Raw genomic sequence first — 72,089 nt, 5'->3', positions numbered from 1 at the left:
TCATTTGTTATTTCATCATATCATCCTCATCTTCGCGATTACCCAAAGGTGGCAGAAAAGCGAATTAAAATAAACCAAATCAATGGAGATATTTTAGAATGAGTAATCTTGAATTTCAGTATGCCCATTATTTGTCTTGGTCAGTTTATAAATGCTGTCAATGTTTCTTACAACATCGAGAGTATCATTAATGCTTTGGATTTTGCTCAGGCAAGACTCCCAAGTTGTTGTTTTCAAGTCGTCTCTCTTAACGAGGAACGCTAGTGGCAACCCTGACACGCGCCCCTGGTAGTTATGCCAGAGCAGGCGTTTGCTGTGTTGGGTTGCATACGTACAGGATAGATTTTAAGCGCTTATAGAGCAGAAACTAAGCGCTTTCGAGGTAAACTTTATAGGGAAAAGTTACTTGTTTTTATGATATCTACCAGCACCCAAGCGTTGTTGAAAGAGTTTTGCGACACCCTGTATAGGCGCCGGTCCATTTAGATGGATTTAGAAGAAGAAGCAAGACAACCGTGTAAGAAAAACAGAAAACAATTGGCTAAACTAAATTTAGTACGAGGTGATATGTGGCGTTGCGGATACGAAGGGCGAACTCAACAAACATACATTGTGAGGGAAATGCGTTTCAAGTTGACAGGCACAATGGGAACTCCACAAAAACTTGGTTACAGCAGATCGGAATGTTTCATGCGTGATTTCCAAAGTTTTTTGTGGAGTTCGCATTGTGCCTGACAACTTGAAACGCATTTCCCTCACAATGTATGTTTGTTGAGTTCGCTCTTCGTATCCGCAACGCCTCATATATTATTATTATCAGGTGAAGTTTTCGAAAAAGAATGAAAATATTAATTTCTGATGATCGTTTAGATTAACCAAAATGTTTGGTAACTGCGGATAACACATACTTCTACTGCCAGTGGCGTGACAACGGAGGTTTAGTGTGGGTTATAACTTCCCCTTGGTCCGGGATACTAAAAAAGGAAGAACGTAAGTGTGCTTCATTAAGTCTTTGATTGATTTGTTGTTTTAAGTCCACTTTATGCACAAGAAGGTTAATCGGGACTGTACCTACAGTTTAAAGTGGGATCCGAACCACTATGCACCTCCATCGGGTATCGAACCAGGGACCCCTTGATTACAAATCGACGACGTTACCACTACGCCATCGGGGAGGTCCTTCCTGTACGTCTCATGAGCATTCAAATAAAATGATTTCTGCAGATGATAATACATATTACAGGATTTTCTGTAGGCGAGTGGCAGTTACAAGTATTTACTTTGTGTCTATTTCTTTTAGTAAACCATAATTTTGTTAATTACTTCTAAGAGTAACTCTTAAAAGTATTTGTTGATTGTGTTACTTGTAAAAATGTAAATGAGTTACAGATACTAGTTTGAAAATAGAACTATTCTCCATCCACTGTAGAAACAAAGTCAATGCAAACAAAACCACGTGATTTATGAAAAGTAGTTTCTTTCCAATGTGCTAGGTCTAGTGTTATTTTGCCCATGAATACATTGGTCGTTTCTGTACAACTCCATTCCAGTGGTACGACTTTATCACATGCACTACATTCCTACGCGCAAGGTTCCTGAACAGTTGCCATTAGAATAGCCATTAATGTTTCTCACAGACCATGTGCATTTCTTTATATTCACTTCGTTCTTACAGCAGCCAGAGAATACTTAGTTACCGTTAGTGATTATTGAGTGCTTACCGTTTCCAGAAGAAGGATAATATCCACTAGTCGCTCCACTGTAAGCGCCACTAGACGATAGTTTTTGGTCTATTTTCTTGATATCTTCCTCAGCGCAGACAGCGAAGAAGAGAAGGGAAATGACAGACAACTAAAAAAAAAAGGGAAGAAAATGTCATAAGTTTTTGATTCTTACTGCAATTTCGATAATACTTTACTATAGGGGTGACACCTATAAATCATTTATTTCGCATTTTTTCACATTGCTAACGTACTATTCTGAAATGCGGAACATTTCTTTAGGTGAAATAATGAATTTCTAACGAAAATAATGTCTATTTCTTACATTTACGAGTACTTACTGTTACTCGTTATTTAGATTCTGTAACACACATTATGGCGATAGCGTACTGGTTCATCGCGCGTTGTGAGAGTGTTTTGTCGATTTATGCAGTGTTGCAACCTTGTTCACCGGAAAATACCTACTTTCGTGCCAGTATTTGAAATTATGCTAATACCTCGCAAACCATTGACGTTAGCCTCACAAACCATTGACCTTAGCGCCACAAACCATTGACGTTAGCCCCAAAAACCATTGACGTTAGCCCCACAAACCATTTTCCGTAAGGTTATGTTAGGCAAACATAGTTTTTAAAAAAATACTCGACACGTCATATTATAGTGAAAACACAGCGAGTTTGAAACACTGAGTACGGGGTTTACGTCATCTAACACACGGAACATTGTGCTCTCGTGCAGAATGCAAATGGCGGCAGCAGAAACAGAGTGTCGGACAGAGATTTTCGCACAAAACAACATGCATTTGCATTAAAATGGATCAAAACTACATTCACGAACTTCCACAACGCTACAGAAAATGATTTTCTTAAGTACTTTCTCCTGTAAAAAGTAAGAAATCCGTCACCCCTATAGTAAAGTGTTACCGTAATTTCTTCTAATCTTTTCAACTTTCTATGAATATTCACTGATTGATTGATTTAGTTTATTTTACTTCAGTTTTTCTGCCACTTTTGGCTAATCGCGAAAGGAATTATAAAAGTAATGTTGATAATAATGCTACAACTAATAATAACAAAAGTGAAAATGTACAATTACTGCTCCATAAAGAGCCGATTTCTTTATATCCATCTCCTCCACCTGCCAATGTAATTTCATTATATTCCGTCCCGGGAATCTGTGGAGCAGGCGTAACGGTGGAGAAGAGGATGAAGCGAGCGGGCGGAGCAAAGCAGTGCGCGCTGCTGCTAACAGCTGGTAGCTGCAGCCTCATTTTCCTATTGATTCACTTTTCCCCCCTCTCACGCGTTGATTGGTCGAACCTTCTCGAGTTATTACTTGCGCAGAGGACTTGTTTTTGTTCGTTTCCTCCATAGATTCCAGGGATAGAGTATAGAACACTGAGTACGAGATATCTGAAACTGTAGCAACAACGATTTTGGAGCTTCAACCTTGAATTACATCTGAGATAAGACCATACGCACGAGCCTATGTTATGTAGCTGAAAGCCATTATTTAGAATGTGATACAGTAAAACCTGTCTATCCCGGAACATGATGGTTCCGAGCAAAATTTTCCGTCTTAACAGTTTTCCTTCTTATACAGGGTTGACTTTAAATACAGTATAGAGCGCTGCAGGAAATAATGGAAAGACAGATTTACATTTCGCATTACTTATAATGTAGAGTACTAATGCATGTATCATCAATTTCATCATATCATCACTGATTCCCATCTTCGCAAATTAGCCAAAAGTGGCACAAAAAGCGAAGTAAAATGGACACTCACAAACATCCATACCCATGCCACGATTCGAACCCGGGACCCCTGGCGTCGTAGCGCGATGTGCATCGAGAGAAAGAGAAAAATTGAAAGATGGAATAAGAGAGGTGAAGAAAGATTGAGATAAGTGAAGAAAAAGAAAGAAACAAAGAGAGATAACAACATAAATAGAAAGATGACGAAAGAAATAGACAAAGTAAGGTGGAGAAAGAGGGTAAGAGATGAAAGAAAGAAACGGAATCGTAACAGCTATGAGTATTGTAGGCATTCTTTCATATCGACAATGTTACCGATAAGCGAGTGGCAACAGAGGCGTGTTTTACTTACAGTTTTGCATTGTTTTCTTGCGAGCGAAAAAAATAAAGGAAGAAATTTCCGTCTTACTGAGAATAAAAACATCTCGTTGGTCTTTAAATGGTGTTCCGTTTCCGCGTTAAGGAGGTTTCCGCCTTAAGCAGCTCATTTTCAGGTATAAAATCGGTCCGTTCTGGGGACTTTTTTTCGTATTTACAGGTTTCCTTCTTATAGAGGTTCCGAGATATGCCGTTTTTACTGTATAATAACCCATGGCGCAACAGCTCTTGAAGGCCAAGGCCTACTTACCGATATGTCTCTTATTTATAACATACTAGCTGAGTACCCGGCGTTGCCCGGGTATTTATTTATCCCAATCTTGTATTAGACAGGAAAATAATGAATTCTAACTATAGTGTAAAATGTAACTAATTTTAAATGTGATCGTGAATGTCACCAATTAGCTTAGCGACTCCGAAAACTATAGATTCGACACTAATCTAGGTCATTTGTGGCATTTTATTTTTCACCCTCTCTCACCCTCCATGCCAATAAGTGATGAACTTGGAGTTGAACCGCATTGGGAGTGTCACGAAAATTATGGATTTCATTCGCAACGCAACCTGAATGTTAGACAACCCGAGAAACACTATCGTTGTTCGGATTGCATAGAGTCACGGATGTCTGTTTGTGCGGAATTTAATATTGGTGGTTCACGATTATTTTTACATCTCACCCCTTCCCACCCCATCCCTAAGGGTGTGAGGGGTGTGTTACCCCCACAGTATTTATTTCCAGATTGCAAGTGATACGTGTACCAAGTTTGGTTGAAATTGAACCAGACGTTCGAGAGTTATGCCGGAACAAACAAATATACACACCCACACACACACACACACATCCATTTTTATATATAGGGAAAGGAGATAAAAGGCTGTAGATTCTGTTTTTTAATGAAATATGAAGCCTAGTTGTTTTGTATTGTGGAAGAAGATCTCTCAGATGATGTAGTTGTAACGTTGTCCTTACACAGGACACCACCACCCCACAGAGGATTATCATGACCTTGGGTACAGGCGTCAGAGCCTCGTTAGCCTGCAAGAACAGCTGTTAGCTGGCTGTACTATATGGAAGTGAGATTGAATTTTGAGTTCCATCGCAGGACACCCTTTTCACAATTATGTATAAAAGTAAATAAATGCATTTTAAAATAATTCGGACAATTAAAGGTTAAAGACAGTTATTTGCCTTAACACCCTCTTGCCGACCGACCTTCATATCAGAGTGGTTATCAGAGCTCGCTACGACGCCAGGGATCCCGGGTTCGAATCACGACCTGGGCATGGGTGTTCTTTGTGAGTTTCCCTTCGTCAATTTCATCATGTCATCATTCATCCAGGGCCTTCCCGATGGCGGAGTGGTATCGTCGTCGCCTTGTAATCACGGGATCCCGGGTTCGATACCCATTGGAGGCACGTATAGGTTCGGACCCGACTTTAAAACTGTACGTCCAGTCCCGATTAGCCTTACGGTGCATAAAGTGAACTTGAAACACCAACTCAATCAATCATCATTCATCCTCATCTTCATGAGTAGCCACAAGGTGGCAGAAGAGCGAGGTAGTATAAACCAAATCAAGCCTCAATATTCTGTCAAAGTTTGTACCGTGGCAATTTGTATGTACTATTGCTTATACTATATATTTCGAGATTCGAGTTGAGAGCGAAGGTTGCTTCGAGAGACCGATTCGAGAACGAGACGATTTTTTGTAAATCGAGACGAGATTGGCACACTGCCACCTTTACTCCCGTAGCACAATAACACGTCCATTTGCATAGCTATTATAAGTACATATTCTAGGTTCAGCGCCATTCTAAAAATATAGCTGTTTTCATACCAATCGTTTGACATATATATTTTAGGACATAAAATCAAATAAAATGAATACACTTTGTTGCACCTTTTTGCACCCTTTAGTGAGATTAGCACGTTTATCCTCCTTTTTAACCCCTCTTTGATGCTTATACACCTTTATTCTTGCATTTATTTCATGTTTTGTTAACAAACTGAACAGAAAAATAAATGATTTTTACTCTTCTTGAGCAGGTATATAAAATCATATAGTCTCATTTTGTTGAGCAGAATGAGAGCTACAGAGTACAGAGTGGTCCAAATGTCTCGTTCCCCCCTTAAGTTTCAGTGAAGTTGTGTATTTACATTTAACCCTCAATTACACGAAAATGACGGTGCTTATACTGACATTGTGGATGCGTAAACATCCGTCTGACAGTCAATCCATCAAATGTGTCTGTTTATTACAATACCCTATGCTGTATTGGATTATTGTGTTATTACGTAGTTATGAATGGGTGACAAGACATTTGGACCACCCTGTAGTGTAATATAATCATTGCAGTCCAAATAGTGTAGTTTCTCCACATATAAGTATTTCCTGAGCTAAATGAGTCAGCTACTTACATTCGGAAACCTACAAATGTTGAACGTAATACAGTATAACAAGTTGATTGAAATCCAGTAAATACCACGTTTACTTCCTAAATACTGGTTACTTTATGTAACTTACTATGTATAATGTATGTAACTGACTGATTATGTTATTTGCTACAGTGTTGAATAAATAATATTATTAACTGTTTTGGACCTGAATAAGGGCATTTTACCAGCACCTTTTTGAAAACAGTTTCAGAACCTTTCTTCCCCTTTCCCGACCATAATTTTGCACCTTAAAATCCTTTCCCTACATATTACAATAGATTACACGTTTGGTACACACTCTTTTACAAATTGTTTACACGTCTTGAAACCTCCCGGACGGTACTTGTCCTTTACAGCTTATGTTTTATGGTTGTAAAATTCCGTCTAATTGTGCCCACAAGACATGTCTTCACATCATAAAATCACCTCACGAATCTGTATAGGCTAATATGTTTGCCAACGCTGCAAGGCACAAAACTAAAATTACAAATAATAAAATATTTTATGAATATTACAAAATTTCAACATGAAGGTTTACATGTCATGTTCTGCTCGTTTGTAAATTCTTAAAGATACGCATCCGCAATCTTTATGGCGAGCTTCAACAATTAGGAAAGACTTTCGAGGTAATTGTTGAACTTGTGAATGCGATACGGCTAGGTCTAAATGTCTGTTTTGTTTCCATCAACAGATTCCATTACACACATACTCTTCAGGGTACAACAATCAATACGTGCAACAATAAATTACCTACTTTGGCTGTTAGTACCTACTTCCATAATTAGAGCCTATTCTAATATCTACGTATCAATGCCTAAAATATTTCAAAGTAAGAATTCTATTGTTGCAGAGTAAGTTCTAGTAGTTGACAGTACACTGTAACGGCCTGCTGTACCAGAAGCAGTGATGTGCGTCTACACGTAAACAACGATTGTCTACATTCTACGTGTAGACAATGTAGACTATGTAAGCTGTGTAATCTACGTAATCAACGTAGACAAGATGGCGCTCGGCGTTTTCCGTGCAAAGCACGCGCATCGTTCTAGAAGCAGCAACCCCTTGGCAGCAACCAGCATCAGCAGGTTGACATAGAGAGCGTGAAGTATCCCACTGTCCAGAAATAAGTGTTTTATTTATTTATTTACGTTCAACCAATTCGCTAGGTATTAATTGAAGTGCAAAATGAACTTGTCGCGACATTACCAAAATATGCTATGTCCGTAGAATTACACGATTTGTTTAACTTCTATTTCCACCATTTCACACGTGGGAAAATATGCTTTAAAGACACGTGCACTTTCCTATGCAGTATATGTGTGTATATATATATATATATATACTATGGCTGTCATTTGGTTTTCTTCCGGTAGTCCCTTTTACTGTCGTTAGTGAAAATTCGATAACTTTGATTCCGTCGGATGATCTTACGTTGGTTATACTGTAGGCCCAGATTATCGACATGTTTGAAGAGAAAAATATTTTCTCTTTCAAAGAGCATTGGGATTTCTTTCTTCCCTATTGTTTGCATTGTCTACAGTAGACTATGTAAGCTATAAGTAATGTGTAATCTTCGTGTAGCTTACGCGTAGACAACGCATGTAGACGTAAACTTATAGTCTACGGTACACCACTGACCAGAAGTTAGACAATTGTGTTTTAAACTTTTGTTTTATAATATCCAATGTGTTCGAAGAATTTAATATCTGTCAATATTGTGGAAGTATTTAACTGTAGGCCAGTGATTTGATGGTATTTTTGCTATTTTACGTCGCTTTTCTGCTACGTTTGGCTCATCGTGACGATAAGGTGGGTGATGATTAACTGAAAATGATGAATGGTCACTCGCCGGGACTCCAACTAGGGAACTTCGATGACGTGATGGAAAGTCGATCACTTAATGTGTTCTGTAACCTTGCCAGGAAATGAGTAATTTGAATGAAATTATTCGGTAGAGAAAAAAAGGAAGCAAGACGCAAATAGAGTGGAGAATGAACAATATAACACAAAAAAGAGACACAGATATTGAGAAAAAGTAAGGCGACAGAGAAATTATATTAGCCGCAGAGTGAAGAAAAGGTACATGGAAGAAATATAATTAGGTTAGTCACAGGACAGAGGCGCCAACTTCAAATAAATATTGGAGAGAGCAACATTGACTACAATATTTTTTATGTTTAACTTATAAACTTCTTAAGTAATTTTTGAAGCGGCATAAAGTGTCTTGCCCACCTAGAGTCGGCGTCTATGTCAGAGTGTAAAAAAGCACAGAGAAGGTAGTCACAGACTGAGGAAAAAGGGAAGTCACAGAGTGAGAAAGGTGAAGGAAAGAGAAATAGAGAAACTAGTTACAGAGTGAAAAAGGTACAAGGAAGATAAATAGAGAATCTAGTCACATGGTGTGACTTCATTGCTAATTAAACCCGAACCCTTTTGAATGAAAGGCGATGGCACTAACCACTGTAATCCTCCGCTATGGTGGAGTTGTAAGTCGTCGCCTTGTAATCAGAGTCTCGGGTTCGATACTCACATTGTACAGTGGTTAGAATCTCACCTTAGACTGTAGTTCCAGTCTCGGTTAGCATATTGTGCATAAAGTAGACTTAAAACAAAAATTCAAGTCAAGTCTACAGACCCTAACCACTACGGTACCGGATTGAGCCCCCTAAGCTTGTTTGTTGTTGATTTCTAAGTCCACGTTATGCAGGAAAGGCTAATCGGCACTGCAGATACAGTTTATATATTTTTCGAATTACTGTGTTGGCCTTCCAGATGGTGTACAATGTCGTCGATTTGCAACGAGGATTCCGGGTTCGAAACTCGGTGGAGGCACATAGGCCCAGTCTCGATTGGTCTGTCTGTACATAAAGTGAATTTAAAACAAACCATTGTGCGTCTCCACTGGGTATCAAACCTGAGGCTCCTTAATTACAAGGCATCCTGGGTGCTATAATACAGAGTGATTATAATATCCCTATTAATTTCTATGCACGGGCAATATTGCTAACCTCTTTATGATTTCTGGGATAATACTGAAACGTAGTTGAAGTTCCATCTTTCTAGCCCTACAGTTACTTAGTAATCTATAAATTACCCTGAGATAAGACAGAGGAAACCAAAGTTTAAAATTACAGTGCAAAGCATCTACACTTACCACTGCGACAGTCAACCTCGCCATGGTGAAATTCAACAATGGATCTAACAATAGCACAGCAACAAATGAACGAAACGTTCCTGCTTTATACTACTTCACCTGATATTGTTGACATAACGTTAAGAAATTTCAACTGCCGCGAAACGTGCTTGGGAATATTTCTCCACCCAATATGGTTTCCTGTCAAGTGTTTCCAACTATTGCATTTTGACATTAAACTTGGTTTCATGCACAGACGGGAAAGAGAATGCATGAATTTATAAAACCGTGCTTTTTACTTGTGGGTTTTTCTAAACTTCTAGTCCGATGCACTTCCCATTTCTGCCACTTTAGCTAATCCAGTTGTACAGGGTGATTCAAAAGTCCATTAACAACTCATAAAATAAGTTAGGCTGCATACAATTGGTCATGATAGAAAGAAGTAAAGCCAAGGGGGAACCTTATTGGTGTGTTCCAATCGGACGCCCGCCATATTGCTGGCAGCCATATTGAATTCAACTCAAAATGTTTAAATGGGAAGGGGGTGATGCTATATATCAGATCAGGCTAAAATTTCACGAGAAATGCAATGGTGAATGTTTTTTTTAAACTTATCTTTAATCAGGAAAAAGTTATGACTGGATGAACACACTAATATGGTTTCCCTCTAGACCTACCTCTTTCTATCATGACCACTTGTACCCAGCCTAACTCCTTTACATTTTATAGTGGGTGTTAAGGAACTTTTGAATCATCCTGCATATCATGTAGATGTAATTGCAGCAAATAATGCATTTACAGAAAGTTATTTGTTATTTAACGTCGCTTTTTCTTCTACTTTATGAGTAATTACGAAGATAAGGATGAGTGATGATTAGGTGAAATTGATGAAAGGACAGTCACAAAGAACACCCTGGCCCATTCCGGGACTCGAACCCGGGTTTCATACTCCAAGGGCATAGTTAAATCAATGCCACATTGGAAATGCACCCAGCTCTGGAGATTAAAAATAATTGCACGTTGGATACCCTGCCTGCAACTCTCCTTTTCCGAAAAAGATGCTGTTTGCTAAAAGAGACCAACACCCATCCTGAACAAAACATGTACCAAAATCGAACTGAAAATGGAAAGTGCATTTTAGAGTCAAGGTTAAACTTTCAAAAAAGACTTCAAAGGAACGTTGGGAAACTCCGCAGCCTTTTCTATTGTTTCCTCTGATAAGGCACCGGATGTTTCCAATAGGTAAATAGACTGCGCAGAGAGTCCTTTCTGCCGGCACTCCTAGTTCTGACACAGTTTTGGGGTCGGCTTTTCTTCGGAAACAGCAGAGAGAAAACAAGCGGTTCGTTTGTCGACCTGAATTCGCAGTAGAGTGGGGAAGCCATTTTGCTGAGGGGTGTCTATTTCACAAAACCCACGCCTTTGAGAAGTTATTCTGTGTAGAACTCTCTACTAAGTTCAAGTTTAGTGCACATACATTATTTTTCAATTGCAAAAACGTTCCCATGGAGAAAATCATGGGGGTGGTTGACAACGGTACCACTAACCAGGGATGTGTTTGGGGGGAGCATATACGTATATTAATTACAGTGTGGTATTTAAGAAATTTCCAGTGGGGGGAAATTCTACTGATTGTCTAGGGACAGCATGAGATAATGACTTTATGCCATATAACATCCCCCCCTTGGATAAAATTTATCAAGCAGAGGGGGGGAGCAAATACCCAGAGGGGGAAAATCTTCCCATCCCCCCTACAAATAATATATGCCGAATTCCGTGGCGGAGTGGTTAAGCACGGCGCGATATGGCACCAGAGGTCGCAGGTTCGAATCTTAGCCTGGACAAGTATGTTCTTTGTGACTGTCCCTTTGCCAATTTCATCATATCATCACTCATCCTCATAGTCGCGAATTGACTAAAGAGGTAAAAAAGCAAAACTGGCAGAAAAGCTATTCTAAATAACAAAAAAAAAATCAATGAATAACAAATTTTAACGGTTAAATATGTGAAAACCGATTATGATCTGCAGGGTCGAAGATTTCTAAATAAATAATTTGGAGGCTTTTTATAATATTAAGGAAAATTTTCCAAAGTATGGAAAATTTTGGTGTGGAACATGGAATTTTCGGATGGGCCAGTGTACCTCTTCCTCAAGGCCCCATATCAACGACATCCGTGCCACTATCCAAAATATATATTAATAGAAAGAAGATTGCTATTTCGAATTAACAATTTTCAATTCTTATTATTAGTATTATTATTATTTCGAGTCTGTTTTGGAGGAGTGGAATTGAATGCACAAGGCATATCCTAAATAATTGTAGCAGTAGTAGTAGTTGCTGTTATTATTATTATTTCTATTTAGCTTATCTTGTTTCGATATTTTGCTTCTTAAAGTTAATGGCGACAAGGATGAATGAAGATTAGCAGTTGCTTTATTAGAGCATTTAACTATAATCACCATGGTAACAAGTAACAAGACAAAGAACATCAATATTCAATAAAGTTAATACGTCAGAATTTCCTTCGTTCTTTATGGATTATCCGAAAGAGATAATAACGTACATAATTTAAAAATATCTTTCAATTGAAGAACTAACTGTTGCAGAGAGAAACAAGCACAGAATCACAATAAAAATGAATCAAAATAATAGAAAAAGAGGACTGAGGTTCAATCATAGATTACTTGCAACAATGCGAACAATAAGATCTTGATAATAATAATAATAATACGCATTAGTAATCAAAAACTTTTACACTCGTTGTCACTGATACTTTTGAACATTATATTAATCCAAATTTCAATATAATTAACTATCCAATGTATAGCAGAGAGATTGATTAATTTGATTTATTTTACTTCGCTTTTTGTGCCATTTTGGCTAATTTGCGAAGATGAGGATGAGTGATGATATGATGAAAGTGATAAATGGACACTCACAAACATCCATACCCAGGCCAGGATTCGAACCCGGTTCCCCGGCGTATAGCAGAGAGAGAGAGGGGGGAGGGAGAGAGAAAAGTGTGATTTGAGTGGTCGAACCTGAGTTAATTTAACGTACAAGCCAATGAAAACAATTGTTGCAAAATTAAAAGCGTTTATTGTCGCCAATTATCATATACAAACATAACTATTCAGAGAAATTGGTCTAAGTTGTACAAAATTAACATTAAAATAAATTACTATAATTTCAAGAAGTTATCATCTTACTATATTTCCGCCTATAGCAGAAAAGATCCAAGATGAAGTTTGGCACTGATGCATTAAGTTTCCTATTGTTGCTCGATTCATTGTTTGTCGTTACTGTTGAGATTCGTACTGCGACGCACCGTGGCGCTGTTGTAGCCAAAGTGATTATAAGGATTGTAAGGATTATAAGCCCCAGGATTGTATCCTCTGGAAAATCGAGGGTCGCCCTTGTACCCAGGATAAGATGGGTACCCAGGATAAGGGCCAGGGAACGCCCCTGGGTAGCCTTGATAAGGTCCGGGATATCCCGAGTAAGGATTAGGGTACCCAGGATAAGGTCCAGGGTAGCCGTTGTACCCGGGGTACCCTGGGTACCCTGGGTACTGTGGGGCTGGGTAGCCGGGGTACCCACCGAATGGTCCGTACCCTGGGTAGGGTGGGTTGTAGCCGTACTTTCTGGCTCCAAAGGGTGGTAGGGCGTTGGGGTTGTATGCTGCTGCCGCCGCCGCTGCTGCTGTAGGGTTTCCTACAGAAAAAGAAAATTAATTAATTGATTAAATAATAATTAAAACATTACTAAAAGGTTTAATAGCAAAGGCAATATGAAATAGAAACTATATATTTGAAAGACTAACAACCAACGACTGTGTAGTCGAAGTCGACTGTTGGCTAAAACCAACGACTGTGTAGTCGAAGTCGACTGTTGGCTAAAACCAACGACTGTGTAGTCGAAGTCGAATGTTGGCTAAAACCAACGACTGTGTAGTCGAAGTCGACTGTTGGCTAAAACCAACGACTGTGTAGTCGAAGTCGACTGTTGGCTAAAACCAACGACTGTGTAGTCGAAGTCGACTGTTGGCTAAAACCAACGACTGTGTAGTCCCATTTCGCCTAAACTGGTTGAAAGGGAAATATTTCAACAGTCTAGCTAGATACGTGCTCTGTTTTGTTACGTTAATTCACCCTTAGCCACCTTGATGTCACACACCTTACCTGACATTAGGTCCAGCCAATAGACAAAAAAGCCAAAGGTTCAACCGAGCCTTACACTAAAATCCCTAAGAGACTCTAAAACTACTAAAACAGCTAAATATCTAATGAAAAGTATATTCATAAAATTGTCAAAATATTGAAAACTTTTGAAAATACACTAAAAAGCAAAAGTGGTATAAATCAATATAGACTTTCTAGGGCACTATACATCGCTGCCAGTAAAAATAATAACCTAATTTCTGAATTCTTAGTTATTCACTCCTTCAGAAACATTTTTTTTCATATGAGCGTGTAATGCATGTTCTACAATCTTATGAACTTGTCAGGGAATTGAGAATCTTGACCATAATTTAGCTCAGAATGTTCCTCTTACTACCAGCGACTTTTGCTTTATTGTGCTCCATATCAGCAAACCAAAATCAGTCACTAAATATTGTGGAGAATATATGTTGGAAAACTTCCGAAAGATTGTTTTCCTTAACTTATTCTAGCATTAATTTCAAAAGATTATATTCCTTACCAAAAGGAGATGCTCCTACTGCTGGATTGGTTGCTGCCGCCTCTTGCAGTGCGAGTCCAATGTCTTTCTTCTCTTTTGAACTTGATGACTGCTCGAATTGCTGTTGAGGCACTGCATTTGCGACTAATAGAACAGCTAAAACCAGCACAGCCTGCAAGAACATAATACAATAGTGAAACATTAAATGTATATGTTTGGGCTCACCAGGCCTCTCCAGAAAATTTGCTAAATTATCTGAAATTGTTGGACAATGCATGAGGATAAATTACAACCAAAATATATCCAACTGTATTAATGATTAGCTCAATAAGGTAGTCACGATTGAAATACATAAGGATAAGTACATTTAATTTGATATTTCGCAACAATTTTCTCCTAACACCTTTCTGAGACAATGTTTTTTATTCTTGTTATAGAAGGTTGGCCTTACCCGAAACTGGCTACGCCACTGAGGCAGAATGTTCAACTCATCAACGCCTATGGTAAGTGATTATGTATATGGCTCCAGTCACATACCTAGTTTTCTACATTCATGCTCATAAATTAAGGATAATGCTGAATCTTGTACAAAGAAATATTTGATGTGCACGTTGCAGCTTGAAATGATGTCTGGGTACTGTACCAAAGAACCTGTATTGACTATGACCTTTATCCAGTGTGTGGTGACGCTGTAAGCAGACAAATTACTCACAGGAGCGAAACTGCTGACCAGAGTGCAGTGCCTATAGGAAGTGTGCAGTTGTGTTCGGTTGTGCGAATGGTGAGTGTGTGTGTGAAATGGCTCAACAAACACATATTGATGATGTAATGAGGGGAAGGATACTTGGGCGGCTAGAGGCGGGCCAAAGACAGCAGGTCGTGTCACAGGTGCTCCATGTGCCACAAAGTGTCATCTCACGATTATGGCAACGATTCCAACTGACTGGAAACGTGTGTCGGCGCTACAGCAGTGCACGTTCACAGTGTACAACACCACGAGAAGACAGGTATCTCACCGTTAGTGCCCGGAGACACTGACGGAGTACTGCCGGGGGCCTTGCTCGAGACCTTGCAGCTGCCATTGGAACAGTTGTTTCCAGACACACTGTGTACAGACGACTCAACAGGCACGGTTTATTCGCCAGGAGGCCTGCAATTTGCATTCCACTGTCACATGGTCACAGAGTAGCCCGTAACAACTGGTGTAGAGAACACAGGACATGGACAATGGAAGAATGGTCTCGGGTACTCTTCACTGACGAGTCCAGGTATAGTCTCAACAATGATACTCGTCGTGTAACCATCAGGCGTGAACCAGGAACCAGATACCGACCTGGTACCATCGTCGAAAGGGCCCAGTATGGAGGTGGTGGTGTCATGGTGTGGGGTGGCATTATCCTGGGTTCACGTACACCCTTGCATATCTTCGACAGAGGTACTGTAACAGGTCAGGTGTACCGGGATGTTATTCTGCAAGACTACGTTCGTCTTTTCAGAGGTGCAGTCGGTCCAACGTTCCTTCTGATGGATGACAATGCCAGGCCACACCGAGCTGTTATTGTAGAGGAGTACCTTCAAACAGACGAAATCATACGAATGGAGTGGCCTGCCTATTCCCCTGACCTCAACCCAATCGAACATGCTTGGGATGGTCTAGGCCGACGTGTCGCCGCACGTGTTCCACCTCCTCGGACTCTTCAGGAGCTCCGACAGGCACTGGTGCAAGAGTGGGAGGCCATACCCCAACAGCTGCTCGACAACCCCCTCCAGAGTATGCCAAGCCGTTGTACTGCATGTGTCAATGTGCATAGGCATCACATTCCATACTGAAACCTGTGCACATGCTCAAAGAACTGTGGAACAACATTTTACAATCTCCCTTGCTTTCTATCATATGTGCGCTCTTTGGTTTTTCTCACGTTTTCTGCAATAAACAGGGTTAAACAGGGTATGTGGATGTCTTTCTTGTGTGTTCAACATGTGTCTGTGCTACCACAACTAGTTCGTTTCAGTGCTGTATCGTGGGGCACCAAAACCTGTATTATCCTTAATTTATGAGCATGAGTGTATTTATATATTCTCTGGTTTGTGAGATATCGTTTGTGAATTTATTTGAATCAACCTGGTCGCAATTAACTATAAAAACTAATGGCATTAACTTACTAACTTATTTCACTTTAATCTCGTGTACGTGCACTTAAACTTATTTCGTCACTGTAATAATAAAAAACCCGGTTGCCCATAATCGTTCCAGAATAATCGTCGTCGTCGTCATTTCATTGGCTCACACCTCGCAATTTTGCGATTTCTAACCAAAGTTGCTGAGTTCAAGTACTATTATCACAAGCAATTATACGTGTTTCAACGTGATGATTACTATCGTCCACTTTCTTCGAAACACTATTGACTTCTTCTTACTGAATGCTTTTGTCCATTCTGGTTAGTGTGACGTCCAAATAATTGTGAGGGTCATGAGTGTTTATATTGTAATCCAGAATAATCTCTCTGACTTAAAATTAACTATTTTCACAATGATGTATATCCAAGCAGATTCATAGCCTGGCGAACTTGTTGGCAATTGTAACACGTAAAATGTCAAGAAATATATTTATAATAGTTCTGCAGTCCTCTTGATTAAACCTCATTCAAATATTGCATTACGTTGTCTCGGCGTCCGATCATGTTGGGTAATCGATTCACATTCTCTCCAACAAAAGTTGCAGGTTCGAACACCAGTCTAGCCTTTAGTGTTCCTTTGTTAGTGTTCTTTCACCATGATCATCTACTCATCCTCGTCGCCACGATTAACCAAAAGTGCCAGGTCTCTTTCCTATTTCGTTAGATTAATCGTAACGATGAATATTTAGATCAAATGGACGACAGAATGCAATGGAACACTTGTGTGGCGGCAAGGGCTTGAGCACAGAACCCTCGAAAACAAGTTCGCGAGTCGAACACTCAACGCACTCACCCACGAAGGCGGCTTGAAGAGGAAAATGCCTGCAAAAATATGGTTAGACACCCACCTAAGGTCGATGGTGTCAAACACATTCTTCCAGACACTCCTCTTGAAATGAAACGAATTTAAACCCAAATTTGCAGTACTTACCAAAGAAACCGTACGTGCCATATTCGACTAAACCTTTAACCTGGATTGCAAAACTTGGATTTGTGAATGATCAGTTAACACGTTTCATGTTTGTTTTTATAGCGAACGAGAGAGAAAGTTATTCACCCTACATCACACTAAAAGAGAGCGCCGAAAGACGTGAAGGTAGGGAGGGGCACATGCCCGCCCTCTGTTGAGCGACGGGGCATTTAAAAATCATTACGGGATGAGTTCTCAATATGTCAAGAGCATTTTATACAACTGTTACGTGCAAAACGAGAGTGAAACGAAACAAAAATTTAGGCGTGATCAAATAAAAGAAAAATCGTGTCGAACGATGCGAGAACAACAAAACACGATCATTTATTCTTTCTGGTTCACGTGAGGCACTGAAAAATTCTATTCGTGTCTCGTGAAATGCTATTATTTGGTTGTAAATTGTACTTTATCACTTTTGGCAAAGCGGCGGGTAGAGAATAAATAGAATTGCTTGGGGGTGAGTAGAACGAATGAAAACATCTGGTACATATTGTGGGCATGTTATATATGACCTTTTTAGCACGCAATATTAGCGAGAATCTTATTTCTCTTGTGGACATGTCATGCTCCTTTCCTGAATAAATCTGATATTATCTAACTTTGTTTTAATTGATGTTATGTCATTTAGGATTCCACGCACACGTAAGAGATTTCTTGGTGTAAAGTTATTCCTTATTCTTGTGAAAGGTAAGTGATAGCACAGCTGGCTAAGACGGCAGGGGTCACGGGTTTGAATCCCGACCTTGGCATGGGGGAGTATCCATTCATCAATGTTATCATATTATCCTCATTTTCGAGATTAACCAAAAATGTATGAGAAAAGCGAAATAAAATAAACCAAATCAATTTTTGTGAGAAGTTTACCCAAAATTTCCGGAAATGAAAGTAGTTTTCGATGTGTCCCTCCGCACATGCACACATACGAGAAGCTAACTTTACAATGTCATGTGTGTGTGTTTATTATAATGAACATGTGTATGTAATTATTGTAATTCTTTGGATGTGAGGTAAAGAATGATAAAGCTCTTCCTTATGAATTGCACTGTGTTGCAAAGTTGCATAAATTCTCGTAAACAGAAATTGCATACACGACTCCATACTGCTTGCATTTTTATTTTCTCAAAATTGTTTCGATTCTTTTCTCAGCATATTTGTTTATGGTGTACTGACTGGGTCTCTTCCTTAGCGCTTTTCTGCACCGCTTATTGACTGGGTCCTTCTCTCAGCACATTTGTTTACGACGTATTGACTTGACTGTATCCTATGCAGCACTTTTTGTTTTCGGTGCACTGTATTTACCCTGCTCTCAGCACTATTGACTATATACTTTTTTCAGCATTTTTGTTTAGGGCGTATTGACTGGGTTTTTTCTCAGCATTTCTTTGTATACGGCGTATTGACTGAGCGTTTTTGCGGGTATTTTTGTTATGACCGAGTCTTTCTATGAATTTTTTTGTTTACAGCGTATTGACTTTAATCCCTTCCTCGCTAATTTTGTTTACGACGTATTCACTATGTGCTATTTGCAGCATTTTTGTATAAGGTGTATGGACTGAATATTTTCCTCAGCGCCGACTTCCGCGGCGGAGTGGCTATAACAGTGCGCTACGACGCCAGGGGTCCCGGATTCTGGCCTGGGCATGGGTGTTTTTTTGTGAGTGAGTGTCCCTTCATAAATTTTATCACTTATCCACATCGTCGCGATTAGCCAAAAGTGGCAGGGATGTATTTAGGTCTAGGAATTAATTCGTGCGCCTGGACAAGAGATGGCATAACGAGCGTATCGTCCCACAGTTCCGTGTAGCCACACATGCGTTGAAAACTCCTGTCAGCGCGCATCGTTCGTAGTATAGGGCAGTTGATTGACACGTCAACAACAGCATTTTGTAGTCAACTGAACATGGCGCAGTTCGTGCTAGATAAAGTGTTTTTGCGGGGTGTTCTGCTTCATTACTTTAACATGCAGAAAAGTGCTACCGAAAGTAGAAGTGTATGGTGACCATGCGCTAGCTGAGCGAACGTGTCAGAAGTGGTTTGCACGGTTTAGAAGTGGTGATTTCGGCCTGGAAGACCAAGAGCGACCTGGACAGCCAAAAAAATTTGAAGACGAAGAATTGAGAGCATTGCTCGATCAGGATTCGTGTCAAACGCAGGAAGAACTTCCAGAAGCATTAGGCGTTGATCAAACAACAGTTTCCAAACGCCTCAAAGCCATGGGAATGATTCAAAAGATGTCACATTGGGTTCCACATGAATTGAAAGACAGAGACGTTGAAAGACGAAAAACCATTTGCGAATTGCTGCTTCAAAGACAGAAAAGAAAGGGGTTTTTGCATCGCATTGTTACTGGCGATGAGAAGTGGATCCATTACGAGAACCCGAAACGAAAAAAGGCCTGGGTGAAGCCAGGTGAACCAGGTCCATCACAACAGAAACGAGATATTCACTGTGCAAAGGTTATGTTGTGCGTATGGTGGGATATGAAAGGTGTGGTGTACTATGAGCTGCTGCAACCGGGTGAAACTATTAATGGAGAACGTTATCGACGACAATTAATGCGTTTGAAGCAAGCTCTGGCCAGGAAACGACCAGAATGGGAGAACAGACATGATAAACTTATTTTTCAACATGATAACGCTCGCCCACATGTCGCAAAACCGGTCAAAACCTATTTAGAAAATGTCGGATGGGAACTTTTACCCCACCCGCCGTATTCACCAGACGTTGCTCCTTCGGACTACTACTTGTTCGATTGCATGAATAACGATTTGATTGGACAGCGGTTCACTTCTTCAGAAGATATCGAAAAATGGGTCTCTGACTGGATCGCTTCAAAGGATGAGGACTTCTTTCGCCACGGAATCCGTAACTTGCCTGACAGATGGGCGAAAGTGGTGGCTCGCGATGGACAATATTTTTCTTAAGGTATTTATGTATTTTGTGTTTGAACTACAGAAAGAACTAAATCAATCAATCAATATTTTTCTCAGCACATTGTTTACAAGGTATTGACTATATCTTGTTTAGCATTTTGGTTTACGGACTGTTGACTGCGTCCTATTCTTACAAGTTTTAAATACAACTTACTGACTGTGTTTTATTTCCGGGACTTCTGTTTACAACGTATTGACCTTGCATGCTATATGTCCTTTTCTCAGCAGTTTCGTACACGAGGTATTGACTAGTTCGTTTTCTCAGCATTTTTGTTTACGGCGTATTGACTGTGTCCTATTCTCAGCAATTTTGTTCACGACATTTGACCGTGTCTTATTCTCAATAGTTCCGTATACTGCGCATTGACTGGGTTCTTTTCCTCAGCGCATTTGTTTCCAACGTAATGAGTAGGTCACATTCTCAGCACATTTCTTTACGACGTATTGACTGTGTGATATTCTCAGAAGTTCTGTACACTGCGTATTGGCTAGGTTATTTTCTTCAGCTTCCTTGCTTACACCGTATTGAGTATGTCCTGTTGTTTGTACGTTTGTTTACGAGGAATTGACTAGATCGATTTCTCAGCATTGTTGATTACTAATTATTGGATTTGTCCTTTCCTCAGCACTTTTGTTTACGACGCGTTGACAAAATCGTTTTCTCAGCATTTTTGTTTATGGCGTTGACTGTGTCCTTTAATCAAAGTTTTGTTTTCAGAGTATTGACTGAATAGTTTTCTCAGCACATTTCATAAAAATCGTGCTGGAAATTCATTAAGGGGACCGTTGGTAAATTACAGTAATTCCGCCAGAGGTCGTGGAAGCTTCACGGAACGAACTTGAAAGGAAAATCTCTTCTGTTTCCAGGAATCGCATTGGTGTCATGAACACTGGAATACACGTGCAGAATGATACTCACAGTTATATACCTTAGAAGTAGACGGTCCAAGCAAGATTGTAAAATGTTGAGTTTTGTCTGAAGTTCACTTTATGCACAGTTAGGCTAATTAGTAGTGGAGCTATACAGGGATTCGAACCACAATATGCCTCCTCCGGGTATCCAATCCGAAAAGCAAGATTGTAAGCAGAAATATATTCTGTTAATACTATGCTTTCACGTAATTGGAAGTAGTAGGATAGGGAACAGAAGAGCACCGGTAATTATAACGATAACGCCTCCGAGGCGGAGTGGTCACAGCACGCTACAGCAGCTTCAAGTCCTGGGTTGGACATGGTTGTTCTTTGTCAGTGTCCCTTCCTTTCCATCATATTATCGTCGCGATTAGTCAAAAGTGGAAGAAAAGCGACGCCTACTAACAAACTCGAATCAGAAACAAAGAATAGTATATCGAAATACTTGTAGAAAAGTTAGACAATTTTGAATTTATTCCTATCCTTTGTTCTGTAAGGGAACGTGGGGGAACCTGGAACACGTGGCGTCGTAGCGAGTACAGGACGGGTGCCAGCACATGCACTCTAATCATCACTCATATTAGCATCAGTGCCCATTAACTTCAACTTTCAATTAACATTACAGTAAAACCTCGTTAATCCGGACTAATGGGTGGATAACATGGACGTCCGCAGGATTTTTTCCAGGGAGGGGCAAGCAAGGTATTTTTTTCCAGGGGGCAAAGGACACATATTTTCCTCCAAAATAGTGATGCCCTCTCAAAAAACACTATTTCAGTCGGAAATTATCATGTTTCTTCAACGAATGTATAATAATTAACATAAATTACTGTGATTGAAATGAAATTATGTGTGAAATATATACTTTTTAGGTACACATTAATTTTCCAGGGGGGCCGTGCCCCCCCCCCTTGCCCCCCCTTCCGGACGCCCATGGGGGATAAGTTGACCGGTTTAACGAAAGTCGGGATTAACTGAAATAACGTAAAAGAACAGTAGAAAGTGCATTAAAACTCCGTTTATAGCAACAAAAACACGTTTATTATGGTGTTTCTAAAGTCATCGGCCTGAATACACTATACAGTACAGTACAAAGTCTGCGGGAAACAGAATTTCATCAGTGGTTGACTGCCTTTTCTTTGGGAAGTTCCCTTGTTGACTTCTAGCCACATTTAAAACCTTGCATTCTACTTTTTTTCTTTTGCCTGTCCGGATTAAGCGAAGTCAGGATTAACGAGGTTTTATGTACTTTTAATTATAATAGCGGCTCCATCGCACATGTGAATACCAGAAATTACGTATATAAAAATGATTTGTGTTAGATTAATTAACTGTTTCATTACTCCTAATTATTTATCACACTCCTTAGTTACACTATTAACAACTCAAGAAAGAGAGCAAGAGAGAGAGGGAGAGAGAGAGAGAGAGAGAGTGTGTGTACAGTGGGTACACATCCGAAACGAGTTCTTTTTTTTTCTTTAGTTCCCCGTCCACTTTGCAACATGCCATCTGGCATATATCGGGGGATGTGGGGACAGGATCCCACACATTCTTCGATCTAGGCTGCCTTTGCCACCCCAGAACTTGAAAGAGAAATACCACCTGCCCAAATATACCCATTTATTTGAGCTTGGGTGAGCCCCAGAGTCGCTTTATGCAGGGGACAAGGACGGGAAAATTTCGACCTTAGACCACCCACCCCGGGAATTGAACCCGGGTTTCTAGCGTGGTAGTCAGGCGCACTACCGACTAGAGCACTGCGGCTCCTAAAATGAAATTTACTGTGCACTGTTATTGCGTGCACGTACGCTTGTAATTTTCTTAGTGGAGAGGGTGATAGTTTAATTACTTTTCCGAAATATATGAACTCACTTAGAAAAATACTCTGGCCATACTCTGTCTCGTTTATCTCTGGATCAAGGCCGCGCATAGCCACAGAGAAGGGGAGAAATCGAGTGGCTAGATCCAAGCAGTACACGCTGCTGCGAAGACTGGTAACTGCAGTCGCTTCCCGCCCCCCTCCACGCTATCCCATTCCCTCACATGTTCATTGGTGTAATTGTCTCGCGTCGCTATTTGCGCAGAGGCTTGTTTTCGTTCGCTTACTTCACAGATATCCGGGACAGAGTATAGTTTCAGCGTACTTTTGCTCGGGAGTGTACCTTCGTTTCAGACAGCTTCCCAGCAGACGGGAAAAACTGCGTAGGCCAAAATTCGCATTGGAAGATTATTCGTGACACGGACACGCTGAAGGATCCTACGCTCTGTGCCACGAGGCGGCATGTCATGACTTGTACCACCCATCTTGTTATGACGAATACGACCGCCCACCAAAAAAGGAGAAGAAAAATCACCACAGAATGAAGACGTTACGCTGAAAAAGAAGGAAGTGCTTGGGTCATCCAACAAAACGTGAGATACAGCATGATATTAACAAATTCTCGCTTATTTCGGTCGAGTTTGTGACCTACTTTAGTCGAAGCCCAAGAGCGTGATAATCGTTCGAGCTGCGTTTGCTGCTACGTGGGTATCAACCACAACGCAGCATGTGCCCACTTCATTGATAACTCCTATAGGCGCAATTCCATCTGGTGGCTGGGAAGCAGCCAATCAGCTATCAGTTTAATTCTCTTCGACTGACATCGGGCATTTTCGGGTCACAAGGCACCGAAAGTTCCTGGCAGGACGAAACAAATGAGGGTCGGATACACGGAATAGTGCCAAACGTATTGTAAAACTGGGGGGGGAGTTGATCAGCGCGTTACTGGATGAAAATTGTACAATAGTGAACAAAGCACAAAAAATTATTACACAAAACACTCAAATACTGCACAAACAAGCTAATAACAACAAGTGACAAGAACAGACGTGTGCTTTGCAACAGAGTGATGTTACTCCTGCAGCTTTTACTTCCCAACTGAGGCTGATAACACTCATCGAGGCACACACCCCCGAAAGCGATTGGTGGACAGATAGAGCTATGTAAGTCAGCCGCAAGTTGGGCCTGCGATCCGTATAAATGAAACGAACAATAATGGCGAAGTGGTAACTTCGTTGCTCTGTAATAAAGGGGTTTCAGGTTTGATACCCCGTGAATGCACATTATGCTTCGGATCCCACCTTAAACTGTAGATCCTTTAGCCTTAGTGTGAATCAAGTGGACTTAAAAACTGAAAAGAAAACTTCGGAAACCATGAATAAAGACAACTTGGTAAGGTCGTGATTTTTATGTGATTTTTCATTGTTTTTTTCTCTGTAATGAAGCCAAAATGATAAATATTTGGACTTGTTTCGTCTGTAAGAGAGTACATCTTTTTCTCGTCTCGATATATAAACATCCGCCTCGTTCTCGTCACTGTCTCGAAGGGAAATCTAATTTTCGTCTCGAATCTCGAACCATATAGCCTAGTTGTTATAAGTAATATTATATACAGTGTGTCAGTGATAAATCTTCGCATGGTTTAGACACTGTACGAATTAAGCTTTGCTTTGGGGGATAGATACCCACTCAATGGTGTATTTGTGATTTCATTTTGGGAGGTAAGGTTTTTTTTTGTTTGCAAATTTGTATATATGTTGCAAAACTAATGCATTGCACCCTTAGAACATTGATTCTATGTAGGTCACTAAATCCTTATGATAACATTTACACGTAATTTGGAAACACTTAGTGTATTTGCATTCTAACCCATTAGTGCCCAGTGCCCACATTTGTTGGCGCCTGTTGGTAGTTATTGATCATGCCCACAAACTATGTAAATAAAAATTGATCGTGAAATTGTTGGTATTATCAGTTACGAGTTGGCAACAGTGATCTGAAGTAGCGTTATCAAATTGAACGTTGCATTCGTTTTGGCGCGAGCTATTGTTGAAGTACGTTGTAGTTGATAAGTCTACGAGCATGGCGAGTTCCAGAAGGTAAGTTATTTTCTCATTGTTTTTAAACAGGTCTACCTATTATTTGTTAGGGTCATTTTAAACTACTATGATATATGTTTATTATTATAAAGTAAAAGGTTCTTTGAACTTCATAGCATAGTAACAGTAAGGGTTTAATTTTTACTGCCCACTTTTGTTGGCACTGGACACAAGAGGGTGGGTGAACTTCTACAGCAGTTTTCGTAGCTATTTTTTTTTAATATTGAGCCGTAGACCTATATTTCACATGAATTGTAGTTTACACAAAGAACATTGGTTGCAAAAGGAACATAGAATATTTACTACATCGCATTTATAAATTATATACCAAAACGATTGAAGTTTATGAGTATTCTTCATTGCGGAAACGGATTTCCTTTGTATATGTTTTGTTATATAGCCATCGGATTTTTTTCTAAATGGAAGGGCATAAAAGGTAGGCTTGGAAATACTGTCATTTAATGCCTCCTTGCCGTTCGTTCTTTTCAAGTTGAATGAAATTTTGTTTATATCTAATGGTATCAGAGAAATACAAGCATTTATTTTTCTTTCCAGGCTAAATGTTGAAGAAATCGCAGCTCTTCTTGAAGAGAATGACGTACTTCATGCGGATGTGTATATTCAACCACCTGAAAATGCATTGGGCAGCGATGAGGATATCGCTTCTGAAGAAGATTTTGATATCACACATTTATCTGGTAATCAGCTTCGAGGTGGAACCATACCAGGGGGCCTCAACAGGTAATACTATTCCTGAACTTGGAGTAGGTGGTTCTGTTGTTACGAAACTGGTCAACAAAATGCCACCTGATACTACATATTGCCTGTACATGGACAATTTCTTTATGTCCCTCAGATTGTTTGACTCCTTACTTCAAAAAGGGCATGATGCAGTTGGTACAATCGAGTAAATCGAGTTGAAAAGGCGCCTCTCATTAATTCCAAAGTGTTCAAGAAGGAAATCCGTGGTTCGTATAACCAGGTCACGGGCACAAAATCTGCAATAACTTTGGTGCAATACAATGAAAACAACGTTGTAACTGTAGCATCGACGAGCTGTGGTGTGCATCCATTGGGATCGACTTCACATCTTAGAAACCAACAAGACACAAATACGATGTGGAGAGTGCAAGAAGAATACTTGGAAAAAGTGCAGAAAGTGCAACGTGGGATGTCACATCAAATGTTTTGAACGGTTTCACAGTCACAAATAAACTTTTGAAAAATCGAAGAAATTTGCATTATAAATTTATTTGAAGCTCATGTAGACGAAATATTTTGGGAGTAATTTACTAAGAAAAAAAATCTACCATTATATATACAAGGAGATATTATGTAAATTCTAGTATACTTCAGTGCATAAAATGTTGAACAGACCAACTGTACTTTCATAAATTTAGAACCTTTGCATTATAAATTACTTTAAAGCTCTTGTAGAAGAGTGACTTATTATAATTGCTCTATCATAATAAATATCAGGAGATCCATTAGTGCCCAGTGCCCACATTTGTGGGCAAGTAAACACCCCACCCATTAGTGCCCAGTGCCCACATTTGTGGGCCCCCCTCCACTCTTTAACAAGTAAAGATATCATATCGAAACTGAAGTTTAGCATAATATCTGACCCTCAATAGCCTTATATTCAAGTATAAAACAGATATATGAAAAAAAATATTCTGGGCACTAATGGGCTAAGAATACCCAAACTCTTAGTCAAATAGAGCTTTCAAATTAGTGACACAGAAAACATGACCAAACTTTTGTTGCCAAGTTCAAACTTAATGTCCACCTAACCTACCTCCTACCTTTCTTGTGAACACTACATGTGAAATATCAGTTGAAGAATGGTGTCCTTTAATGCTGCATATTTTTTAGCAGGGAAATCTTTGATAGCTGGACCATCAATTGTGTTTGTTACTTAGTTAAGAAATGGGTACTTTAGTATTATACGGACTACCTCGTTAAGTTAGGTTAGGAGTATTAGCCTCAGTTTCAGGATCGACAAAATCATATTTGCGAGGGGAATATAATACTCCTAACCTAACCAGGTAGTTAATACTAAAGTACCAAGAAATGTTATACTATATGCTTTCAGTGGTACGGATAACAATAATTTTATTTTGCCGGGGTTAAAATTTTTCTTGGGGGGAGGGGGAAAATCCCCAGCATACCTCTCATTAATTCGCACACTGGGTATAGATGCCAGTAAAGAAAATAACTTTCCATAATAGCGCTTTACTGTTCGACGCCATGTTTCGATGCTACGAACCCTAAGAAAGCTAATTTTATTCTGAATGTATTCAAACACGCTACAAAGGTTGTTGCCACTAATGAATGAACCGTAAATAAACAAAAGTATGTAACATATCTGCAAATAATCAGCTGGATAACAGCTTGTTAGGTCTGAGTAAGGTGCACAGTGAAGTAATTTTTGCTTTCTAAAACCATGCATTGTAGTCAGTGATGTGCCGTACACTATACGTTTACGTCTACATGCGTTGTCTACACGTAATCTACGCGTAGATTACATTGGGTTGTAGTTTACATAGACTGCGTAGACAATCTAAAGTGCATTAAAATTAATTTTCAAGGGTTTCATGAAAGGAAAGTGACATTTTCAACTATATTGGTTCCTAACGGAATGAAAAGAACCCTATTTACAACAAAATTTCTCTTCTCTTCTATTATCAGCTATGGAAGAAGATAAATAATATGCAAAAAAACAACAGATGGCAGTCGTGAGGCAAGAGTGGTCTTTTCCCCATAAAACACTAGAATATTTCATATATTAGGTTTCTTCCTAGGTGAAAAATTGTTCGAATTTGGAAGAAAGAGTATGAAAAGTTCTCCTCACACGCAGTATAATTTTCTTTTAATTCCACGGCGCCCTTTGCTAAGTTATCACCTTTCGCCAAGTTGTTTACACAGATTACGTAATCTACGCGAATAAAATAGTCTACGTGTAGACGCACATCACTGATTGTAGTAGCTCGTCTCGTCTCGATTCTGCAGAGATCGATCTCGTTTTCCAAGTCGAAGTACATTGTGATTACTTACGTTCTGCTTTCAACGCTATCTTACAAGAATAAAATCGACGTACGATTTATATCAGTTGGATTAAATACCCAAGCAATGAATCGCCGATCTTCGTTTGTTTCAAGGTGATTGCGTGAACAATCTGAGGTCGAGATTTGTCGATAAAAATCGATAGTTCTTGTTACCCGGATACTCGACGTTATATCTTTGAACAATGGGATGTTTACGACTTGCACATGCGAGATTGGGAAATGCTAACATTCACGACTCTGGCATAAAATTTATATTTGAAGGGAAGGGAGTCTCCTGGTTCGAGATTACGAAACATTGAAACTTCAAGGGATCAAGGTTTGGTGTGGCTTTACAAACAGATATCCCTTGACAAGAAATCTCGTTGTTATATTATTTGACCATATGAACATATGACCTTATTATTTATAGATAAGTCATATATTTTGCTTGTAATAGTTACAAAGTCAATACGTTTTTGGCTATTTTGAACAAGGGTTTAGTGGTTCAAGGGTTCGTAACGTCGAAAGTAGGCTTTAACAGGGAATTTTTCTTTATCAAAAACAGCTATTTGCCTTAATGGCCTCTGAATGTTTGTACAGTATTGTGTATTGAGTTTTTTACTATTTATTTTAGACTAGGTGGATGTTTATGAATCGAAACGATACCGAGAAGGACAGGCATGTATTTACAACTCGAGATGAGACTGAATGAATGAATTTAACATTTTGGGTGCGTCAGCACTTAGGCTATTTTGCACACGTCACATGATACGGGGTCCAGCCCCTTACCTTATCTAAAATATAACTAATAATACAATTGTAATGTCGGAGATTAAAATATTCTGACTTCAGTTAAAAGCTGAGGCTGTAAAGAGGCACTCAGCACACACAAGGACAAAACACAGTACAACACACACACACACACACACACACACACACACAGAGAGAGAGAGTCCTACGAAGATTTAGGTACTGGCCTGTAAGTACAGACGCCAGAGCCTTGTTAGTCTGCAAAATCAGTCCAGGGTGTACGTGGAAGTGACGTTGACAATTGCGTGTGCTACGTGGAAGGATCGCCCCTTACACCCCTCAAGACGAGACGAGACAACCATATTCATCGGATCCAGGACTCGAAATACACCGGAGCGGATTGGACCGGCGTTCCAGTTCGTGAATAACTGGAACCATCCAGATCCGTTTAGTCTTGCAGTGGCGTGCCCAGAAATTTCGAAAGGAAGCGGTTAAGTATACTTTTTTTTTAGTAGTCGTTATCACTTTGGTTTCACTCAGAGCCGCCCCCCCCCCCAAAAAAAAAACTTTGCTTCGGCCCTCCTTATAAGGGGACCAATGTGTAAGTTTCAACATTATTTCATTTTGGGAAAACAAATTATGTGTGTGATGAAAAGTTCATAAATTAATTGAGGATTCTGTGTGAGAACATTTTAGGTTCTCATTCCCTGAGATTTCTAATTCGAATTATTTCTTCTATTTACTATTATAAAACTTATTCACGCAGGAACTTTGCATATAAAGAGGCAGAATTCTCTTCTGAACTGGTAATATGAACAACGTGGTGTAGAGTCTATCACCCAGCTTAGTCTTCGTATTGTCCACTGCAGTGGCGCAGCTACGGGGCGGTTGAAGGGGGTACTGCACCCCCTAAATTCGTAAATAGAGTTTTACCCCCTGTACCCCCCCCCCCCTTTGGTAATTTGACAGCAGACGCAAGGAGCTACTGTTAAAATAACCTATTTTCAATTCGCCCAATAAGAAAAGTGTATATTGTTTATAACTTATGAGCATTATCTTCCTTACCACAAAAATTCAATCCATTGCAAACTTATTCTACTGCATTGTGCTTGCTACTATTTAGTTCATTGACCTGTTTTCTTGGAAACCTCTTTAAGGAGATGAAAATTGTTAAAAATGTTTGTGGAACGATGGAACCATATTTGATCTCAGACAATCACGCTGCAGACGAATGATCCTTTGCGTAAGGGGGAGTACACTTCTCTAAAGAAGTGGTCGCATCGATTCGAAGATAAGATACAAATCTTCATCAGAAGAGTATATGACTGACTCAATTTTATTTTGACTCTTTAAAATGTAATTTTCCGAAACGAAATATTTACACGAACGAGACGATGCACGACAGACCAACTTGGGGGTACAATGCACTCCTGTACCTCACCCATATTTTTCATAACTTTGGAAGATGGTGTACGGAAAACTATACTTAAACCTATATTTTAAGATATTTTTTTAAAAAAATAGAGTCCCGATTAGCCTATGTGAGCATGAAGTGAATCTAGAATAAGTTTTAATAATTTCAGAGTGGAAACCGAAACAAAAATAAGCACAAACATGAACAAAAGGAACTCACCACACAGGAGACGAGATGAGGCTGTGACAATTCTCGACTCATCAAATCGCGATATCATTCCTAGGTGAAATGACATTTTCCTAGACATTTAAACAGGGTACAATTTGCGACTTTATCAGATGGGGACTTATTTTTACCTATGTATTAGGGGTATACTTATAATTGGACGTTAATTGCTTAAAATCTAATTGTGATATCGAATGCAACCCAAACACATCGTCATTTTAAGTTAAACCCTAAAGTCAAACTGTAAGAAAATTACATTAGTCAGATGAATGCAGAAGGTAGGTGAGACTCACTGCAGGTTATATTGGTAGATTTTGGATTGGATTCACAAGGCCTTTGAGTGATATTTGATTGATTTATTTGGTTTAATTTACTTCGCATTTCTGCCACTTTTGGCTAATCACAAAGATGAGGATGAGTGATGATATGATGAAATTGATGTACACTCACAAATAACACCCATGCCCAGGCCGGGATTCGAACCTGGGACCTCTGGCGCCATAGCGCGCTATACTAACCCCTCCGCCACGGAGGCCGGCGAGGTGGGAATGTGTTTTGGATTTTCTTTGTAGATGCGAAAATCTTTAACTGTGACGCACACATGCTTTTGCTTACATTAAAGTTTACCTTTTCACATAAACGAGAAATTGACATGTCGCCCTAAAACACACGCATGTATATCTGTATTTAATACTACTACATACGAAAGGAAATCTTGGCCGGCTCTTCATATTGTCCACCAAAGATTGAAAGGGAAAAAAAAAAAAACTTTTGAGAGTGTGACTTTCCTTGTTTCCTCTGAGATCTGAAGGATTTCGGTTTTGTATATGTAATGATAAAGTGCTTGAAGAGTGTCATTAGGTACAGCTAATTAAATAACAAATAAATGCTTTGTCAAATGTTTCACAAATATTTCAAAGTTAGACTGCTTACGAGTTGATCGGGAACCATCTCAACTCGAGTTTTTTCTTCTTTTTTAATACAACCCACTATAGATGTCTTAGAAAATACCAAATACATTGCTTCTAAAAGGCATTGGATGTGGTACACATCTGCCATAAATTGTTTAAATATATTTTTATGCGTAGCTATGAGACTTTAAAATTAGAATGAAAAGAACTGAAGTGGAACTCCATAAGTATGATAGCTACTCGTATATTCAATAATGTGGTTTCTATATTCAGTGGGTGGGAGATGATTATTCCTGATTGGGGTGGCTTAAGATCCTCCTCACCCTCTTTAATCTCAACCTGCATTAAAATGAATACGCGTAGATGTATCTTTGTTCGAAATTTTCACATTTCAAACTCCTGATTTTCCGTTCTGTTAAATCCAAATAAGCCCAGAACGAGGTCCAGAGCTTTATATGTTTCAGAATTGCTATCTGGTTTTAAAATCTGTTTTTTTTTTAATTCTAAGAAAAACAAAGAAAAAATATTTATGCAAATTTTGCATAAAATAACAGGATATTCGTGTGTGCTGTTCTAAAATATAATATTTCCCATGGCTTCACCTACCTAGATATCAAGGACGTATTTAGAGGGGGCTGATCCCCCTCCCCGAAAGACTTACCAAGTATTAAAAGTAAATAATCAAAATATTGTTTAGCATTTGTTATATTATCGATGGTTATTTTCGCTGAACTCATTGGAAGGCAAGGAATTTGGCGCATACGGCTTTGAAGGATTCCAAAGATCTATTCATTAACTGGATCTAACTCCTTTTTGCTATTCAATAAATATTCAATTATTTTTCTATTTGAGATTAAATTCCTTGCCAGGACAGTTGTTTTTATGCAAATCTTGGTGATCTTTACTACACGTAAGCTAGATAATGAATACGTGCTCTTATATCTATATTATTTTATTATCTTTTACCTACTCATGTAATAACAACAATTCATTATTAATTAATTTACACATTTAATTAATATTTTAATTTAATTAAATATAATAATAATAATTATTATTATTGTGAGGCTTGGTTTGAAGTAGTATGTGTATGTGTGTGTGTGTGTGTGTGTATATATATATATATATATATATATATATATATATATATATATATATATATGGGAGGGTTAATTTTGTACCCCCCCAAATGGAAAACGTTCCTGCGCCACTGGTCCACTGTCCAACTTGTGCGTACTCTACTTCAGTATATATTCTTTCGAACACAGTGCATTTAGAAGAAAAAACGCATGGTATATTATTTTGATTTCAACTCGAAAAGTTGCATGTAAAGTATTATGTTCTGTAATTATATAATGCAGTTCGTTTGTGTATCCAGAGCTAGTTAATTGAGATTACAATTTTTAAAGTTTTTTTTTTCTCAAGGGTGTCCCTACTAGTGAACCCCCCTAACAAATAAAGTCAGCATTTATGCTTTGCTAAACTTTGTACCCCCCCCCCTCAAATATCGGAAGAAATCTGCGCCTATGTTCCACTGCTAATATAAACCGCCAAAACAAATACTTGTCCATCTTACTCGACAAAAGGACTTCTCATAAGTACTATTTGCCGTTATGAAATCACTATTATCATCATTTCAAAAATTGCACAGAGCTACTCTAGGCATGCGCAGACCCTCTGATTAGTGTTGGGGGGGGGGGGGGCAAAAGCGTTGATGAAGTTGAATCTGAGAAAGAAACCCCTCATTCCATTTCATGGCTTTGTTTTATTGATGGGTACGGAACAGGGGCGTATATGAAGTGTGTCCGGATCTCCGAAAATCACTGTATTAGAAGAATTCAAACTTCCGTGGCAGCAATGTTCTTTGGCCTCTCCTTTATTTCTCCTCTCAGTGGTTCAGAGAGACTATTTTACATGTAAACATGGTTTCATACAGCAGATTCAAAACAACGGACGGCGATTAATGGGGGATGGAGCATGCACACACAGAACTAAATGCATCATACCGATTGATGCACCAGAACGCTTCGATTGACTCACTAAAGTGTGTTTTATGGCATCTGCGAAGAATCAAATTCACATTTGATGCATTTTAGTGTATTTTTGTATGTCGTAAAAGAAACACCAAAGTGCAACATGTGATGCAAGTGAGGATTTCTTTCAGTCGAGATGCATTATAATGTATCATTTGATGAGTTCTGATGCACCTTCCTGCATTTTTTTTCAATGATGCACTTAAACGTTTCGTCTGACCTACAGATTTTATTTAGCTCAGATGAAACGTCTAAGTGGGTAATCGAGAAAGATGCAGGAAGGTGCACCAAAACGTATGAAGGTGCATCAAAATGCATCAAATGATGCATTATATTGCATCTCGACTGAAAGAAATCCTCACCTGCATCACATGATGCACTTTAGTGTTTCTTTTACGACATACAAAAATGCACTAAAATGCATTAAATGTGAATCTGATTCTTCGCAGGTGACATAATACACACTTTAGTGCATCAATCGACGCGTTTTGGTGCATCAATCGGTATTATTCATTTAGTTTTCTGTATGTGGAGGCAGTTACTTTCGCCATTTCTTGACCCACACTATAGGCCTAGCCTCTTGCCCCCCTTCCGCTTTCGTCACCCAATCACCACTACCGATTTCAGTGTATAGGCAATTTCTTCTGCAAACAGAGGTAACACAACTAAGGAATAAAGTGTGTGGAAGTGTTAATAACAAGAAATTGGCTAGAGGACGAAGTAGGATAGTTCAATTTAAAAGGAAATAATGCGCCTTACTCCCCGCCCCCTCCATAGTTGCTTGGAACTTTCGTCGTCTTAAAAATACTTATATTTTTAAGAACACAATATTGCTTAATAACGGTGAAAAGATTCTCTGCACTAAATTTCTAAATGAGAGCATTAGGGGGGAGCAACTGCCCCCCTTGCCCCCTCCGTGTGCACGCCTATGCAATCTTCTTGCTGCGTATGAATGTAAATAAACATAAGCCTTGTGAGTTGAAGAAGGTTGATTAGAAATCGGGAGGAGAGGGGTAAGTGCAGGTCGATATGTGGAGGAGCTCTGTAAGAATGTATGAAGTGAAAAACATCTTTTCTACGTGATTATTGTTGTAAACAATATCATATCGTTTTGGAGAGGTGGGGTGGGGGTGGAACATATGATATGAAACGAAATTCCTTAATTTTTTTTCAGGACCATATTAGGGGTGCCCAGCAGTGACGTGAGTCTACGCGTAAACAATAGTCTACAGTCTACACGTAGACTATTTTATACACGTACATTACGTAATCTATGTAAACAACATGGCGAAAGGTTATAACTTAGCAGAGGGCGTCTTGGAATTAAAAGACAATTTATACTGCGTATCAGTTGCTGATTGAGAGGAAAACTTTCATACTCTTTCTTCCAAATTCGAACAATTTCTCACCTAGGAAGAAACCTAATATAGGAAATATTCTAGTGTTTTATGGGGAAAAGACCACTCTTACCTCACGACTGCCATCTGTTGTTGTTTTTTGCATACTATTTATCTTCCTCCATAGTTGATAATAGAATAGAAGAGAAATTTTGTTGTAAATAGGATTCTTTTCATTTCGTTAGGAACCAATACAGTTGAAAATGTCACTTTCCTTTCATGAAACCCTTGTTAATTAATTTTAATGCACTTTAGATTGTCTACGTAGTCTATGTAAACTATAACCCAATAGAATCTACGCGTAGATTATGTGCAGACAACGTATGTATACGTAAACTTAGAGTCTACGGCACATCACTGGTGCCCAGTCATCCCTGGCAGACCTCATGCACAAGTCTATGAAAAGAAATAAATTGTAGTCCCTAACAAGAACATCTAGGTCGTAACATTGAACATTGGAGTAATTTTACAAAGTGACGCTAGATGTCAGAACATGCTATAGGTATTTAATAGTTTTCTGTTTTACCATTTTTGGTACAAATTTCTTTGACCTTTGCACACTTTTTGCTTCCTATTTTTGAACACATCTTTCCAGAGAAATTATTGTCAATTTTACACAATTTTTAAATATGTTTTGTGTAAAAGACCAGAACGTCGAAATTCTAACTTGTAAAATAAAGTACTACTTCTTTATTTAGATCAAAGTTGCTTAACGTGACGTCATATCCTACATATTCCTTTGAAAGGAAAATTCTTGAACGGGTAAGTTTGTCGAGTCAATTCGTTGATTCCTAAATGAATCTGAAACGGCGAAAAGAGGTCAAAGTTGATAGAGCCTAGTTTCCATCTAACATAAACAATTGCCCATTACGATATAATTTGTACACTGCTGTCCTAATTACATAAAACGCGATAAAAGTAACGTAAAGTTCCCCGTGCACAGCGCACCGTTCCATGAAAGTACATTTAGGGGATGTGCACTCACCTGAACTAATAGAGACCGGACCTACAGCTTAAAATGGAATCATTTACCCTCACTGGAAATCTAATCTGGAACCTCTTGATTCCAAAGCGATGGCATTAGCAGCTGGGTTGATATGTTTAAAACAACTTGTTTTAAACGTTTAGAATACATAGCTTTGTATCTTTTTATAAATGTTTAAATCTTTTAAAACACAGTGTTTCAAACAATACTTGATGTTTGAAAGTCTGCGGTTATTTGCGTGTTTTGAAACTTTGTCTTTTCATTCATTCCGTATCATTTTGCGCACAGAAATATGTTCAATGGCTGAAAATGTATATTCAATTAACGAAGAAGCATATTAAGATGGATATCCGTGGGGCACTTTTAAGACACCTGGCTATGTTTTTTCTTTTATTTTACATGTGTTTAAAACATTTTTTGAATTGAATACTACGGATGAAACAGTTTTGTTCCCCACTTAATATAGTACTGCACATAGTTGTTAATGTCAATATTTTGTTGCAATCATGATAAAATGTAGTACGTATTTCGAAAAACAGAGTAGTTAGCACGAGGATAAAGTGGGTCTGGCAACTGTGGATTAGTTTAATCTTCTTGAGCAGCCTACATGAAAGATTTAAGATTAACAAAAACATGTATTTTAAAAAGATAGTCAAGTCTTTACTTTATAACTAGGTACATATTCCATTCTTAACACTAGAAGGACCGGCGTAACCTCCCTACCTATAAGGAACGAATGGTAATTTTCACCCATACGAATATTTTTTAAAAAATTAATTGCTACGCACTTACTTACATTACTCTGAACTGAAATATCCGAGTAATTTATTATGTTTTTTATTTTTATGTATTTATTTATTTGTCACTTAATTATGTATGTATTTATATTTATTTGTCGCTTTTATTATTCTATTTATTCATATTTATTACAAATGTTATATCTGTTATACATTTTTACTGCTTCTGACAAAATTAAAAATTGAGTAAATATTTGCAGTCTAGATATGTTACAGTATTAGGGCTATATTACGTTACTACAGTATTACATATTGTACATATGTATTTGTTCGTTTGTGAGAAAACAAATTTATATCTGGATTTACAGAACCTTATCACAGAAACAAAATAAGTTTGTACAATGTACATGCAATTACTTATGGTGAGTGATCCTCAACACACTTTGAGCACCAGATTTTTGTCGTACCTGTGCACTTTCCACGCACACATTTTTGGCGTCCCATGCACACATGACGAGTTTTGTTCCCTGAACAGTTTCCAACTTCACACCTCACTCGGTTTTCCACGATTCTTAGGTTTCTGTCCTCATTCAGCATACAAACTTGTTTTGAATGTGGTAGGGAACTGTTTCTCGTTTCTATGTATGAAGTTCCAAGTTCCAGAGCTAGCTCCAAGATGAAACTTCTACTACTAATCCTCCTTCGTGTCGTGAGCTTACAGGACCCATGCATTAATAGCTACCAAATTAATAGCTACCACACATGTACCGGCCATCTCCGACTACCAGATCTTACTGTGTACATCCTAGCCATTTGGTCCACTATATCAACTCCATACTTGGTTGAGTTGTAGAAACTGACTGTCCCAGGAGTTTTCTTGGTAACAGTATGGTATAGTTTCACTCGTTTATTTCCTAATTATTTACATTTGTACTTACCTGTTATGCATAGCGGAACATTTTTGTACGTGGGATTTTGCGTTTTTCACTGAAAAAAGCGTAATTTTTCACATTACAAGTATTTATTGTTCGTTGCTAATCGCTAAATCTTGACTCACATTGTCTATCGTCAGCTGATATGCAGTGTTTCCAAACTTATAAACCGAAAAATGTCGCACGAACTATTTACAGAAGGTTTTTAATCGAAAATTGATCCACAAACCATTCACGGAAGGTTAGGTTAGGTTCAGTTAGGTTAGGCAAACAGAAAATTAAATTGGAAAGAAAAATAAACCGCTCGCACGTCATCTTGTAAAACTACCGCGTGGTTGCTACAGTAAAACTTATTAACCGAAAAATGCCGCACAAACTATTCACAGAAGGTTTTTAAGCGAAAATTGATCCACAAACCATTCACGGAAGGTTAGGTGAGGCAAACAGAAAATTAAATTTGAAAAAAAAAACCGCTCACATGTCATCTTGTAAAACTACCGCGTGGTTGCTACACTAACAGGGGGTTACATAATCGAACGCACGGAACATTTGATTCACGTAGTCGACGGTAATGATGGCAAGAGCTATCGTCGAAAAATACTACATGATTTACCGGCCGAGTAAGTTGAACGAAGGGAGAAAACCCTTCCACGAGCTTCCAAAAGTCTACAGAAACTCAAATTCCGTAAGTAGTTTCTCCTGTAAATTTGAAGATATGTGTTTTCACTATACCATACTGTTACCGTTTTCTTTTCATTGCTGGCAATTTCAACAGTAGGTACTAAGAATCATAACATTTTTCCTTGGCTTACATTTATAGACAGTAAGCGTTGAATCAGAGGCAACATTCTTGAATACAACTGTTCTTTTGTGAGGTTCTCCCCCTTTCATCACTGATGCAGGCGCTTCCCGCCTTGCACGATTTACAGTTCTAACTAAACTGATTGACTTTGATTTCAGTCTATCTACAAATTTTGATGTAGTAAAAAAAATATAAAAATAGAAAACAGTTTTACCTTACAGAGTCGCTTTAGAAGAAAGGAAATGACGGTACATCTTTGTGTTGTTCACGCCGACAATCTTTACAAGAATGATATTGGTCGTGGCTACATTGCTTTTCTTTATGGCGCCAACGCCGATGATATTTATCTAAGAATAATTGATCGTGCTGACATTGTTTCTCATGCGTGGCAGAGTTGTGGTTTTCATTATTGAAAAACAAAGGGTACCGCTTATTGCCCAAGTAACCATCTCACTAATAAGTAATGAACACACATTACTATGACGTAAGAGAAACAATAATAATGCTGCTGAATGTACTGCTGTAATTACTTGGGTCAAATTGACCCGATGGTCCTTTAAGGGAAAATTATGAATATCGCAAAGGCAGCATTTCGTACATATTTAAAAATTTATATGCAGACACTTGACTAAAAATCATGAAAAGTCACGAAATATTACAAACATTTCTCCATAATTAAAGCCGTAGGAAAGAAACAAAAAAATATATTGGGACAAAATGACCCGTCGGTCCTTCTAGTGTTAATCATTATTCTTAGAAAATAAGTGAGGACTATAAGTGGTAAACATTGTAAGTGCCAAAAGCAAAAGTGTTGGGGGCAGTCACATTAAAATGTCCGAAACACTACAGATATTATATATATATATATATATATATATATATATATATATATATATATATATATATATATAATAACAATAATATTTATTATTATTATTATTATATTCATATACGGTGTTTTGTGTTTGTCCTTTATTTAGAGTGGGCGTTTACTGCCTAAATTTAATTCTTGATTACGAGTTTATCTCCACATGATTCGCTTTAATAAGGGCATTAATTCTTTCTTTTTTTTCGTGGGAACTGCCGCAAGTTGAGTTGTTTCTAGTGGCCAATTTCAGTATTGGATGACATTTATAATTTTAGAAACCATCGTCTTTCTTGGAGATGAAACTACTCATATAAATAATAAAGTTATAAAATAATAATATAAATGACGAAAAAAATTCAAAGCGTTCAATATTCTTGCAAAATAAACATGACGTTGGAAGAAATTAATCTTATTAAGTATTAGAAACAACGAAAGTCACTTAGTGAAGTGGAATTCTCCACGATTACAGAACATAAATGAATGACAAATCGCCTATGTCCAGGTCGGCGCTCAAATCTTGAACGAAAGTCACACACACATACTAAAACAACTTAATATTTGTTAGTCAAGTTGGTATTATAAGCAGAAAAGGTGATATCATGCAGAATACACCACTTAGAAAAGGTGAAAATCGTCATACTCTTATAAATGAACTATCTTATTATTCGATATTAATTGACTTCAGTTTGGGGGGCGGGAGGACGGGGGGCGAAGTGTCTGACTGGGGGTCGCCCGCCCCCCTCTGGCGTCGTCACTGTTTTCCACATATCTGGCACTTACAACGTTCACGATTTTTACTCACCCTCAACGTGAAACCTCTTTTGGTACCTGTAATAATACATTGTGTATTTTTATGAAATGTTCATTCTTGTGTATGGAGAAACATGTTGCATTACCTGTTCCTGTTTAGAGGCTGTGTCCAAAAGTACAAAGTGCAGACTTGAAGTATGGTCTTGGCGGAAATGACGTCACGTAGTACAGTTCGAAAGCGCAAAGAACAGAAGGACGCAAGTACACAGCGTGCAGTACAGATGGTTGGTGACTAGGTCACGTGGTTTCCACACTCGTTGTTCATTTGTTTAAAATCACGGAGGTAGAAAGCGAGCAGCACAGGTTATTGGCCAGCAAGTTGTTGGTTACAGTTCTTCTAATGTGTGGAAATGTATGTGTACGAGCATTTGAAAATGCTATGTGATTTCTATTGTGAAAAACAAGTGTTTAAATGGCGAAGAAAACAACGAGTACTCAGTTTAATCTCCTGATCGTATTTGGCGCTGCAGTCGAAGTGCAATTCGAAAGACAACACTTCCAGTCCACGACTTGAAGACCGCACTCCAAGACCATACTTGGAGGATGCTCGCTTCAAGTACGGTCTTGCACCTTTCGGACACGGCCTGTAATTTTTTTATATATATATAAATCTTGTTAATATTGTTGATTTAAATTACACACAGTGGTCTGTCTCTACAAACGTAAACACAGACTACTTTGACGCTGTTCACGAGGAAATATGGCTGTCACCTCACTTGGCACTTCCATTGTTCACCACACCAGCCCGCAGGGACCTTCACACTAGCGACTTCTTTACACGCCCTTTTGAACTACTTAGAGGGCTACCAGCCACTTTTCACGTCTACCACATTATAAAGCATAGCACATTTGACAATTTAACGATGAAAACGGTGTTTCAATTTTTTTGGCATTTACAGCGTTTACCAATTTTAGTCTTCAAGTCTTCTTTGCATTGCGTTTTAAACTTTTTGGGGTGTAAGGGGTGAACTTCCACGCAGTACACCCAAATGTCAACCTCACTTCCACGTTAGTGCACCCTGGACTTAAGACTAACGAGGCTCTGGCGACTGGCCCCATGGCCAGTATAATTTTGTTTGTATTGTCCCGTTCTTTTGTCCTTATGTGTGCTGAGTGCCCCTTTACAGCCTCAGCTTTTAACGAAAGTCAGAATATTTTATAATTTTAGTTATACAACGTTAGAGTTGTTATTTGTAGAGGTAAGGGGCTGGCCCCCGTATACTGTGACGGGAGCAAAATAGCCTAAGTGCTGACGCTCCCAAAATCTTAAATTCAAATTCTAGTCAAAAAAAAAATTCTAAACTTTTTATTTGTTTAAACATGTTTTCTCGGGTCTTGATTAAATCACTGCTTAAAACATTTAAAACATGTTTGAAACCAAAAAAAGGGTTTGGTGTGTGCTTTTCGAAAAGAAAATGCCAATCTTGATTAGCAGTTTATGTGAAGTAGTCCTACGCTACTTCATTTAACAATATGATTTTTAAAAATAGACAGAAATGCAGATAGAATTAACTAACAGGGCAAAATGTCACAAATATCAGAAAGACTTGTGTGTGTTAGAGAGAGAGAGAGAAAGAGAGAGAGTGGGACTTTTTAGACATTTACTTCTGCTTTCTCTCCATTAGTGCAACAATTTATGCAAAACCCCTCTCCATACTTTATTTTCCTAGAACCTCCAAAATGGCGCAGTATTCACGTGATCCTTATTTAATCAAGAGGCCTTAGATTCGATTTCCAGTGGCTCACAATTTTGGTGCCAAATTTAGTTTCGATTAACTTATTTGTGCTTTCCTTCGTTTTTTCCATTTGTTGTCTGGAAAAGGTATTGTTGAAAAACTCAACCATACCTTGATCGGACATTTTTTTGTTTGTTGGGATACAACGTTATTATTAATTTCAAAACATTTAGTCTTTCCTTTTGAGTAGGGTTCGTGTACTCGTGTCCCTCCCGCTAAATTCGCCAATGCTTACCAACGAGGTATATATTTAAGGTTTTGTGTAAGTTTTTGACAGGGAGTGAAAGTTAGGTGTCAAAATGATATATCTAATAATACCAGGCTCGAAATACTCGTGAACCTCTTGCATTATAAAATATCTCAGAATATATTACTAGATGGCTACGCTACGCCACTGCCTTTTATGTCTCATTAAGAGTCTCCCTTATTGCACAACACTAGGAAAACCTTGCGTACTGACGTCAGATGAGGAATGCCTACGTTATTAGGTTAGGTCTGGTTCTCTTAGCATAAATACGATGCAAATGTGTTATTTATGCTAAGAGAGCTAAACCTAGCTAGTCTAAACTAACATCAGTCATAGCCTAAAAAAAAAACAAATCATTTCCCAGTGACGTCAGAACGGAAGGTTGCCCTAGCGTTGTCCGATAAGGAAGACCCGTCTCATTAATGCTATAAGGTTCAGTGTTCCGAAACATCCCATTTTGTAAATGTAATAAAATACACTGACATTAGCAACAATGTAAGGAAAAAACAGTGTTTCATCCAAATTAAATATAATGTTTGTTTTTAAGATGGTTCAGATTAAACAATTGAATTATATATGCATATAGTTCAATATTAAACAGTGGGTCTGGTGTGGGACACATCGGCCGACTGCGAAGCCAAACAAATATGGCGGCTACTTGAAGTAGAGATTTTATGGCTTCATAGGAAGTACAGCGCACTGTAATAGGAAGTCATTATCTGTTTGAAATTGTGTGGTACGTTTGACAGTTAATATAAAAACTGCGAAACAGTAACATGTTCATCGATTGTCAAATCCGAAATTTTTTACTATATGAACCATTTTCAAATGCCAGGTTCGGCAAACTTAAACCTGTAAATTGTAAATAACTATCACAAATCAGCCATACAGTACATTATCATATGGAGATTCTTAAGTTGCAGATTGTTTGGATCCTCGAGAACATAATTCCGACAAAAGGTATGTATGTAGTGTTGGTCAGGCTAACTTAACGAACATTAAAACTTAACCGGTTATGTAACTTGATGTTTTCCATTTCCTCTTATCAAGGTCTACGTAACAATAGTGACCGCAGAAAAATAATGAGTGGAGATGTAGGAATGGTGCGGTCACATATATACCAACACACACCCTACAAAAATGCATATTCCAGCTAAAAAAGCATTTATTTAACTAGTTCTCCTTGTTTCTGGTGGAGGTGTCCACCCTCATCTGGTTCAATGTACAAAACCCGAATAATATGTCCTGGGAGATAATGTTGGCTCAAGTTCCAATTGTTTAATTCCTAATTTATCATGGTGTACAGATATTTTTTGGGAGTGAATATTTTCACCAGGTGGTGAAGCTAGCTTTTGAGCTATTGTCACCAGATTTTAAACGGTGCATGTGTATGATCTACAACCAGTAACGATTAGATATAGCGGAAACACATTTCTTGAAATTTACAGGAGAAACGACGAGAAAGTACTTACGGAATTTAGTTCTTGTGGACTTTCTGAAGCTGAGAAAAGTGTTTTTTCGAATTGTGCAAGTTATTCGGCCTGTAAATAAGATACAATACAATACAATACAATACAATATATTTATTCATCGTTAGACATTGTACAATGCAATAGATGTCGTCAGTTATTGGTTACATATTTGTTATTGTATATATGTCAATATATAATTACATATATAGAGAGGGATTACATGGAGCTACAATATGTTATACTAATATGAGAGTATATGCATATATAAGGTAAGAGTACATATTTTTCAGGTAACACTTTACTATACCTGAGACAGATTTGTTCAAATTTACAGGAGAAAGTACTTACGCAAATCATTTTCTGTAGCGTTGTTGATGTTAGGGAATGTAATTTTGATTCATTTTAATGCGATTGCATGTCGTTTTGTACGAAAATCTATTTCCGACGTGCTATTGCTGCTGCCGCCATTTGCTTCCTGCATGAGAGCAGAATACGCTCTCGTATTGTCCGTATATGCTTAATTGAACGAAAGGAGTGCTAATGGAACCAAACCTAACAGGCCTAACCTAACCTAGTAGGCATACCTCGTCCCCGTGATGGTTTGTGGGGCTATCGTGAATTTTTGGGCTAACGTCAAAGGTTTTTCTGGCTCAAGGAACGATCAACGGTAAGCTATCGCCATGTTGTGTGTGGAAATAAACAAGTACAGTAAGTACTCGTAAATGTAAGAAATATACATTACTTTCCTAACAAATTAAATTATTTAACCTAAATAAGTGTTCCGGAATGCAGAATAGTACGTTAGCAATGTAAAAAAGTGCGAAAGAAATGATTCCCAGGTGTCTCAGGTATAGTAAAGTAGTACCATTTTTCGACATTCATGTATCCCTATGGCATGATAGCTTGTGCCACCATTACCATCAACTACGTGAATCAAATGTTCCATGCGTTCGATTATGTAACCCCCTGTCAGTGTAGCAACCACGCGGTAGTTTTACAAGATGACGTGTGAGCGGGATTTTTTTTCCAATTTAATTTTCTATGTTTGCCTAACCTAACCTTCCGTGAATGGTTTATGGATTGAAAACAATCATTTTTCGGTTAATAAGTGTTAGTGTAACAACCACGCGGTAGTTTTACAAGATGACGTGTGAGCAGTTTTTCTTTCCAATTCAATTTTCTGATTGCCTAACCTAACTGAACCTAACCTAACCTTCCGTGAATGGTTTGTGGGTCAATTTTTGCTTAAAAACCTTTTGTGAATAGTGTGTGCGGCATTTATCGGTTCATAAGTTTGGAAACACTGCATATCAGCTGACAATAGACAACGCTAGTCAAAATTTGGCGGCCAATTAGCAACGACCAATAAATACTTGGTACTACTTTACTATACCTGAGACACCTGGGAAACATTTCTTTCGCACTTTTTTACATTGCTAACGTACTATTCTGCATTCCGGAACACTTATTTAGGTGAAATAATTGAATTTGTTAGGAAAGTAATGTATATTTCTTACATTTACGAGTACTTACTGTTCTTGTTTATTTCCACACACAACATGGCGATAGCTTACCGCTGATCGTTCCTTGAGCCAGAAAAACCATTGACGTTAGCCCAAAAATTCACGATAGCCCCACAAACCATCACGGGGACGAGGTATGCCTACTAGGTTAGGTTAGGCCTGTTAGGTTTGGTTCCATTAGCACTCCTTTCGTTCAATTTAGCATATACGGACAATACGAGAGCGTATTGTGCTCTCATGCAGGAAGCAAATGGCGGCAGCAGCAATAGCGCGTCGGAAATAGATTTTCGTACAAAACCACATGCATTCGCATTAAAATGAATCAAAATTACATTCCCGAACATCAACAACGCTACAGAAAATGATTTGCGTAAGTACTTTCTCCTGTAAATTTGAAGAAATCTGTCTCAGGTATGGTAAAGTGTTACCAAATACTTATAATGTTAAAAATAACGCTTTTTTCATTGAAAAAGTAATCCCTAGTTGAAAAATGTTCCGCTATGCATATGAGGTAAATAGAAATGAATTTTATTTCAAAATAAACAAGTTAAATGTGTTTCCGCTATATCTAACTAGTACCCTACAACCTTGCCTACTACATGTATGTGTGCATTTTTTAATTGTTGATGTGTAAGATGCTTAGGAACGACTGAAGATGACTGGACCCCTCTCCGATTTTCTTCATATTTGGCATACTCACTAATTGAGGCCTCCTAATCACGAATACCGATGCTTATGTCCGCGTGCATTCATTTTCGTATGGACAACAACAACAAGTAATTTTTCTGCACGCTATGAGCTATGAAGTTTGAAAAATACCACAAGGTGTTCTAATATGAATTGGTGCTTGTATTGCATTCCTTAATGCTTTCATTGTTAGGTTAGGCAGGTCACTTTTAGGGCCGTTAGCATTAAAATTATTTCTGTAAATACTTCCCAACACCAGATCATGTAATTTCTGGTCTTAGCACTTTCTGCTATTCTCACTACTTGGTGACAGTAGTAGTTGCACCAATTTTTAATTGGTACTACTTCCGTATAGTGGAAACACCTAGAAATCATTTCTTTTTCACTTTTTTACATTGCTCACATACAATTCTACACTGCGGAACATTTCTTTAGGTGTAATAATGAATTTCTAACGAAGATAATATCTATTTTTTAAATTTACGAGTAATCACTGTTTTTCCTTTTTCCGGTTCTGTAACACACAATGTAGCGATAGCGTACTGGTTCATCGCGTGTTGTGGCAGTGTTTTGTCGATTTGTAGTGTGTATGCGGTGTTTCCAAGCTTCTTCACCGAAAAATACCTAATTTCGTGGCTGGATTTGAAATTATGCTAATACTTCGTTAGCCTCACAAACCATTGGCGTTATGTCGATTTGGAGTGTGCATGCAGTGTTTCCAACCGTCTTCACCGAAAAATGATTAATTTTGGGGCCGGATTTGAAATTATGCTAACAGCTCGTTAGCCTCACAAACCATTGGCGTTAGCCCCACAAACCATCGTCATTAGCCCCATGAACCATTGATGTTAGCCCCACGAACCATTGACGTTAGCCCCACAAATCATTGACGTTAGCCCCACAAACCATTCATGTTAGCCCCACAAATCATTTCTGGTAAGGTTAGGTTAGGCAAGCATAGTTTGAAATTTTGAAAAATAAAAAAAACTTGCAACAAAAAGGCGTGTTTGGAAACATTGACAGGTGGTTACGTCATGAAACGCATGGACCATCCTTGATGTATAGAAGCAATTGGAAGCAACAGGAATTGCATGTCGGAGAGGTATTTTTATAGAAAAAAAAAAGATTTCATACTAAAAAATGTTACGCGGCGAAAGAAAACACATTGAGGAACTTCAACGATGATACAGAAAGTGATTTCCGTTAGTAGTTGCTTCTGTAAAAATGAAGAAATCAGTTTCCACTATACGAAAGTGTTACTTTTTAATTTAAATTAGCTCCTTAGCAGTAACTTAAGTACTACTGCCAATGAGATTTTAAGTCCACTTTATGCACCACAGTAAGGCTAATCGGGAGTGGGCCTACATTTTAAAATGGGATCCGAACCACAATGTGCATCCACTGGGTATCGGACTTGGGACTCATTGATTACAATGTGGGTAACGGTTCCGATTGTTTTATGATTTTTTTTTTCAAATTTTCCTAGCAGTAAGACAAATTATCGTAGAATTTTTTAACAATCATTATCACACAAAATTTGAACCTTCCTTAACGTAATGAGCACTGTTTGGATTTTGAAAAAAAAAGTTGTTTATGTTGGAAAAAACAACTTAAAAATTACCTTAGGCAAGCATGCGTGCTTCCCATGGACAATGCATTTTCCATTGTCAAGCGTGGGAATTAATGTAGAAGTAAATCGGATGCTTAGTAGAATGCATTTAGGGACTTTATTTTAATGCTAAAAGAACCAAACCTGGCCCGCCTAACATAACTACGAAAGCATACATTGAACAAAATCTTAAGTAATCGCTGCAACTCCACAGTATGTGTTAACAGACATAAATCAAAATTGAACCATATAGAAACTGCATTTGTTGCATAATGAAATTGCAATAAAACTAAAGGAACTTGCACAAAATACAATGCTATGGTCAGGTAATTACTTTTGCTGCTGAAAATAGACCCATACCATGTTCTCAGCACCTGGTGAAAATATCCTTATATGCTATTCTCACCACTTGGTGAAAATAGTTCTTATGCTATTCTCAACACCTGGTGAAAATAGTCATGGCCTAATAAAATATATGTGCACTTTAAGAAATAGATATATTTTGATAAATATATTTACATCATGACAGAATATGCATACGATAGAAATAAGTATATATGAAAAACTATCTGCATCATTCTCTCCGATCTTCATATGTAAGATACCCTAATGTGCCAATAATTAAATACTAATTATATTAAATATAAAACATGGAAATTAGAAAAATAACACAACTGCAGTTTGACCAAATACTCACGGTGAGAGTGCTGGTATAGTACCTTTCTCTAGACAATTTTTGTCACTTTTCAAAACAGTTTAGGCAACGTATACTGGTTTTTACCATAAAAGAAATTAGATTTGTCAGTCTTACTGCCATATTCAACTGCTTCTATATTGACAGATTCACCTTCAACCATCTTCCTGTAAGTTTTCCCCTGTATCTCATTCATGTTCACTGACCTCTTATTCACTATCAGCACCACTGATATTTGTTAATATCTGTTCGGGGATCATTCAAGATAGCAAGGATGCCATTTTCGTTCACAATCCTTGATTTAGCTAGGTCGATGTAAAAGTCAAATTAACACAAAAAGTAACACTAACGCCACATCTGTGTCCTGAAGACCCAAGGTTAGTTGCTTTTGGTACATTTTGTACCCTCACAACGTTAACCACTCCACCGGCTCAAAGAGAAGAAAGGGCCAGGAGACTACTGTGCCTGTCACGTTCTTTTTTAATTGAAAATTACAGTATTTTGTGGAACAGAAATTTCATTTCGAGATGAGTAAACCACAATTTGTCATATCATGGAGCACTTGCACCATTATTTAAAAATGAAATATTGTTGTATGGAAATTCTAACAGCATTAAATCTAACTCTGCTAACCTAACCTTACAAAAACGTAAAATTACTGTCATGTCATCAACGGCAGCATGACGTGATAAATAGCACCATCTAAATCCATTCTTTACTTCACTGATGCATCTCTACAAACTAAAAACAGCAAAATGTTCATATTAAAACTTTTTTTTTAATATACAATGCAAATTTTCTCCAGTCTCTTTGGCTTGGAGGATCACCTTTAGTGTAAGTTGTTTTTAGCATGGGAACCTTGGTCCAGGTGAATAATTTACAATTGTAGTGGATCATAATAATCATGCACATGTATTTTACAGCTTGGCAAATCAACCTTTCAACTATAATTGGTAGTTGATGTAGGTTTTTCATAGGAGATATTAGCCCTCTGCTATTTGTCAACACCTGAAATGTAGCTACCCAATGTACAAAACTGAAATAATGTTAGCTTGATACAATCTATAATTGCATAAAGTTCTTACACGTTTAATTTGTATTGCAGTAAGCCAATGAGTCCTCACAATTTATATTTTGTTTTTCAAACTTTATATTGGTTCAATTTCATTTTTTGAATAAAATACTATCATAAATCATAGAGCTAATTAATCAAAAATAGTTTCACTGTATCTAACATCTCACACCTTCGGCGAGTGAGGAAGAACTTCAAATGTTTCTTGAATCACCTTGTGACTTCCTTCTGAAAGGCTGTCAAGGTATTGCATAGTATGTGTTCAATAGTTTTCATACTTATTCTGCTAATATATTTTACACTTGTAGCTGCTGCTTCAACAAAAAGGGTGCAGCATTTTGTTTTTATGCAAAACTAGTACACTAGCGCGTAATTGATTTTTTATACCAACTTTGACCCAGTGTTTTCAGTCATTGTTCAACATTGTTATTAATATTGCCTTGGTGTTCAATATCAGCTTCCTTTTAAAACTTGCACACTGAATGAGAAGCTTCACATCATGAGGTTGTAATCCTGGTAGTTTTTGCAGCTTGGTTATTTATTTTATGGTAAATTGTTCTCTTGGCATAGACGACTAATTCCCAGCATCTCTTACTTCCTGACTGATCCATAATGACAGATCCTGTAAAGTGGGTCAAAAGCTTGGAATTAATTTTTCCTTCTGTTACTTGTGTGTCTGCTGCTTGTGTTTTTTTTTGTTAAAGATGATTAATTCTCATCATCATCCTTTGCCGTTTCCTGCATCTGGCTGGGTCGGCATAGACGTCAAGCCTCTCCATTTGTTCCTGGTCTTCCACCATTCCTCTCTTTCTAAAGTGTTCCAATCTTGTCCTCTTCTCCGATCACTCTCTGCTATCTGCTCTTTTCACCGACATCTTGGTCTCCCCCTTGGCCTTATTCCCACTCCTTGTGTATTGTAAGCTCTTACTGGCAGTCTTTCTGCATCCATCCTCTTCATATGTCCGAACCATCTCATCTGTGCCTGATCTATCCTGTCCTGTCCCACTGTCTGTCGGATCTTCTCATTCCTTATTCTGTCCCCTCTAGTCTTCCCCAATATACTCCTCAAAAATTTCATCTCCACTGCCTGCATCTTTCTTTTGTCTCTCTCTATCATTATCCAAGTCTCTGCTCCGTATGTAATTATTGGCACATAATTTTATGTATGTGAAATGTAGAATAGACCAGTACCAGTAAATTTTATGATTGTGAAATTTTAGGGTGACCTGATTTTCGCAGGACAGTACTTTCTTTGATGGCCATGTCCTGTGGTCTGTGATGCTACTACAAAAAACAAATATGTCCTACTTTTCAACAGCGTCCTGCAAAACATCTAGACTAGTTGTTTACCTCTGTGAAACTGTTAGTATCTTTTAAATTAATAGTATTGTTAGTTTGCAAAGAAATACTTTTAAATCTAAAAATTTTCACGATCGCTTCGCTCGCGACCTTATTCTTACTGTAAAGCTTATATTTATTGCTTAGAAGCAGATATTGCATGCAATCTGTTCATGATATGATATGCAAGGTACTCAGTGATGACTAAAATTAGGGACATTTTGAAAATTGAAAATAGTCCAATTCTGGGGATTTGTATGTTTGATGCATTGACGAGATGATTACTACATCTGCGGCAAGAGACAAATATATTCTCATTATTGATTAATATTTTAATATTATTTCACAGTATGTTTATGGTTTATGAAGAAAGAAACAATAGGAATGAAAGAGAGAGAAAGGTTAATCTGTAAAATTAAAAAGATAAGCCAGAGGAGAAATGAAAGGGAAGACCTCTTTTGTGGAGTGGTTGAATGCTAGGATGCCAGGGATACCAGCCTTGTGAGTGTCCAATCATGAATACAGTCACATCACTCATATTCATTGATGCAATTAGCCAAACGTGAGAGGAAGGCGACACATTAAATAATAAAAATCAAGAAGAATACAGATTAAAAAGAATTGTGTAATATTTCGGGAGACATTTCCTTTGCCAAATACCACTTTTAGCTGAAATTCCCCCGTACGTATCCATGGATGTCCTGCTTTTCGTTTCAGAAAATCTGGTCACCCTAGTGAAATTGATACACGTATTTGTAGGATTTGGTGATAATCAGCAAAACTGTTCAGTAAAAGTTAGTTTTTTTTAAGAAGGTCAGTAAAGTTTGTTGTTATGATTGCCATTAGGATGCTGTCTCATTAGCCAATTGCATTAAGTCGTTCAGTTTAGTTCTCGCCACCGAAATTCCGAGGGTGTTTTTTTTTTTTATATGGTCCTAGAGTGGCCACTCTGTAATGGCAAAAACAAATGTAGGGTTATTCATTTGGAGTTAAACAATCTGAACTTGGGCCATTTTTGATCCTGAGGTTGAGAATTGTGGAGGTGTCCCTCAATAAAAGCCACTACAGATGTTTCAGGTGAGGCGATAGATGGTGTTTGAGGTGTGGCAGATTCCTGTTGGGTGGAGGTTGAATTTGCACATGGCAGTGTGAATCTGGAGTATTGTGGACCTGGTTGTTATACAGGGTAGGGAGACACTTGAGAGCAACTCTGGGTTTGTTTGGATGTATGTTTCTAGCATCAGAATCAGTGTGAGAGACATAAGCATAGGGTGTGTGTGATTTTGTTGAAGTGAGGGTGGTATTAGGTGTTTGATTGAAATGTTTTAAGTCCACTTTACGCACAGAAATACCAGTTTGAACTGGACCTACAGTTTAATGTGGGATCCAAACCACTGTGCCATGTGCCTCCACCTAGTATCAAACCCAGGACTAGGTATTTGCTGTTAAGCAGTGATGTGCCACGGACTATACATGATCATTTTCATGTATTTTCCGCAAGTAGATTACATTGCATTGTGGTAGACAATGTGAACTAAAGTAGAGATTAATTTACAACACTGTTTGAATTGTATTGGTTCATATCTAAAGAAGTTTTGATTTTATAAAAAAGTCTTGATAACACTGTAACAATGTCAACTATTTTAGAATATTTGTAATTGTTAATATCTATGTGTATGTGGGACATTCAGAATTTAGTCCTTAAATTGAAATGTGTTCGTTATTTGCAGTCAGAACCTGAAGTCGCCCATCTGATCAACAAATACTCTGTGACTTTTGAGGAGCGGGAGTGACAATTAGGAATAGTTTCACTGAGGCCAATGTGAGTATATATATTTTTTTGTTTTTGTAAATAATAATAATATTGCAGGTGAGGATATAGATGAGGTTAGAGGTGTGGCAGGTTCCTTTGGGGTAGAGGGTTTCTTCACCTGAGGCTTTGCATTTGTGAGCGGGGGAGGGGGAGCAAGGGGTTATTGAAAACAACTGTGAGCTTAATTAAAATTAGGCACATACAGTAGTACTTGTACTACGTAGAATTTTCAGCGAAAAATGCTGGCTTGACTAGAACTCGAACCTGGGTCTCTGGCATACAGTGCCATTTCTTTACCACTGAGCTACCGAGCCAGCCTGGCTTCACCTAATTTTTTGCTGCTGCTGTTTTATCTGTGAAATCATCTCTGCAAGTGCTACCTCAATCTGTTGCCTGTGAACACTGTAGACAACGACGTTGCCTGGTTTCTCCCAACATAGAGATGTAAATTCATTGAGATAAGGCACACACAGGAGATGTACTTGAAAAATTGGGCAAAGCCAGAGCAGCTCGGTGGCTCAGTGGTAGAGCAATGGCACAGTATGTCAGAGACCTGGGTTCGAGTCCTGGTCGAGCCTGCAATTTTCGCTGAAAATTCTACGTATCTGAGCTTGTTGGGGAAGATGTTTTTCTGGTGTTGGAATCACTGTGGAGGATGGGAAAGAGGGAACATAGAGTATGTCTGATTTTGTGTGGGTGCGGGGTGATATTGTGTGACAAGCACAGTGGTGTTGGTGGAATATTTCTTGATGGAGGTGTATGAGGGATATTTGTTTGGTGACCAAGGTTACTAAGCGTTGGTGTAGGCAGAGGTTGTAGTTCTATCAGTAGTGAGGCATTGTCCCCTGAGTGCCAGGGAGAATGGGATGTCTTCCTTGGTATGGAACATATATAAGGTATGCCCAAATGAAAAGGAGACTACGGTTATATCTAAAGAATATTATAATATAGAATATTTGCATTACATAATATGTGAAGTACAGTTAATGTGTAACATGATACCTACACATAATTGCCATTGATATTGATCCCAGTGCGTAGGAAGGGAGTGGATGGCTTCAGTGTAGAAACTCCTGGGTTGATTACGGATCCAATTTTCCATGGTGTTCTGCACTTCCTTGTCACAGGAGGTGAACCGTTGATCTTTCAGTGATTGTTTTAAGGGACCGAAGATGTGGGAGTCACATGGGGAAATATCGGGACTGTACGGAGGATGTGTGAGGAATTTGTGAAGCATGCTCACCTTCTGCGCGAAGAAATTGGATTACAGCTCTTTGCGCTGATCTGGAGGAATCCATAATGCACCCATCCGCGCAAAACAAATCTCGCAAACTGAGGAAACAGCATGCGAAGCCATTCGCTACACCTGCAAACTGGGACAAACACCGCACCATCTCGTGGCAAACATATATACCTTCTTCGATTAGATAAAACGCCTCTACAGCAAAGGTCTCCTTTTCATTTGGGCATACCTTATATATATATATATATATAGTGTGTACACGCACACACACTATATAGCCAAAAGTCACTGGACAGCCATTGCTGTTAATTCCAAGACACCAGTCATGTTGATTGGGTATCAAACCTCCCTTTGCTGTTATTAGAGCATTTACCCTTCGGGATAGCTTGCCACTAAGTTCTGGTAAACTGCAGGCAGAATTTGTTTCCATTCTTCCTGTTGCATGATGAGTAGTTGATGTGTGTTTATTGGTCGAGTTGTCTGGCATGCAAATGACGATGCAGCTTATCCCAAAGATACTTGATTGGGTTCAGAGCTTTTGGCAGGCCAGTTAAGCACTTCCACTTGATTTCCTTCAAACCTTGATACAATTGACCTTGCTGTGCTTTCTTGATACAAGAAAGGAGCCTCTTCCACACTGTTGCCACAGCATGGGAGGCATGTTATTGTCTAAAATGTCGTGGTACATGTGAGAGGTCATCAATCCATTATTAAAACTAAGAGCCCAAGCTAAGAGCCATTATGGTGCACCACCAAATTTCACTGTTTCTACAACAGATACTGGCAAACGCTGTCTGCCAGGCATCCACCGGGTCCACACGTTTCCATCTGACTGCCAGATCATGTACCATGACTTGTCACTCCATTAGATTTACTTCCACTGCTCTATAGTCCAATGACGGTGTTATTTGCAAGTGACGCTGGGCATTGGTGTATATAATCAATGGCTTTCTAGCAGCAGCACAACCATGAATACTAAGTTCTATCACCTCCCGGCAGCTAGTTCTATCACTGTGCTCTGTACCTGAGTTGCGACTGAAATCCTCTACAATCATACAATCATTGATAAGGCTGTCTGACGATCGGTTCGCACAACATGCTTCAAAGTTTGCCGGTCCCGATTAGTCTTGGGCCTTCCAGAGCGATGATAGGGCTCAGTGCTTCCATGACATTTACACTTGCCAATGACATCACTAACAGTGGACTGGGACACATTTAATTGCTGAGAAATCTCTTTTAGAATGCCCAAATTTATGGGTTCCAACAATCATTCTCCGTTCGAAAGCACACAACTCTCTCTCTTTACTTATTGTGACAGTTGATTTGTTGTTTTAAGTATGCACAGAATGGCTAATCGGGACTGGACCTACAGTTTAAAGTGGGATCCGAACCACTGTGCCGTGTGCACTTATTGTGACAGAAAAGGCAAGTAGAGTCTTCTTGCATTTGTACCTTCACTTGCATAGCGTTACGTGTGTTGATGTCATACTTGGCAAGTTCACTTGGAGCACAGGTGGCTTTTGGCTATGTATGCAGTGAGTGTGTGTGATGTGTTAGAAATTTATTTCGTACACTGTAATACAGTTTGAAAACTCCTACATAGATCTTCGTCGTTAATTATGTGCGCAAAGATGTAATTTTATTCTAGAATTAGTTTTGTAATTGGAGGACACTGATAAACTACTATGCAAAATTTACTAATAGGCATATTGATATAATCAATACTCTACTGGTCCAATATAAATTGCAAATAATCCTATGTATTTAATAGGATGATTCCAGAGGGTTTTTACCTGTTAAAAGGAACAGTGTATTTAGACATTTACTTTACAAAACCACGACACGTGAATAATACAGGGTGCGGCAATGAATCTGGCGATTATAAATACTCCACATTTAAAATGAAATAATACATAACAAAATGTACATCTATTTTCTTGTAGTTTACAGTTATTACAAGCATAAGAAAACAGTTTTTCGTTGTGACGTTTTAGCAATTGCAATTGCTAAAAATGAGAACACCATCATGGACGTATTTAAATTGTTAAATGAATCACATCGTCGCATAAAATTCACTTGCGAACCCATGAATAACAACGTAATTTCTTTCCTTGATCTGAAAATTAAGACAACTGACAACAATTCAAACATCAGTCCATAGGAAAAAATTAGCAAGGGAAAAATACATCCATGCCAATTCAGAACATTCTCGTATAACAATGGATAATGTATTTTCAATTTTTTTCCTGAGAGTGCAAAGACTATGTTCTAATAATAAAGATATCAAAAATGAACAAGAAAGGCTTTTTAATATAGCAAAAGAAAATGGCTTTCACATCAACAGAATAAACCAAATAAAAAAACAAGTTGCAAGTAAACTAAAGGAAAAGAGAAATACAAAGATGATGAAAAGAAATTTGTGTGCATTCCATTCCACAAGGGATTCTTACATAAAATTGCAAAAATTTTTTAGAAGATTTAATTTCAAAATTGTTTATAGATCACCAAGAAGTATAGAATGTACATTTAATGAATTCAAAATTAGAAACTCTCTACCAGATGTGGAAACCACAGGAATATATAATATAAGTTGTTAATGTTCAAAGGATTATGCAGGACAAACCGCAAGGAAAATGGCAATAAGATGGCATGATAAATCTAAACCCAAGAACAGGTTTGTCAGCTCACATCATGGAAGAGAAGCATTTGATTAAAAAGAGAAGGGTTTAAAAAGATTGACGGGAAACATAGAGTTGAATGTCTGGGAAGCTCCGTTCATTGCAGAAGAACACTGGAATAATTAAATAATGAAAATGGTAACATAAATCCAGTATGGAGTTTTCTTTTTCACAAATGGAGTAAGCCACCATCTTTAAAATTTAATGTAACAGAAAACATCAAGAAACTTTGTGAAAACAATGATGACTTTGAATTACCTGATTATATTTGGGATTCATAATTTTAAATAAGAAATAATGTGATCAAAATTTTTTATCTGAAATAAAAATAAAACAGACTGCTTCTTTTCACAGTTAGGTTGCTATATTACAACAATGTAACATTGACAACATCCATTATATAATGGATTCTTTTTGTTTAAAAAATTGCTAACCATTGTTATAACTGCATCCTTAGTCAAAATATAAATAAATGTCTGATGAAGGGAGCGTGTGTTCTCCTGAAACGTCACAACGAAAAACTGTTTTCTTATGCTTGTAATAACCGTAAACTACAAGAAAATTATTCTACAATGCAAGCAATGCGTACATACAAGAAAAATTAAAATATACATCGTCATACAAAATGAACTACTTTATTCAGTAAAGAAGAAATGCAAATACAATTGTTACATTTTTGTTTATTTGAAATAACATTAATAGGAGACCTCCATTTTGTTCCACACACACTATCAGTCTTTTTGGTAGATTACATACCACATTGTGCAGCATGGCCACAGGAATTTGAGAAATTTCTTCTTGAGTCTGATCTTTAAGTTAATTGAGGGTGCTTCAGGTTGGTGGTTGCAAGAGATTTTATTCTACATGGACAGATCTGGTGATCTCGTGGGCCAAGGAATATTATTGTTATAATGTTTTTACAGCGAATGTGCTCTGCGCCTCATTCCACAAATCCATTGTAACTGAATGGTAAATCAGGGGCTGGAAGATGGCGATAGTTGCATGTTACCTCTGATGCAACAATATTCAGTGTTGAAAAATCGTCCAATTCATTGCTGCATAAAATTATAATATTGCACTAAATTAAAGACTGTTGTAAATGCAGGTAAAGAAAAAAAGGTAATGCACCACGCCATGAAGGCGTATAGGGGGTGTGGGGTTAGGGCCCCAAACTTTCTTGATCACGGCTGAAAGTGGGGGTGATGTGATCAGTGCCACGCCCCTGGCTGCCTTTACCCCCCAGAGTTTCCTCCAGGTACCCACTTTATACGATGCTGGGTGGGCACTGGAGCTGCTTTAACAGGTGGAAAAAAATCCAAGTTCTCCCCCACCGGGGATCGAACCTGCGTCTCTCACATGGTAGTCAGACACCCTAATGACTGAGCTACCATGGCTTGTAAATGCAGGGTAAAGAAGAATTTTACAACTTTGTAGGTTTATAAAGATTTATTCGGAAACGTTAAAAATGGCTGCTTTCACATTCCAAGAACGAGCTCGCTGTGTGTGTTTTGGTTTGAAGGCAACATCCACTTCCAACATGATAGTGCATCACCTCACTGAAATCTGAGATATCCTCGGTAACTGATTTCCAGGTCGATGAATGAAACCCTAAAAGTAAAAATCGGGGGATGTTCGATCAGGTGAACGAGGTGGCCATGTAATTGGCCCTCCTCGACCTGGAAATCGGTTATTTAGGATATCCTGGACTTTAGTGAGGTCTATCTGGTTGGACATGGATGCAGCTAAAACACACCGCGAGCTCTCATTTGACCTGTGAAAGCAGCTATTTTTAGTGGAACTGTGACTGGCGGTTAAAGTGGTGGAATTCAGTACTATTCCAAACACTATTCAAAGTTAATGTATTTCCTTACAAACATCACAACCAGTTCTGTAACATTTCCAGATACATTTTTATTCACTTACAAAACTGATACACCGTAGCCCTATGTTGGCTAATACTGAGTACTGGTTAATCTGTCCCATCGCTAATAATAATAGAGAGGTGGAGGATGGTAAATGGCAGAGTCCATTATAAATAATTTAAGGGGGTATAGGGATAATTTCCCCTAGGTCTATCTCACTGCGGCAGCCTCCGATCACTGTTGCCAACTTTGCTCTTTTGGAGCCAGATCTGGCTGTTTCGTGCACTCGTTTGGCTGTGAACTGTGGCACCAGGCCCCTGCCCCACTATGATGCCATCACTGGCTCCAGCCCACCGCAAAGACCAGCTTTTGCCATGAGTGTACATTTTGCACGTGACGTGATATTGTTATATTGGCTGCGTCACTTGCCCCCCTCTTACCTCCACAGCAACTTTTATATATCGCCGTGGCTAAGGTGAAGATGACAACATTGTTATCCGGGAATCCTTTATTTTCGATTTCATATGAGCATCAGTGGATTATTGAGATGGGCGATACTGCCAAATCTAGGTGGTGAAAATTAAGAATAAATTGTTATCACTTTAAAGCTAACGGTAATAGCAGTGCCCCCACCCATCTAACACCTAAAATTACCATATCAGGCAGCCTTCATTAATCTAGGTCCTTGAAAGTCACCTTTAGCTCTATTAATGATGAAATTTAGCTCTTTTATGCACATCAGGTTTGGCAACACTGTCAGGATGGCCGTAGGAGGCAAGGACCTTATGGGACCATTATTTTATTCATTCTCTCGGGAATATGAAACATCCAATGACATAGAAAAGTACATGGACGGAGAAAGGACACGTTGAACTATGTCATAGTAGTAGGAAAAGTCTAAACTCCAATTTGATTAGCCGTAAGTTGAAGTTGATTTCCCATAAGGAATACATGGGGTTCTGTAAATACTTATTAATCATATTTTTCAAACATCTTGTCTAGCTTACTAATCAACTCGAAAAACAGTTTTCACTTGCAACATGAAGAGAAATTCATACTCTCTTGCTTCATACTAATCCCTTTTTTAAATAGCAGTGCCCAATCCGACCATATTGAAATAAATGCACAACTGGTGCGTAATTGTCCCTCTTCACCTTAAAATGATAATGTACTAGATATTTAGTATCTTCTTCTTCTTTTCCATCTCCTTTTACCATTAAGCTTCAAAAATTGAGGGTTCTGGAAAACTGAGAGAAAATACATTTCAAGTTGACATGGGAATGCTACTGAAAAGCACATCATGTAACTTACTTAATTCCTTTTGCTCCATCAGGAGCATAGGGCTTCAGTGAAACGGGTCCATTTCGCGATGTGATGTGCCAACTCCTTGACCTCTCTCCATGTTTTTCCTTTCTCGGCTGCTTCTTCTCCTATTGTGCTCTTCCATGTCTTCTTCAGACGTCCTATTTTCCGGGTTCCTTTGGAGTTCCAGTCTAAGGCTGGTTTCTCCATTGCTCCAGTTGGTGTTCATAAGGTGTTTCCTACATTTTCTCCTTTTTATTTGGCTTGTAATTGTCTGTTGTTTAGTTTCTCTCCATAGTTCTTCATTTGATATTATTTCTGGCCATTTTATATTGAGGATACGCATGAGACAGTGATTAATAAAGGTTTGTATCCTTTTCGTGTTAGCTTGTGTGGTTTTCCATGTTTCGCAAGCATACAGTAAAACTGATTTTACATTTGCAGGTTTTCCAAATGGGATACAGTTGTATAAATGCAACATTGGCTTTCTTGATTCTATTTTGTATGTCTTCATCTGAACCTCCTTCTTGTTATGACACTTCCTTAGTATGTAAATGACTCTACTTGTTCAACCAGCTCATGACAAACATTCAACTTTTTTTTTCCTCTTGCATTGACTCTCATTTCTTTAGTTTTGTTAACATTAATAGTGAGTCCTGCTATTTTCGCTTCCTCCTGTAGTCATTTTTTTTAAGCAGCTGCTTAATATTTGCTACTGTGCTATAGCACATTACTCGATTTGCTAAAATTATAAGAAAGAATGGGACAAATTTCATGGATGTAAGAAGTTCAATGAAACACTGAAGTGAAATGAAACTTTTCACTTGAAGGGGATCAAAAATTTGCAGTGCACTATGTATTTTCTGTGCATTCTGTTCAGCTGTAACAAATACCGGGCTTTTGGCTTCACAGCACGTTTTCACCATGTCACGTCACCTGAATACTCCCCATCATGCCTCTTGGTTCTTACGGGGGAGGTAGTTTCTTAGCACAGGATAACCATGTAGAGTGCTACATAGATCCACAGCACGGTAAGTGTTGTCATCTCAGTATAAAAAGAAAGTTTGCCACTAGCTTTACAGATTCAGACACGATTTTTTTTTCACACGGTTTATTGTCAGGCAAGTGGCATGTGAAGCAGTCATTGTTAAGGATCTATTGTGTGGTGTGTGTGTGGGGGGGGGGAGAGCTGCTGCCATTGCACTGATGTGAGGGATTTGGAAAACCATCTGGTGCACACTTTCCCGTTATTAAGGTGATCATGCACGATTCGCTGCAGGATGTTTCTGGACAGGCCCGTGGTCACCTCCATTTCAGAAAACTTGATGGACCTGTTCTTAGAATGACTAGCTCAACCCGTGTAATATTTGTTGATGTTGTCATAGTCTCTTTCGTTCCAGAACTTGTCCCTTTTTCTGTTGACGTGCATCATGTTTTCCACCCTTCCACCCAATTGTAAACTGTTTTCTGTGAAGGTGCATGTCCACCACACACTGCCACCAATCGTCTGTAATCTCTGCTGTGGTCACACCCTCTCTCCATAGAAACCAACTTGTCCAACGCTGGCCATTATAGTCCCTTTCCATGTTGTCCAAAAGTGCGTTGACAATGATGTATGGAACATGCTGCTGTGTGAACGCTGGGAATCTTTTTTTGGCACTGCTGCCTGCAATCGGTAGACTAGACTCGTAGCTTCATATGCCAGTCCTCACTTCTCGAATGGTGGACCATGCGACCTGAAAAAAAAAATAAAGTGTAAATCATTATAGTACGCTCCTCATATTTATAATATTGGCAACTTTTTTATTTTCTGAAGATGGTAACTTAGACATCACAATGACAATTTTATCTGTTTTCCACATGATTATCTATTTGAGCTCCATTTAAATCAAAGCAAGCTTGTAGACGTAGTTGGCTTTCCTTCTACCTGTTCGTGGCTTACCAGATTTTTAAGGTCTGAAACACCGGTTCCATCAAGTAACTTGTTGATTCTTGAGATTGTGTCACTTTTAAGTGCTAGAGGTCCACACATTCCTGCAGTATTTGTTGTTGAACTTCAGCTACACGTTCTTGGTACACATACGTGTAAGAAATGATAAAAAGGAAAGAATAGTAGCTCAATTAATACAAAAGTTACAGTGTGACAAAAGGTGCCTCCTTACTTCATGGCCACCCTGTGGATGAAAACAAAGCTTGAGTGAATATTGACGCTAATGGATCAAACCTATCTTCTTATTTCACTGCAGGACTTTCAGTAATCACTCCTATTCGTGTTTCACTTCTGGCAGTAATATCTTTTTTTCTCCTTCCAGAAACAAAATCAGAGATTTTGGCAGGATCTGAACCAATGGACTACAGCTCACCCAAGAGCTTCAATGTTGCCCTTGCATCTAATCTTGGGATCAGCACAACAGAATGTCCATATTCCCAACAGAACATCGTCACCACTATATTGAAAGGTAAGGGAAATTTCTAGTACATCTGTTTAAATGTTTAACCTGTAATTAGTTGCTTTTACTATTCATTTACGTGAAGACTTAAATTTGAGAAATCAACAGTTCAAATCATATTGCTGATCATCCTGACGAAGGTTTTTCCGTGGTTTTTCCTTGGTCTGCAAAGGTGAATGCTGGGATGGTACATTCGAAAATGCCACAGATTCTTTCTATTATTTAATTATGCTCTCCATCATATTTTAATTTAATAGTACATATGAATGAATTTACTAAAGACAGAGTGGATAAATATTTTTCATGGTATAGAAATTAACACAAGTTGTCATTACATTAAAACCACACAAGCTATTAAACTTGGAAGCATCTTATTTCTAACCCTATTATTCATAATGTTCACATCATGTCTTCAGGGCAAAAATCAGGTACTTGTTAATTCCTGCTCATATCTATATTTGTTTTCATTTCTAAATGTTTACGTTTGTTGTTTTCATGTTTTTGATTTTTTGATTTTTATGCATGTGTATGTGCTCCCAGGTGTTGTCCATTCTGCTGTGTCTTTTTACATTGTATTTTGTTCTTATGAATGCACATGTTCTTGCATGGTGATTTATTTGTGTGTGTGTTGTCCGTAGTTGTTGTACGTCTGGTTGTGTTAGCTTCTTATTTGTGTTGTGTGCTGGTCTTAGAAATAAATGGTTTTGTTTTCCTTTTGTTGATTTTTATTTTTTTCCCTCTCTCTCTCCTCTTTCCCTCTCTCTTTCTGTAACTTTCCCTATATAATTTATTTCACTCTCTCATTTCTTGTTCCTCTCCATTTTTCCCATCTCTATTTACTTCTCTCCCTCTTTTCTCTCTCTCTCTCTCTCTCTCTCTCTCTCTCTCTCTCTCTCTCTCTCTCTCTCTCTCTCTCTCTCTCTCTCTCTCTCTCTCTCTGTTTATTTGGGTGTGTGTTCACATACACCTGTCCATGGATGGTAGTTGTAGCTGTGGTAACTGTGTTGTCTGTTTAGTTTAGAGTTGTTTTTGTTTGCTTCCTCGAGCTGGTTCCAGACATTCCCAGGATGAAGTGAGTATAGGTGTGTGTGGTGTGACTGTATTTTGATCTTATTTTATGCATTTTGTTTTGTGTGTGCTGTCTCATGGCCTTGGTGGTTTTTTTTTGTGTTGTATCTTGTTCTTGGATAGCAATGTTTGTTAATTTTTTCATGTTCTTGTAGATTGATATACTTGTGAGTCTGTTACCCTTAGAAGTTGTTGTGCTGTACTGATGTATTTCTACTTTATTTGTGTTGTTTTATGTCCTTAGAAATCAAAATTTGTTTGTATCAGTGTTTCTCTGTGTTGTGTATGTAGTTGAACTGTATACTGAGTTTGTGTGTTTTGTGTTGTATCGTCTCTTTAGAAATCAATGTTTGTTTGCATTTGTGTGTGCATGTGTGTTGTGGAGTAGTTGTGCTGTCTAGTGTGTAGGTGTTTATCTTTTGTAGTACTTGTGGTGTTTTTGTGTATGTGTAGTAGTTGTGGTGTGTTTGTATGTGTCTTGTGTAGTACTTGTGCAGTCTAGTGTATTTGTCTTGTGTAGTACTTGTGCAGTCTAGTGTATTTGTCTTGTGTAGTAACTGTGGTATCTAGTGAAGTAGTTGTGGTGTGTTTTTGTGTGTGTTGTGTAGTAGTTGTGTGTTTGTCTTGTAGTAGTTGTTCTGTTTTTGTGTTTGTCTTCTGTAGTAGTTTTTGTGTGTTTGTGTTTGCCTTGTGTAGTAGTTGTTGTGTGTTTGTGTTTGTCCTGTGTAGTAATTGTGCTGTCCAGTGTGTGTGTGCTTGTCTTGTGTAGTAGTTGTGTGTTTTTGTTTGTCTTGTGTATAGTTGTTGTGTGTTGGTGTTTGTCTTAAGTACTAGTTGTTGTGTGTTGGTGTTTGTCTTGTGTAGTAGTTGTTGTGTGTTTTTGTCTTATGTAGTAGTTGTTGTGTGTTTGTGTTTGTCTTGTGTAGTAGTTGTTGTGTGTTTGTGTTTGTCATGTATATTAGTTGTTGTGTGTGTGTCTGTCTTGTGTAGTAGTTGTGGTGTGTTTGTGTATATATTGTGTAGTAGTTGTGGTGTTTGTCTTTGTTTGTGTAGTAGTTGTAGTGTCTAGTGAGTATGTGTCTGTCTTGTGTAGTAGTTGGGCTGTCTAGTGTGTTTGTATCTGTTTTGTTTTGTATCTTGTCCTTAGAATAATAATTCTGTAATATCTGTGCATTTTGTGTGCGATCTGGTGTGTTTTTTATCTTTGTGTATAATAATGTGTTTGTGTGTCAAATGTTACATTTTATGTTGTTCTCATATGTTGAATGTTGTATCATTTGTTATGTTCGTTTTCATTATATATTTATTCTAATGAGTGCACGTTTCATTTTTGATATTTTTCATATATTTTTGTTTATCAATTATTTGTAATGTAAAGAAGTATGTTAAAGTTAATATATTGACTGTTTCTGTGTGTCTTGTGTAGTAGTTGTATGTTTGTCTTGTGTAGTAGGTGTGTGTTTGTTTTGTGTAGTAGTTGTGTGTTTGTGTTTGTCTTGTGTAATAGTTGTTGTGTGTTTGTGTTTATCTTGTGTATTAGTTGTTGTGTGTTTGTTTTTTGTAGCAGTTGTTGACTGTCTTGTGTAGTAGTTGTGTGTTTGTCTTGTGTAGTAGTTGTTGTGTGTTTGTCTTGTGTAGTAGTTTTGTGTGTTTGTGTTTGTCTTGGGTATTTGTTATTTTGTGTTTGTCTTGTGTAGTAGTTTTGTGTGTTTGTGTTTGTCTTAGGTATTTGTTATTTTGTGTTTGTGTTTGTCTTGTTTAGTAGTAGTTGTGTGTTTGTGTTGTGTAGTAGTTGTTTTGTGTTTGTCTGGTGTATTAGTATTTGTGTGTTTGTGTTTTTTTGTGTAGTAGTTGTGGCGTGTTTGTCATGTAGTAATTATTGTCTGTTTGTGTTTGTCTTGTGTAGTGGTTGTGGTGTGTCTGTCCTATGTAGTAGTTGTGGTGTGTTAGTCTTGTGTAGTAGTTTTTGTGTGTTTGGCTTGTGTAGTTGTGTGTTTGTTTTTGTCTTGTGTTGTAGTTGTAGTGTGTTTGTCATGTGTAGTAGTTGTGCTGTGTTTGTCTTGTGTAGTAGTTGTGTGTGTGTCTTGTGTAGTAGGTGTTGTGTGTTTGTGTTCGTCTTGTGTAGTAGTTTTTGTGTTTGGCTTTTGTGTAGTTTTGTGTTTGTTCTTGTCTTGTGTTGTAGTTGTAGTGTGTTTGTCATGTGTAGTAGTTGTGCTGTGTTTGTGTTTGTCTTGTGTAGTAGTTGTTGTGTGTTTGTGTTTGTTTTGTGTAGTAGGTGTTGTGTGTTTGTGTTCGTCTTGTGTAGTAGTTGTTCTGTGTTTGTGCTTGTCTTGTGTAGTAGTTGTTCTGTGTTTGTGCTTGTCTTGTGTAGTAGTTGTAATATATTTGTCTTTTGTAGTAGTTGTGTGTTTGTGTTGGTCTTGAGTAGTAGTTGTTTTGTGTTTGTGTCTGTTTGTGTAGTAGTTGTGGTGTGTTTGTGTTTGTCTTGTGTAGTAGTTGTATGTTTGTGTTTGTTATTAGTTGTTGTGTTATTGTGTTTGTCGTGTGTAGTAGTTGTTGTGTTATTGTGTTTGTCTTGTGTAGTAGTTGTATGTTTGTCTTTGTCTTGTGTAGTAATTGTATGTTTGTGTTTTGTAGTAGTTGTGTTGTGTTTGTCTGGTGTATTAGTATTTGTGTGTTTGTGTTTGTCTTGTGTAGTAGTTGTGGCATGTTTGTCTGGTGTAGTAATTGTTGTCTGTTTGTGTTTGTCTTGTGTAGTGGTTGTGGTGTGATTCTCTTGTGTAGTAGTTGTGGTGTGTTAGTCTTGTATAGTAATTTTTTGTGTGTTTGTTTTGTGTAGTTGTGTATTTGTTTTAGTCTTGTGTTGTAGTTGTAGTGTGTTTGTCATGTGTAGTAGTTGTGGTTGTGGTGTGTTTGTCTTGTGTAGTAGTTGTGGTGTGTTAGTCTTGTATAGTATAGTTGTTTTTGTCTTGTGTAATAGTTGTGTGTTTGTGTTTGTCTTGCATAATAGTTGTTGTGTGTTTATCTTGTGTAGTAGTTGTTACGTGTTTGTGTTGGTCTTGTGTAGTAGTGCTTTTGTGTTTCTGTCTGTCTTGTGTAGTAGTTGTTGTTCTGTGTTTGTCCTTAGTAGTAGTATTTGTCTGTTTGTGTTTGTCTTGTGTAGTAGTTGTTGTGTGTTTGTGTTTGTCTTGTGTAGTAGTTGTTGTGTGTTTGTGTCTGTCTTGTGTACTAGTTGTGTTGACCAGTGTGTTTGTGTGTCTTGTGTAGTACTTGTGGTGTGTTTTTGTTTGTCTTGTGTAGTAGTTGTGGTGGCCAGTGAGTATGCATCTGTTTTGTGTAGTGGTTGTGCTGTCTAGTGTATTTGTGTCTGCTTTGTTTTTGTTTGTCTTGTGTATTAGTTGATGTGTGCTTGTCTTTTGAAGTAGTTGTTGTGTTTTTGTCTTGTGTAATATTTGTGGGGTGTGTGTTTGTCTTGTGTAGTAGTGGTTGTGTGTGTCTTGTGTAGTAGTTGTTGTGTGTTTGTGTTTTTCTTGTGTAGTAGTTGTGGTATCTGGTGAGAATGTGTTTGTTTTTTGTAGTGTTTGTGGTGTCTTGTTTGTTTGTGTCATTTTGCTTTGTCTCTTGTCCTCAGAAATGAATTCTGTGCATTTTGTGTGCGATCTGGTGTGTTTTTTATCTTTGTGTATAATAATGTTTTTGTGTCTCAAATGTTACATTTTATGTTGTTTCCACATGTTGAATGTTGTATCATTTGTTACCTTCGTTTCCATTATATATTTATTCTAATGAGTTCACGTTTCATTTTTGATACTTTTGATATTTTTTTGTTATTTATAATTTAAAGAAGTATGTTAAAGTTAATATATTGACTGTTTCTGTATGTCTTGTGTAGTAGTTGTGTGTTTGTTTTGTGTAGTAGTTGTGTGTGTGTTGGTCTTGTGTAATAGTTGTTGTGTGTTTGTGTTTTGTAGTAGTTGTTGTGTGTTAGTTTTGTGTAGCAGTTGTTGTGTGTTTGTGTTTGTCTTGTGTAATAGTTTTGTGTGTTTGTGTTTGTCTTGTGTATTAGTTATGTGTTTGTGTTTGTCTTGTGTAGTTGTTGTGCACTTATCTTGTGTAGTAGTTGTTGCATGTTTTTTGTGTTGTCTTGTGTAAAAGTTATGATGTGTTTGTCTTGTGTAGTAGGTGGTGTGTGTTGGTTTTTTCTTGTGTAGTAGTGGTTGTGTGTTTGTCTTGTTTAATATGTTTGTCTTGTGTAGTAGTTGTGTGTTTGTGTTCGTCTTGTGTAGTAATTGTGGTGTCTGTTTGTGTAGTAGCAGTTTTGTGTTTGTCCTTGTCATGTGTAGTAGTTGTAATGTATTTGTCTTGTGTAGTAGTTTGGGTGTGTTTGTGTTTGTCTTGTGTAGTAGTTGGGGTGTGTTTGTGTTTGTCTTGTGCAGTAGTTGTCATGTTTATGTATTTGTGTTGTGTAGTAATTGTGTGTTTGTGTCTGTATTGTGTAGTAGTTGTTGTGTGTTTGTGTCTGTTTTTGTAGTAGTTGTTGTATGTTTGTCTTGTGTAGTAGTTGTGTGTTTGTGTTTGTCTTGTGTAGTAGTTGTTGTGTATTTGTGTTTGTCTTCTGTAGTAGTTGTTGTATGCTTGTTTTTGTCTTTTGTATTAGTTGTTGTGTGTTTGTCTTGTGTAGTAGTTGTGTTATTGTGTTTGTCTTGTGTAGTAGTTGTATGTTTGTATTTGTCTTGTTAAGTAATTTGTTGTGTTATTGTGTTGGCCTTGTGCAGTAGTTGTGTGTTTGTGTTTGTCTTGTGTAGTAGTTATGTGTTTGTGTTTGTCTTGTGTAGTAGTTGTGTATTTGTGTTTGTGTTGTGTAGTAGTTGTTGTGAGCTTGTCTTTTGTAGTAGTTGTGTGTTTGTGTTTGTCTTGTTTATTAGTTGTTGTGATATTGTGTTGACCTTGTGTAGTAGTTGTGTGTTTGTGTGTGTCTTTTGTAGTAGTTGTTGTATGTCTTTTGTAGTAGTTGTTGTGTGTGTCTTGTGTGGTAGTTGTTGTGTGTGCCTTGTGTGGTAGTTGTTTTGTGTTTGTGTTTGTGTTGTTTATTAGTTGTGCAGTCCAGTGTGTTTGTGTTTGTCTTGTGTAGTAGTGGTGGTATCTAGTGAGAATGTGTTTGTATTGTGTAGTGTTTGTGGTGTCTTGTGTGTTTGTGTCATTTTGCTTTGTCTCTTGTCCCCAGAAATGAATTCTGTGCATTTTGTGTGCGATCTGGTGTGTTTTTTATCTTTGTGTATAATAATGTTTTTGTGTCTCAAGTGTTACATTTTATGTTGTTCTCACATGTTGAATGTTGTATCATTTGTTACCTTCGTTTCCATTATATATTTATTCTAATGAGTTCACGTTTCATTTTCGATATTATTTATATTTTTTTGTTTTTCAGTTATTTATAATTTAAAGAAGTATGTTAAAGTTAATATATTGACTGTCTCTGTGTGTCTTGTGTAGTAGTTGTGTGTTTGTTTTGTGTAGTTGTTGTGTGTTTGTGTTTGTCTTGTGTAATAGTAGTTGTATGTTTGTGTTTATCTTGTGTACTAGTTGTTGTGTGTTTGCATTTGTCCTGTGTAATAGTTGTGTGTTTGTGTTTGTCTTGTGTAGTAGTTTTGTGTGTTTGTCTTGTGTAGTAGTTTTGTGTGTTTGTCTTGTGTAGTAGTGGTTGTGTGTTTGTCTTGTTTAGTAAATTTGTGTTTGTCTTGTGTAGTAGTTGTTTTGTGTTAGTTTATTTTGTGTAGTAGTTGTGTGTTTGCTTTTGTCTTTTGTAGTAGTTGTTGTCTGTCTTTCTTTTGTAGTAGTTGTGTGTTTGTGTTGTGTAGTAGTTATTGTGTTTGTGTTGTGTAGTAGTTATTGTGTGTTTGTGTTTGTCTTGTGTAGTAGTTGTTGTGTTATTGTGTTGGTCTTGTGCAGTAGTTGTGTGTTTGTGTTTGTCTTGTGTAGTAGTTGTGCGTTTGTGTCTGTCTTGTGTAGTATTAGTTGTGTGTTTGTGTCTGTTTTGTGTAATAGTTTTTGTGTGTTTGTGTTTGTCTTGTGTAATAGTTTTTGTGTGTTTGTGTTTGTCTTGTGTAGTAGTTGTTGTGTGTTTGTCTTGTGTAGTAGTTGTGTTTTTGTCTTGTGTAGTAGTTGTTGTGTGCTTGTCTTTTGTAGTAGTTTGTCTTTGTCTTGTGTAGTAGTTGTTGTGTGTTTGTCTTGTGTAGTAGTTGTGTTTTTGTCTTGTGTAGTAGTTGTTGTGTGCTTGTCTTTTGTAGTAGTTGTGTTTTTGTGTTGTGTAGTAGTTGTTGTGTGCTTGTCTTTTTTAGTAGTTGTGTGTTTGTGTGTGTTTTGTGTACTAGTTGTTTTGTGTTTGTCTTGTGTATTAGTTGTGCAGTCCAGTGTTTGTGTTTGTCTTGCGTAGTGGTTGTGGTATCTAGTGTGAATGTGTTTGTAATGTGTGTAGTGTTTGTGGTGTCTTGTGTGTTTGTGTCATTTTGCTTTGTCTCTTGTCCCCAGAAATGAATTCTGTGCATTTTGTGTGCGATCTGGTGTGTTTTTTATCTTTGTGTATAATAATGTTTTTGTGTCTCAAGTGTTACATTTTATGTTGTTCTCACATGTTGAATGTTGTATCATTTGTTACCTTCGTTTCCATTATATATTTATTCTAATGAGTTCACGTTTCATTTTTGATATTTTTTTGTTTATCAGTTATTTATAATTTAAAGAAGTATGTTAAAGTTAATATATTGACTGTTTCTGTGTGTCTTGTGTAGTAGTTGTATGTTTGTCTTGTGTAGTAGGTGTGTGTTTGTTTTGTGTAGTAGTTGTGTGTTTGTGTTTGTCTTGTGTAATAGTTGTTGTGTGTTTGTGTTTATCTTGTGTATTAGTTGTTGTGTGTTTGTTTTTTGTAGCAGTTGTTGACTGTCTGTCTTCTGTAGTAGTTGTGTGTTTGTGTGGTGTAGTAGTTGTTGTGTGTTTGTCTTGTGTAGTAGTTGTGTGTTTGTGTTTGTCTTGTGTAGTAGTTATGTGTTTGTCTTGTGTAGTTGTTTTGTGTTTGTCTTTTGTAGTAGTTGTTGCATGTTTGTGTTTGTCTTGTGTAGTAGTTGTGGTGTGTTTGTCTTGTGTATTAGATGGTGTGTGTTTGTGTTTTCTTGTGTAGTAGTGGTTGTGTGTTTGTGTTGTGTAGTGGTTGTGTGTTTGTCTTGTATAGTAGTTGTTGCATGTTTGTCTGTTTGTCTTGTGTAGTAGTGGTGGTTTGTCTCTTTGTGTAGTAGTTGTTGTGTTTGTTTTTGTCTTGTGTAGTAGTTGTGTGTTTGTCTTGTGTAGTAGTTTGGGTGTGTTTGTGTTTTGTCTTGTGTAGTAGTTGTCGTATTTTTGTTTTTGCGTTGTGTTGTAGTAGTTGTGTGTTTGTGTCTGTCTTGTGTAGTAGTACTTGTGTGTTTGTCTTGTGTAGTAGTTGTTGTGAGTTTGTCTTGTGTAGTAGTTGTTTTTTTTGTCTTATTTAATAGTTGTGGTGTATGTTTGTCTTGTGTAGTAGTGGTTGTGTTTGTCTTGTGTTGTAGTTGTGCTTTTTTCTTGTGTTGTAGTTGTGTTTTTGTCTAGTGTAATAGTTGTGGTGTGTGTTTGTTTGTCTTGTGTAGTATTGGTTGTGTGTGTCTTGTGTAGTAGTTGTGGTATCTAGTGAGAATGTGTTTGTATTGTGTAGTGTTTGTGGTGTCTTGTGTGTTTGTGTCTTTTTACTTTGTCTTTTGTCCTCAGAATTGAATTCTGTGCATTTTGTGTGTGATCTGGTGTGTTTTTTATATTTGTGTATAATAATGTTTTTGTGTCTGAAATGTTACATTTTATGTTGTTCTCACATGTTGAATGTTGTATCATTTGTTACCTTCGTTTCCATTATATATTTATTCTAATGAGTTCACGTTTCATTTTCGATATTATTTATATTTTTTTGTTTTTCAGTTATTTATAATTTAAAGAAGTATGTTAAAGTTAATATATTGACTGTCTCTGTGTGTCTTGTGTAGTAGTTGTGTGTTTGTTTTGTGTAGTTGTTGTGTGTTTGTGTTTGTCTTGTGTAATAGTTGTGGTGTGTTTGTGTTTATCTTATGTATTAGTTGTTTTGTGTTTGTGTTTGTCTTTTGTTGTAGTTGTTGTGTGTTTGTCTTGTGTAGTAGTTGTTGTGTGTTTGTGTCTGTCTTGTGTAGTAGTTGTTGTGTGTTTGTGTCTGTCTTGTGTAGTAGTTGTTGTGTGTTTGTGTCTGTCTTGTGTCGTAGTTGTGCTGTCTAGTGTGTTTGTGTTTGTCTCATGCAGTAGGTGTTGTCTAGTGTATTTGTGTGTGTTTTGTTTTGTGTCTTGTCCTTAGAGATAATGATTTCTTTAATTTTTGTGCGTTTTGTGTGCGATCTGTTGTGTTATGTATCTTTGTCTAAGATAATGTGTGTATGGGTCAAATGTTACATTTTATGTTGTTCTCACAATTGAATGTTCTATCATTTTGTTATGTTTGTTTCTATTATATATTTCTTCTAATGAGTTTAATTTTTTATATATTTTTGTTTTATCAGTTATTTGTAATGTAGAGAAGTATGTTAAAGTTAATATATTGACTATTTCTTACCCTGAAGTTAAGATGTGAATATTGTCTAGTTGTTTTTACAATCTTTTTATTTTTAGATTATTTGATGGTTGAAAGTTTCTCTTCTCTTTTTGCAGAATGGCAGGATTCAAATCGTTGTTGCAAGCCTCATATGGATATGTGCCTACCGTGGATACGGCGAAAGCAAGTTGAACATTATTGTTTGCAGAGATTGTGACCAAACTGATAATACAGGGAGGTTATTTCAGTCGTTTACCGCCAGAGTGTCGGCCGGTCGGCGGCCCCTTCATGCAACAGGTCCCGGCAAATTGTGTTACAGGATGTCCGTAACAGAAACCGATTGTTTTGTAATGTTTCCACTTTTTACAATTACAGTTACAATTGCAATTGAAATAAGCACGTACCTTGTCGCAAGGATGGCGGAAAAGGCGGCCTCCCAAATACAAATATTTCTGGCACCTTATTTCTGACATCTAATCTTAGATTAGACATCGCTACTTTATCCTCAGTTGTCACGAGAGCGCCGGCAGCTTGTCGAGGGGAGTTGTCAGCCTCAAGAGGGTGCTTCATACTGCACAAATGCGACACCTGTCGGCAGTGATGCCAACCGTAGGGACATGTCCCTACGCATAGGGACTTTTCACTATATTTCGCCCGCGTAGGGACAGATTTTACCAAATGAGGGAAAACGTAGGGACTTTTTTCAATCTTGGAAAATAACATTTTATTGTGCAAATGTGCAAAGCTTACTCGCCAG

General features: G+C 37.9%; 2 protein-coding genes and 1 long non-coding RNA gene across 3 annotated transcripts in view; 1 reads left to right on the top strand and 2 right to left on the bottom strand.

Moving 5' to 3' along the window:
- LOC145997034 (uncharacterized) overlaps window positions 1-9,511 on the bottom strand; it is an 11,076-nt gene extending 1,565 nt beyond the window's left edge. Inside the window, exons 1-2 of the mRNA XM_083133653.1 lie at window positions 9,442-9,511; window positions 1,722-1,851 (exon numbers count right to left, since the gene is read on the bottom strand). Coding sequence (XP_082989779.1) covers window positions 1,722-1,851; window positions 9,442-9,465 — 154 coding nt within the window. The 5' untranslated portion in view covers window positions 9,466-9,511. The remainder of the gene's footprint in view (window positions 1-1,721; window positions 1,852-9,441) is intronic.
- Window positions 9,512-12,498: 2,987 nt separating this feature from the next.
- LOC145997033 (uncharacterized) lies at window positions 12,499-17,276 on the bottom strand. Its single transcript, XM_083133652.1, has 3 exons — window positions 17,212-17,276; window positions 14,124-14,274; window positions 12,499-13,136 (listed from the first exon to the last, which is right to left on the bottom strand). Exons 1-3 carry the CDS (start codon window positions 17,230-17,232, stop codon window positions 12,709-12,711), a joined length of 600 nt encoding a protein of 199 aa, XP_082989778.1. The 5' UTR covers window positions 17,233-17,276; the 3' UTR covers window positions 12,499-12,708.
- A 25,341-nt stretch (window positions 17,277-42,617) lies between these two features.
- Window positions 42,618-71,627, top strand: LOC145997032 (uncharacterized). The gene is made up of 4 exons (XR_014442853.1): window positions 42,618-42,867; window positions 52,033-52,124; window positions 61,513-61,659; window positions 71,449-71,627. It is a non-coding gene; the product is annotated as an uncharacterized LOC145997032 (long non-coding RNA).
- The last annotated feature ends 462 nt before the right edge of the window (window positions 71,628-72,089 follow it).

The sequence above is a fragment of the Lepisma saccharinum genome, chromosome 13, assembly GCF_977018435.1.
Source record: "Lepisma saccharinum chromosome 13, izLepSacc3.1, whole genome shotgun sequence".
Classification (NCBI taxonomy): domain Eukaryota; kingdom Metazoa; phylum Arthropoda; class Insecta; order Zygentoma; family Lepismatidae; genus Lepisma; species Lepisma saccharinum.
The sequence above is the reverse complement of the archived record's forward strand: the minus strand, read 5'-3'. Positions and strand labels throughout refer to the sequence as shown.

Bases quoted from the DNA above. Each gene is read 5' to 3' on its own strand.
- LOC145997033 (XM_083133652.1), bottom strand. From the start codon at position 17,232: ATGGCACGTACGGTTTCTTTG. The intron at 14,275-17,211 runs GTAAGTACTGCA...ATGTTCTTGCAG, and splicing joins TGGCACGTACGGTTTCTTTG to GCTGTGCTGGTTTTAGCTGT. The intron at 13,137-14,123 runs GTAAGGAATATA...CTTTTTCTGTAG, and splicing joins AGTAGGAGCATCTCCTTTTG to GAAACCCTACAGCAGCAGCG.